The 61,432-nt window shown below is 51.3% G+C and overlaps 1 protein-coding gene and 1 long non-coding RNA gene across 5 annotated transcripts; one reads left to right on the top strand and one right to left on the bottom strand.

Moving 5' to 3' along the window:
* Positions 1-4,111: 4,111 nt before the first annotated feature.
* GGA1 (golgi associated, gamma adaptin ear containing, ARF binding protein 1) lies at positions 4,112-31,013 on the bottom strand. 3 transcript variants are annotated; one of them, XM_049884390.1, is made up of 17 exons: positions 30,640-31,012; positions 26,836-26,920; positions 24,118-24,262; positions 23,098-23,196; positions 22,006-22,129; positions 21,484-21,584; positions 20,693-20,773; positions 15,533-15,673; positions 15,372-15,453; positions 14,314-14,421; positions 13,572-13,724; positions 10,059-10,123; positions 9,380-9,546; positions 8,654-8,847; positions 7,291-7,460; positions 6,971-7,081; positions 6,675-6,887 (listed from the first exon to the last, which is right to left on the bottom strand). In XM_049884390.1, the coding sequence occupies exons 1-17, from the start codon at positions 30,680-30,682 to the stop codon at positions 6,777-6,779; spliced, it is 1,980 nt and encodes a 659-aa protein (XP_049740347.1). In that variant the 5' UTR covers positions 30,683-31,012; the 3' UTR covers positions 6,675-6,776. The 3 variants fall into 3 exon arrangements, with proteins under 3 accessions (XP_049740344.1, XP_049740347.1, XP_049740346.1); XM_049884389.1 differs by having other exon boundaries at positions 24,187-24,262; positions 30,640-31,009; XM_049884387.1 differs by having other exon boundaries at positions 4,112-7,081; positions 24,187-24,262; positions 30,640-31,013.
* Positions 31,014-33,029: 2,016 nt separating this feature from the next.
* Positions 33,030-45,872, top strand: LOC126076038 (uncharacterized). Of its 2 annotated transcripts, XR_007517398.1 has the most exons (6): positions 33,030-33,164; positions 34,142-34,559; positions 35,024-35,108; positions 36,745-36,851; positions 43,548-43,715; positions 45,283-45,872. It is a non-coding gene; the product is annotated as an uncharacterized LOC126076038 (long non-coding RNA). The 2 variants fall into 2 exon arrangements; XR_007517399.1 differs by lacking the exons at positions 36,745-36,851; positions 43,548-43,715; positions 45,283-45,872 and adding an exon at positions 35,718-36,061.
* Positions 45,873-61,432: the final 15,560 nt, after the last annotated feature.

The raw sequence follows: 61,432 nt of genomic DNA, 5'->3' as shown, positions 1-61,432 counted from the left end.
AAGAGGGTTCCCTCTTGAGGAGGAGCAGGCCAAGGACAGGCCTCTCCGACCTGTCCTGGCCCACCTGGGCCTGGGGACTCCCACGCCAAAGGGCCCCTCCATCACCCTTACATCCCTGCTGCAAGATTGGCTGGACACTTTGGCTTCCTGGGGCCACCCTGTGCTGTGTCCCCCGGACAAGTCCCTGGAGCTGGGACTCAATGTCTCCAGTGACCTGTCGGGCCAGCAGCCCTACCCTGCCCGCCTGAAGTGGTCAGGAGAGCTTACCTGCTCTCATTGCCCCATTAAGAGGGGTTCACACCACCCTGCAGCCACAGCGACACCCCCCCCACCCCCAGAGTGGTTCCCTGACACCTGCCGGCCTTGGCTGACTGTTCCCCCTCCATCTGTAAAGCCTTTTTCCTTCAAATTTCCTTCAGGTCCTGCCTTTCCTTCTTGGAAGGCAGTGATGGGTGCTGCTCTGGTCTCCCCCAAACTTGGTAGCCATGATCTCTTTGGCCCTCCACCCAGAACAGGGTTAGGCATACAGTAGGTGCTCCGTGAATGCTAGTTGATATAAGACATGAGAGCCTTTGGGAGCGGTAGACTCTTCTACCCTGAACCCCTGCATCCCTGGAGCATTGGGAGTCCCAGGGTGGGGACAGGGAAGGGGTGTGGAGTGGTGGAGTCCGCCAAGCCTATTACACTTTGCTTTGTCATAGTTTTTGCTCAGCTCTAGAAGGATTACTCGAGCACTTACTGAGTGTGTGTGCCTGGGCAGGAGTATGAGTTTCTGCTTTCGGGCAGTCTGAGCACTTCTCGAGGGCTGGGCTTTGGCCCCAGACACTCGCATTCCCAGGGCCCAGCCCGGGCCTGGCACATAATGGGCACTCACTGTACCTGGCTGTCCCAATACTCCCGCTGGGGAGGGCATGAGACAGAGAACCTACTAGCTGCTGCTGCTTGAGCGGAGCCTCCCAGCTGGGAGCCCACTTGAGTAGGGACTCCTGGCTGGAAGTGAGGTCCCAGGATCTGGCTGATGAGGGGATCCTAGGCCAGGCTCCTTCCCTGCCACTCTTCTCCCACCAGGAAGGCTGCTGGACCAGTGAGGAACACTGAAGGAGCCCCTGGGGGAGTTCTCGAAAGGGAACAGAGCCTGAGGAATGCCTGGGTGGAGGGAGAAGCTGTCCTGCCGATTGCCTGGATGCAGGAGTTCTGTATAGACCTGGCTTCTTAAAATGCAGGGCTGGGCAAAGATTGAACAGTCCCATGGAACAAAACAAGACTAATGGGGCGCACCAGCCCTGGGGCAGGGATTGGAAGGTAGGAGGGAACAGGACAGCTGGTAATAGGGGACTCAGGATTGAGAAGGGAGACTGTTGACATGTTGTGGGGTTGTTAACCAGTGACATACAACAATGTGTGTACTCTTTGATGAGAAGTTGGTTTGTTCTGTAAACCTTCATCTAAAGTTCAATGAAAAAAAAAAAGATTAAAAAAAAATGCAAGGCAGGGATTTGGAATGTTTAGGTTCTGGCCCCTGCCTCTCCACCTTCCCCACTGGCTAGCCCCCAGAACTTCGCTGTGGCTCAGTGCCCCGTGTCTCTGCAGTGGGCAGAATCTACTGTGTGCACTGTTAGGAAACAGAATACTCTCAAGCCAACAGTGGAACACCAGGCATGCCACCTCCACCTTGGCCTTGGCCTCCGGGAAGTCTCTGGACTACATGGCTGCTCCCCACCCTGTTCCAGCCCAGCCTCCAGCTTGGACTGCACAGGGCCTGGTCTTGTCCTGTTCCTCAGCTGGTCTGAAGGTCCCTGAGGGCAAGGCCTGGCTTGCTTGTCTGTCTCTCCTAGGCTCGCCTAGGCCTGAGGCATGGCCCTGGGCGGGGGAGAGGTCAGTCCACATGGGTCTTAGCAGCAGCTGCTGTGGAAACCCCTGGAGCCACATTAATAGACCTTGGCATCCCACTTGGGCTCCAGCACCACCCCCCCCCCCAGCCCCCTAGGAGACCGAGAGCCTGGGCAGGAAAGGTGACTGGCTTTTCTAGGTCTGGCCTGGGTGAGGTTGCTGTGCCCCTTGGCCGGGTGATGGGAATATTTGAGGGCCTGCCTTGTCACACTTGGGATGTTGAATCATAGAAGAGTGGAAACCTTGAAGGTCGGGTCATAGGCTGTTACTTTGAAGGATGTTGTCATCAGAGACTTTTGGACTCAGAAGTTTCTATCAGTGAATGTTGGCAGAGTGGCTCCTGAGAACTGCAGACACTGGGACTTCAGAGTCAGCCCACCCCTCTCAGGGCCCTTCCCCAATTACCAACCCTTATCATGTGGCATTGTTAGGGCTGTGACTTGGGCAGGTCTCCACCAGCCTGGGCCTGCTCCTGGAGGGCCTGGGCCTTATCTGGCTAATGTTGAGTCCTCCAGGGCCTAGCATTGTGCCATATCCACGGGAGCTCGATAAAACACAGCTGAGCTGAACCAGAAGTAAAGACATCACACCACTGGACACTTATCACCAACCCAAAAGACAGCAAGAACAGAGCTTAAGGGCATGGATGGAGCCAGCAGCCCGGCTCAGTCTCTCACTAGCTGGGTGGCCCTGGGCAAGGCAGTTCACTTCTCTAAGCCTCAGTGTCGTCCTCTGTAAAATGGGAAAAACAGCAGCAGCTACCTGCGGTTGGGAGTCCTTGGGTGGTGCAAACGGTTAATGTGCTCAGCTGCTAACGAAAAGGTTGGAGGTTCAGATCCACTGAGGGGCTCCTTGGAAGAAAGGCCTGGCGATCCACTTCTATAACATCAGCCACTGAAAACCCCGTGGGGCATAGTTCTACTGTGACACATACAGGGGCAGAGTGAGTTGGAATCAACTCAGTGGTGACTGGTTTACCCGTGGGTTGTTGTGAGGTTTAAATGTTTAATGTCTGCAAAATGCTTAGAACGGTGCCTGGAATGGTTTCTTGTTATTATGCTGATTCAGGCCCCAGAAAGTCAGGAATAAAAAGACCCTTTCTTTACCCTCGCTTCTGCCTCAGTTGCCCCTATATGTGTCCAGCTGCCTTGGGACAAAGGGATTCATTGTATTGTACTTTGGTGAATCCTCCAGTGAGGTCAGTATCATTATCCCCATTTTACAGGTAAGCAGCTGAGGCTCCTGGGCCCAAGGTCCCTAACAGGTTAAGTGGTCAGAAAGCAGATCTGACAGGCTCCTGAGCCCACACTTGCTCACCTGCTGTACCAATGACACTGCCTAGGAACTCCAGAAATGCTGGTCCCCGTCCCACCCTCAACCTCGAGGGGCCAGCAGCCTCAGAACAGATTTATCTGTGCAGAACTGTGATGGTCTGGTAGCATATGGGGAGGCTTGAACAGGATGTGGGCAGGGAGCCCAGGGGGCAGGGCTGAGGTACTGTTCTGAGGTCAGATACGGGGCTGCAGGACTGGGCCAAGTGTCCCATTTGAGACACTTTGACAGACAGCTTGTTTGTGGCCATGGCGGTATTGCCCTCCAAGTGGAGGCTTTCTCTCAGAGCCGCTGGGGGCGTGGTATGATTTCTGGGGCTTGCGCCCCCTTCCCAAGCCCAAAGGCCCTCCCAGGAAGCCGTGGTTGGGGCTGAGGCACGAGGAGGCCTTCACCACAATCCTGACAGCCCTGGGGGTGCATCTACACTTAGACTCAGAGGACAGTGGCCCAAACAAAGGAGCAGCTGGGGAGGAAGGGGCCTCTCAGAGCTGCTGGCGCCACAGTCTGGCCCCAGCCCTGCCTCAGCCCCTAATGTGTGGCCTCAAGCACTTTAAGTCTCTGAGCCTCAGTTTCCCGTTTTCACATGACAGTTGTAAGGATCGGGGGAGAGGCTGCACAGAGCAAGTATGCCAGGCTGGGCTGACTTTCCTCATTATCTGCCTGCCATGCCTGGTCTGCAGAGATGGGGTGGGGCAGCAGAAGACCAGGAGGGGCCAGCTCCGCAGGCAAGCAGCGGCCTCTCCACATCTCTTGGCTGCTCTGAACAGATGACCAGCTTGTCGAGGTTGCAAAAAATCAAAATTAACTGCTGCCTCAGGCTGTCTGAGTAGAAGTGGAAGTGTGGTTTCCAGCTCTGGGAAGTCCCACTGCTCTTGGGGTGGCGCAGGCCACTCTTCAAAAGACAGAGCAAACGCCTCCCCCCCCACCCTGGGCACCCTGTGCCAGCCTGAGAATGCCAGAGGCCCTGGACTATGTGCCACACCGTGCCTGTCTGAACGGACACACTGCACTTGGGACTGGCACTTCTAGGCGGTGGAGGCCCAGGGCCCCTTCTCGGGATGAGCTCCTGTGGCACCTGGTGGCCACTCCCTCCTGGCACTCAGCACTCATGCTGAGCTCTTGGCTCGCGTCCTGCAGGCTTTGAGCTGAGGACAGGGCTTTGCCTGGCACAGGGGCTGCTCCTGCACTTGCAGCACAGACAGACATCTGGGTGGATGGACTAGGAACAAGGGAAGGTGGATGGTCTGCAAGATTAAAGGAGCCCTTTGCCCCTGTAACGTTCTCCATCCCCCCAAAACCGACAGGCTGGGGAGACCCTTGTGCTCATGGACTCCTCAGAAGGCCTCAGAGGGGCCTTAAAGATCACGGGGTCCCACCTACACAATGAACCTAAAGACCAGAGAGGGAAGCACTCTGCTCAAAGTCACACAGCAAGCCAGTGACTGAGCCACAACTAGACCCCAGACTCCCAAGTCGGTGTCACGCAGGGCTCCCACTACCCTGCAGCCCTTCCATGACTGGCCAGGTGTCTTAGGCCCCAGATGGGCATCCTGGGAGCCCAGGTGGACGTTACAGGGAATACGGTTTTATTACAAAGAAAAACTTCCAGTTAGAGACGCACAGGGAATGTGTTGCCTTCCGCACACATCATAGGCAGGAGTTCCGCCTGGGGAGCAGGGCAGACATGAGGCCCCGTGGCTTGGAGGGGAGGGCTGTTTCCAAGGCTCAAGCCACACTAGGTATCTGTCAGCAGGTGCCAGCGGGTGGGAGCAGCACCGCTCAGAGGCCTTGCTCCCCCTCTAGTGTCCGAGCAGGACGGCGACTAGCCGCTCACCCTCCATTGCCAGTGTGGGTCTGCCCAGAGAAGGTGCCTTTGTGTGGATGAATGGAGGCAAGCACAGCCTGAGTCTGGGGCGCTGGGCCCTAGGCCATCATGTCCAGCATGTCCCAGCAGTATCTACAGAGAGGGACTCGGAGGCCAAGTTCAGATTGGGAAACACTAGATGAGACAAAGTGAAATTTGTTTCTTAAATGCAGAACTTGCCAGGGCCCTTAATGCGCTCCTCTACAAGGGAGGAGAAACCATGCGCAGCCCTCCCCAAACTCGACGGGAACGCCTGCCCAAAGCGCAGCGGGCAGGTGGCAGGCCACGGAACATGGCCAGTCCCCCCGGGCTACCTCCCTGCTTGCTCCCCAATTGGTTGGCTCTCTCAGCTGCCCCGGGGCCTGGACCCCAGCTGCCCTATTAGGGCAGACCCCGATAGGCAGGGCTGGGGGTGCTGCAGCTGACATTGGCAAGAGGCCCCACTCAGGTCCCGGCGCCTCCTGAAACAAGCTGCAATCCGCTCTCTGCTTTCTGGGAGCAGCCTCTGGGAAATGGAGAAGCTGAGGTGTAGGCCCCCGGGCGTGGATGCAGCTTCAAAGTTATATTTTGAGGGCTGAGCTCAGCAGGAGGAAGTTGCCAGTGGCAGGGGCCTTCCCTAGGCGACTGCAGCAGATGGGGCTCCTGGCAGGCTGCTCACTTCCAGCTGGGAGCGCTGGGGCCCACCACAGCCTGTCTGTCTGGTGACTCAGCACCAGCCACAGGCCCCCAGCAGGGCCTCTTCCGGTGTGGGGTGAGGGACCGGGGCCCGATCCCCAAAGATGGAGGCTGAGAGGTGTGCAGGGTTGCCTGGGGACCCCTGACCCTTCCTGTCTCCTTGTCTCAGAAGGGCTACAAGAGTAACTGTCCAGGAAAAGGATGTTTTATTTTCATAAATACTCCTGCTCTCACGCACACATGACCCCACTCTGACCACGGACAGATGGACAGAGACAGGAGATGCCTGTGGGAGGCCCCAGCAGAGGCCAGCGGACGAAGGAGACATGGTGGACTCCAGTGCACAGCCCCTGGCCTGCCGTCACATACTCCACAGCCCCTGAGGAGGCTGACAGCAGGGACTGAGTGGGTGAAGGGAGCCCCCAGGAGGAGTGGGGGACACGTGGGGCCCTCCAACTCAGTCTTCACCACCCCTGAGACCGTGACCACAGGGCCTACTCAGAAACAAAAGAGCATCAAACCAAACACCAGGGAAGTGCAAACAGCTAGGGGCGCAAGTGCCACCCCACATTCACCGGGTTCCTGCAGGGGAGGCCTGAGCTGGTCCCTGGATCCAGCATGTCCCCCCAGCTATGGCTGGGCCTTCCCATAAGGCATAAGAGACAGGTGGGGAAGGCCCCACCCAGGCTGGGCTCCTGGCCGTCCCTGACAGCCTCGCTTCTTTCCCAGGACCCCAAGTCCTTCCAGGGCCGTGCAGCCCCTCCCTGCTCCAGGCTCCCACTGTGTGGAGGCCCAGCAGTGCAAACCCAGGCCCAGCCTCCTGCTGGGTTTGGCTCACAGCAGGGGAAGGGCAGGGGGGAGGGAGAAGAGTCACTTGGGGGCCACTGGGGTGAGGGGAGAAGCACCAGGCCCTGGGGTATATGGCCATGGGGACAAAGGGTGTCCCAGGCTACCACAGCCTCCACCAGGCTTCGATGGCCAGGCCCTCTGCCCCCTCCTCTCCCCAGCCTCTGTCCTAGAGGCTTCCCCAGGACTCAGGTGGGGGAAACTGGTCCACGTCCCCCATCTCATTGTAGGTCTGGTCACCCATGGTGAAGATGAGCTTGTAGCGGAGGCGGACCTTCTCCTGGAGCAGAGGGGAGGAGGAGTCAGAGCAGGCCAGGAGGCCAGCCCACCCACAGAGCCCGGCCTGTCACAGCTGGGCCTCACCTTCTGAGGATTGGCGAGGAGCAGAACCTGGGTGATAGCTGTGGGGTGGACGATGGGGTTAAATGCTGGCAGCTCCGTGCCTGAGGGTGGCTGCAGCTTGACTTTCATGACCTGTGGGCAGTGGCAGGACAGGCACAACTAGCCCTGGCTTCCCTCCTCAGACCCACGGGGGCCAGGCTGGGGCCTGGGGGTCTGTCTGGGGCTCCCCTTGACCCCGCACTGCCCCCTGCTCCTGCCCCAGGCCAGGTGGCACCCCACCAAGCCCCAAGTCACCCTGCCTTCAGAGGGAAGCATGCCTGTCCTGCCCCTGCCCGTGTCACCTTGGGGACAGCTGACTGAAAAACGATGTTGCGGATGGGCAGGGGGGCGGTGCTCAGCATGGACACCACCACCACCAGGACATCGGGGCGCCCCGGCAGCGGGTCTCGGGCGAAGTGGAAGAGGACGCGGAAGCCATGCTGGTCATACACAGTCACAGGCAAGATGCTGCCTGGCAGGGAGAAAGTGGGGCGGTAGGCGGCTGGGGCGCTCAGCTCTCCCCATTGGCCCACAGCAGGCACATGTTGCTCTGCTGGGGACAGATGAACAAACCCTCTAGTTTATGTCCTGGCCTCAGCTCTGGGCAGTGCATCAAGGTGCAGACTGGCCTGGCCTCAGCCTATGCATCGGGGTGCAGGCTTGGCCTGGCCTTGGCCCTGGGCAGTACAGGCAGGGTGCAGGCTGGCCTGGCCTCAGCTCTGGGCAGTACAGGCAGGGTACAGACTGACCTGGCCTCGGCCCTGGGGAGTGCATCAGGGTGCAGGCTGGCCTGGCCCCGGCCCTGGGCAGTACAGGCAGGGTGCAGGCTGGCCTGGCCTCGGCCCTGGGCAGTACAGGCAGGGTGCAGGCTGGCCTGGCCTCGGCCCTGGGTAGTACAGGCAGGGTGCAGACTGACCTGGCCTTGGCCCTGGGCAGTGCATCAAGGTGCACACTGGCGCCCGGAGGGCAGGGGAACTGCTAGAGTATGATGGTTGAGACAGGACTTTGCTGGTCCCGCCACAGCCCAGGGCTCCCCCAGCGCTGTGCAGCTGCTTCCTGGCATGGTGGAGTGCAGGTGAGAGTTTGGGTCACACACTCACTGGGTGACCCTGGTATGGTCACTCAGCTTCCCTGCACTCAGTTTACCTTACTGGTAAAATGGGGACACTGTTCCCCACCTCCTGGAGATATGGAGAGTGTGATGCCCTCAGTGCAGTAAGCTCGTGGGGGCTGACAACACTGGGGACAGGCCAGTCTTCGTCTCAGAGCCTGGTGCCTGGGAGGCCCCTGGCCCACTCTTGCTCCTGGGCAGGAAGAGCTCCAGTTGTGGGTCTGGACCTTTATTCTGGTTTGGTTTCATGATCTTGGGGGAACCCCAAACCTCTCTATGTCCTGGTTCTTGCCTTCCTGGGGAGAGAAGGGCTCCAGGAGCCATCCCACAAGAAGTCACTTGCTTGTGTAACCCCTGGAGTATACAGAGCAGTTTTGCCAGCACTCTGGGGCAGATAGGGAAACTGAGTCCTGGTAAAGGGAAGGGTCTTCTCCAGAGCTCCCTACTAAATCAGCCAGTCGGGGGCTGGGAGGAGAGTTCTGCTCCCCACCTCCTTCCCCAGACACAGCTCCTGATAGATGAGGTGGGTGGTCCCCAGCCCGCCAGGTACTCACTGGGTTTGATGGACTCCAGGGGCACAGTGATGTTGGCCAGCGAGAGCTCGGTTGGTGTGGGCTGCTGTGGAGGCCCAGGGGGCTCTGGGGACAGAGTGTGGAGGAGGCTGGTGGCACTGGGGCTGGACGAGCTGCGGCTGCTCTTGTTCTGTAGGTCCCGGAGCGTGAGCCGGGGGGCTGGCTGCTGCTTCTCCCTTATTGGGGACGATGCATTAGGAGGGGATTCTTTGGTACCCCTGAGGTCAGATGCACAGGAAAGACTGGGCCTCTGGCTCGGTCCCTGACTGCTGGCTCAGACCACCCTTCTCCCTGGCCTTGGGGCTCTTCTCCTCTGGAGCGGGGAGCCCTTCTCCTCCCTCTCTCAAAGCTGACCTTTACTCTGCCCTCCACCTGGCCGCTCAGACTGTGTCCTCATTGTCGTTAGCTCTTGGGGCCTTCAGTCTTTCTCTGGGGGGCTGGGGATGACTGGGGGAGGCTATGTGAGCAGAGGGTAGACCCCCTCTCTCATGAACTCCATGCTCTATGGGGCGGGCACTATGCCTCCCTGTCACTGCTGTGTCCCTAGAGCCAAGCGCAGTGCTGGACACATGGTAGGTGCAGCAGCACACGCTCCCCGTGTGCACAAGCCAGCAGCGGGCTCTCCTGCAGGGCCTGGGTGGGGTCTGGGCAAGGGAGAGCTCAGGAGGGGGCAGGGAAGCCCCCTGGCTGGGCTGGGCGTGTCCTCACCACCGCACTTGCTGGGACTCCGGGGGCAGTGACTGCTGCAGAAGGATCTTCCCCAGGAGGTCCAGGTCATCCAGACCACTGCTGGCTGGCAGGGGAGTCTGCGTCGGGAGCCGGCTATCCGCGCCGGGGGCCTGGGCCAGGGCTGGAGGCTCAGCGCCGTCAGATGACTGTTGGGCATACAAGGGATGTGGGTGGGCAGGGCTGTGCCGAGAAGGTGTCAGTGTCACCTGGACCTGCCTGGAGACCCCTTCCCCTGTGCAGGTGACCTGTAGGGAAGCAGCACTAGGGATGCAGACAACATACTGTTCCCGCCCATGATGCAGGGACCTGGGATGACACCATGCCTGCGGGACCCAGGACCCTTCTCTCTTCATGGCCAGCAGGGGACTGAGCTTGGCCTGTGGCTCGACTCCAGAGACTGTCACACTCCAGGGACCCCAAAGTCAACCTCAACAGTATGGGAACTGGAAACCCTCATCTCTGCCCCAGAGGCTGGGCTGCGGCTCCAAGGCAGGCCCAGAGGTAGTGAGGGGCTGGGCTGGGGAGATGCAGCTGGAGGTGAGGGGAGGACAGCCTGCCTTTGCCCCATGGCCCTCCTGCACAGAGCCTGTCATTGTTCCCTTCAGGCTGCTTGTCCCAGGACAGGGACAGGTCAGGCTGCTTCCCAGCACCCTCCTACCTGGAAGCTGTTCCATCCGGCACCATCCAAGCCTGGGCCTGAAGCGGGTGTGGGGTCGCCTAGGCCTGAGGGGAAAGCAGACAGAGATGAGGAGGCTGGACTCGCTGCGGGGGGTGTGCGCTGGCTGGGGCTTCACACATCTCTCCTCCTCTCCCCCCTTCCAAGAGCTCAGTTCAGAGGGGAAAAGCCCACGCTTCCACAGGGAACCTGCAGCAGAGCAGGAACAGAAACCGAAGACCCCGCCAGCCCAGTCCGGGGCCCCCATGCTTCCCCTTCTCCTCTCACAGGCCATTTGGCACTGGCTCAATACAGAAGCGGGGACTCTCGTCCTGCTTGTGTTCACCAGCTGGCAACTGAGAGCCGGCGCGGGGTGCTGGGGATCCAGGAGGGCAGGGGTCAGCACTCTGCACCCGCCCTCTGAGTCAGGTGCGCACTGCCATGTGGGGAACAGGGCCCTGGGCCCAGGCCTGCCCTGGAGTCTAAGTGACCACAGGCAAGGCAGCGCACCGGCTGAGCCTCGGTGGTCCCATCTGTACCAGGACAGGGCTGGACTGGGCCATCAGCCCTGACATGTGCCAAGGAGGGACAGCCTGAGAGAGTGGCGCAACGGAGAGCGTGAGGTGGGTCTTTGGACATGGCTCTAAATAAAAGGTTTGTTAAGCAGCCTACTGTTAGAAGGCAGTATGGGACCAGTCAGCCCCCTCCGCCCTGAAACACCTCCAGCCGAGCTCACCTCAGCTTTGTCCTAAGCAAAACCAGTTCTCCTGTTTCTAGCAAATCGGGAGTAAGTGAGGTTCAAGCTGAGATGCCAACTGAGAGGCAGGGGCTACAGGGAGCAGGGGCTGTTGTGTCTCCTCCTCTAGGCTCATCTCTTTAAGATCAGGGACAAGAAGATCTAACTGACACCATGTATTACACCCTCCTGCTGTGTCAGGGTCTTTAGACTCGGGTCTCACTTAACTCCCAAACCACCTTCAAAGGTAGGGGTCGGGGAGTATCTAGAGTGGGCAAGTGTCTAGAGACCGAAGTTTATCAGTGGTCCTGGGGGCAGGTGCGAGGAAGAGGGAGAGGAGGAAACCAAGGCTTAGGGGACACTGAGCTTCTGTTAAAGGTGACGGGGAAGTCTGGGAACGGATAATGGTGATGGCTGAACAACATGGTGAATGTAATGAATGTGAAAACTGTTAAAATGGAAAATGTTTTGTTACAAATGTGTTTACCACAAAAAAGTCAAATAAGATGAAATAAATCTATTGTCACGAAAGGTATGAACGTCAATTTCCCTAATAAAGACAAAAAGCATCAGAATTAAAAAAAAAAAAAAGGTGTGGGGTGCGCTTGTCCCCTTTCGGAACGAGGAAATGGATGCTCAGAGAGGTTAAGTCACCTGAGCAGGGTCACACAGCTGGAAAGTGGCAGAGTCCGGACTTGACTAGAGCATGGCAGAATTGCTAGAGCTTGAACACAGCTCCGCCACTTAGCTGTGTGACCTTGGACTGGTGACGTAACCTCTCTGTGCCTCCGTCCCCTCATATAACACAGAGACAATGGCAGTACCTAGAGCAGAGGCTTGTTGTAATTAACAAATTGGATAAAGTGCCTCAACAGTGTCTGCAACACTCTCTGACAGACAGGAAACACAGGCCGAGGAGGGAAGAATGCGCCTGGGTCACACAGCCGGGAAGTGGTGGAGCTGGGATCCAATCCCAGGCCAGCATGGTGTGGGTGCTCCCACACCTTCCACTAGTTCCTTCACCCCACAGGCCAAGGCTGGGAAAGCGTGACCAATCCCGTGCAGCTGGTGAAGACCATGAGGTCTGGTTTCCTCCTACCCTTCCTGTCCCAGAGAACGGTTTAGGAGGAGCCTTTTGTGGTCCTGAGGCTTCCTCTACCCCCACCGCTGGGCTGGGTGCTACCCTGGCACTTCTGGTTCTTGTTCCTATACTCTCTTGGCCTTCGAAAAGCAGGAAGCTGGAGGCTCAGGGCTCTGCTGAAGCAACCTGGGGGCAGGAAGTGCAAAGCACACCTCGCTTCTCATGTGGAGAAGGCTTTGCCCCAACCACCCTGGGTCAGCCAAGCCGTTACCTCCCTATCAACCAGCTGCCCAGTCAGGGAGCTGCCCCTAGGCCTGGCTCTGCTGGGGACGATGAGCCTTCTCGCCACTGGACCATCCTTTATCCGGGGTAAGGGTGTATGCCCCAAGTCACCCCCTGGCACTGAATGAAGAGGAGGCAGGCGGGCAGGACTTGTGGGTGGGGCCCTGGACACCCTGTGGTCAGACCCTCCATCGTAGGGCATCCGCTTTCCCCTCACCGCTCCCCACCGAGCCCTCCTCGGCCTTTTCTTGCTTAGAAACAATGAAACAATGAGTCAGAACAACAGAACAGCTCAGAGTGTGGCTTTGGAGTTAGAGGCCTACTTCCAACCTTTATGCTCTCTCCCCTTTAATTAGTTTAGCCTCTCTAAGCCTTGATTTCCCCATCTATACAAGGGCGATATTAACAGCACTGACCTCGAGTGGTTGGGAGGATTAAGAACCACACAACAGAGCGCAGTAACTGGCACTGTGTCTAGCTCAGGCCCAGGGGAAGAACCCTAAACCAAACTGGTTGCCATCGTATCGATTCTGACTCAGGTAACCCTGTGTGTTGGAGTAGAACTGCTCCACAGGGTTTTCAAGACTGTGACCTTTCAGAAGCAAATAGTCAGGTCTTTCTTCCGAGGCACCTCTGGGTGGGTCTGAATAGCCAACCTTCTGGTTAGTAGTTGAGCACTTAACTGTTTGTGCCACCCAGGGACTCCCAAGCCCAGGAAGCATGCCTTCAACCCTGGGTGGACTCTGCCTGGGATCCTAGCGTACCCGTGGCTTCTTCAGCTCTTTGGATTTGTTTGTTCCTTCAGAAGTGGTTCAGAGGAATGCAGCCTGACTCTTGGTTTCCACGTTACAGTTTTCAAGCATATTCTTCAAGATCCCTTGGATGGCCCTAACACCTCTGCTTTCTTCCTAATTTCAGTGGATGTTATGAGGAGGATGGGGGGAGGTGCTTCTGCCCTCGAGGAAGCTGAAGTCTAAGCTCTGCCTGGCCACCCGGGACCCCCGTGCGTCTTCCCCAGGATGAGCCTGGCCTCCTGTTGGACTCTGAAGCCCCAAGCCCTGCCCTGGAGTCACAGCAGGCCGGGGGTTTGGCTCTGGCCCCAGGGAGCTGGGGGCAAGCATTGCCCGGCTCCCCTGGACCTCTGGATGCTTCTGGGCACAGAGCTCTCCTGCTCTTCCTCTTGGTGGGTGCGGAAACTGCTGAACTTTTGCCTGGGCAGCCCCAACTCTGGGCTCTAGCCTGCTGCAGGGAAACCCCTCTGTTCTCACTCAGGCTGCCAGAGCTGGGTATGGCTGCCTCATCACAGCCAGGTTCCCGTGCACTGACAGGGCATAAGGCTGGTGGCAGGGCTCTACAAGCTGCAAGGGGTGCCGCGGGGAGCATACCCCACCTGGCCCCAGGCCTGCCCCTTCCTCACCCAGAGACATGAGCTCGTCGTCAAGCAGGGAAATTGAGGCGCTGGGCTGCTCAGGGCTGGCCTGGTTACTGGGGCAGGTGGGCATGGCTGGGTAGGTGGTGCCAGCAGGAGGCAGATCCAGGCCTGAGAGGTCCAATAGGGCCGAGGTGCTCCCTAAGGTGGAAGAGGAGAATCAGGCAAGTCCTGGGCATACCCCACCCTTCCCAGGTTGCCTCCTGCTTTCCCTTCTCGGCCACACCAGCCCTAACCCTGGCCTTGCCCCAGAATCTGCTCACCAGGCCCTTTCTTTAGTATACGGTGTTCCTTCTATCCACAATGTATTTCCTTCTCTTAACTCTTCTTGGCAAGTTGCTCCCCATCCTTCAGGACCCTGCTCACACTCTCTTGCTTCTGTGTAGACCCCCACCCCTTCTCCTAAACAGGGCCGATTCTGCCGTCCTCTGTGGGTCCCAGGGCTTTCGTTCAGCCTGATGAGAGCCTAGCCTGTGATGTTTATATGTCAACAGCCCCCGCCCCAGCCTTCTGATAATTGAAGGAACCCTTGGAGGCTCCTCTAGCCCCACACAACAGGTGCCCGATTTGTCAAGTGAAAGAAAGGCCTTCCTTCTTCGCCAGTCCTCCGAAACCCAGACTCTCTCCCCTCACAGCTGCAGGCTTGGCACAGACGTCCCCCAGCTCCCTCCGCGGGCCTTCCCCATCTTAAGGGGCTAGTGTCACCCTGCAGTCATGACCACCTCCTCACCAGGGATGGGGCCAGCAGCAGTGTCACCATTGACCTCCTCGCCCCGCACCAGCTGCTTGTACAGGTTGATCACCTGCGTGAGGTTGTCGTTGGCCTGCAGGATCTCCGCTGGAACAAGCAGGAGAGAGGTGAGGCTGAGGGGATGTGTGGGTCCCTAGGGCGGGGGAGTCAAGCATCCCACACCCAAGCGAGCTTGTGTGAGGGAGGGCAAGGTGCCTCCTATCTCACCCACTTACTCGGGCCCCCAGCGTCTGGCCCTGTTACCTCCTGCCCTCCCACCCTCTCTTCAGCCAAGGTAATGTATCTGGTTTATTATCTCATTAGACTAGAAGTTCCATGAGGTCAGGGCTTTGTCTGTTTTGCTCACTGCCGTATCCCCAAGACCTAGAACACTGCCAGTCACCAACCAGCCCTGTGTCACTATTAGCCTCCTCAGGTGCCAGGGCTCAGAGGGGCTGCTCAGGGCAAGAGCCTCTTGGGCAGGGACCAGATACTGGCACCTGGGGGCTGCTGAGTGGCTCCTGCCGGACAAGGGGATGAAAGGTGCCCAGATCGCTGCTCAAAGGGGTCCTGGCTGACACGGTGGCAGAGCAGAAAGTGAACCTAGACATGGCCCTGGTAGAAACCACTGGGCTCAGCCTGGAGCTGCTCGGGCCTGTGGGATTTGCTCTCAGGTTCCTCACTCCTCCTTACCAGAGAGGCTGGGTCTGGAGGCAGACAGCCCTGGTCCACCCTGCCTGTCCCTGCGCTGCTCTGTCATCTGGGTCACTTCCTTCCCTGAGCCCAGCCCTAAGTGGGGACAGAGCTCCCTCCATGCAGGGTGGCGTGGCCAGTAAGGAGATCCTGTGAAGGGGCAGGGTGGTCCCTCAACCATGGCAGCCCCTTGCTTTTTGCTTCCTTCCTCTCATTGGAGACACAAAGGGTGAGCACTGGTGAAGGGGGCCCCCTGGTGGTGGCTCCTTCCAACTGCAGATACCTGGGCTTTGGGGAGAAGGAGTTCAGAGGTGGTGTGGACTCTGGGCCTGGGGACCTGACCCCAACGCCTGCCCTGGGCTCACCTAAGGCCTCGTCATTGTCCTCTGTGTCACTGGCCAGTCGGAAGAGTGTGGGCCGCATCCGCTCGCAGCGCTGGTATAGTTCCTAGGGGCAGAGGATAGGCGGCGGGTCAGGGCCAACAAGGCCGGCGTGGTGGGCGGGGAGGGGGGGCAGGCAGGCACACCTTCATGAGGTCCTCGCTACTGCCTGATGCTGAGCCACCCTGGCTGTGGCTCATCACCATCTCTGTCAGCAGCTTCACGTTGTTGTTCACTTCCTCGATGGCGTTCACCCGCTTTGAGATCTTCTCCATCCGCTTCTGGTCCTGTAGGAGGGACGGCAAAGAGGCCTTAAGCCAGCACGGCCCACAGCGCTCTGGAGACAGTATGCTGGGGTCCGGGCAGAGGGCTGGCTGCGAGTCAGGTGAGACTCGGAGAGCGGTCATCACATCTAGCACAGGGTGCTCGGGCCCAAGAAGCCCTCTGGCAACCCTGTGGGCGTGGCCTCTTTTCCGCCAACGACCCCTGTACCCCAACGTCCAGGCCAGGTGGTTCTGAAGGTCCAGGGCCTAGACCTGTGCTGACAAACGACTCCTGCCCTCTTGGTGGTTGTCGCTCGAGAAGGTTCCCATATTTGAGTGTGAAAAAGGACCTGGGTGATCACCAAGTACAACCCCCTAGTGTCCATCAACACCAGTAAAGCTGGGAAGCTCAGGGCCCTGAAAGGCCGCTGCAGGCTATAGGCCGTGACCGGCTTTCCTCCACCCCCTTTGTGTACTGTGCCCGTTCCTCCCTTGCTGAATAAAAGGTGAGTTCGTGCCGTGCCGATCTGACAGAAGCACTCTCCCTGACGGGCCACCCCTGACTTGCTCTCGGCCATCAGGGCAGCTCTCAGCCCTCAGAAGACAACCCAGAACTCATTCCCTCCCGGTGGGAGGCGTAAAACATCCTCAGCTATCTGTGCTGCCAACCCCTCTCCAGTCAGTCTGCTGAGGGGATACCCCAGGGGGCGCCTGGATGTGGTTGGTCATCCAGGAAGCATCTCATCCCTCCAACCGGCCCACCAGCTGCATGTGCCTCTGAGCAAGAGGAGCAGGCAGAGTCTGTCTGGCCCACATAGTGTTTCCAGAAATCGGAAGTAGCTGCCATCATTCATGAACTGGGAGAGTTTATGCAAAAACCCAGATTTCCAGGTCATCTTCAAAGACAAAAAACCCTGATGATCTGGCCCTGCTGGAGCTGGGTGGGTGCTTCAGATACGCAAACCCAGAGCCCACCCTCCCTGCCCTGGGATGTTTGGTTTGTGGTCCTGGCTATACAGCTGCACCCGCCTCAGTTTATTTCCCAGTTGTTAACCCCAAGCCTTGGAACCTCAAGTCTGAATGTTTTATCTTTTCTCATCTGTGCTGTTGTCTCTGACCTGCTTTTAAATCTGCAAACCTTTCTGATGACCTTATCAATTAAAATGTTTCAGCATGTGCCCACAACTTACGTATACTTACTTATCCTTACAAATTAAACATACACTACTCTGTCTCACTGTGTGTGTGTTTGTGTATGTGGGTGTGTATGCACTTCAAGATCCATCCAGAAGTCAGTGCTGTCAGCGACAGCATAATATCCACACGCCTAAAGCCCAGCTAATACGACTATTACTCAAATTTACGCACCAACCACTAAGGCTAAAGATGAAAAAATTGAAGATTTTTATCAACTTCTGCAGCCTGAAATTGATCAAACATGCAATCAAGATGCATTGATAATTACTGGTGACTGGAATGCAAAAGTTGGAAACAAGAAGGCTCAGTAGTTGGACTATATGACCTTGGTGGTACAAATGCTCCTGGACATGGCATGACAGAATTTTGCAAGACCAACGACTTCTTCATTGCAAATAACTTTTTTCAATAACATAAACGACGACTATACACATGGACCTTGCCAGATGGAATACACAGGAATCAAGCCAACGACATCTGTGGAAAGAGATGATGGAGAAGTTCAGTATCGTCAGTCAGAACAAGGCCAAGGAATGACTGGGGAACACACCATCAACCGCTCATGTGCAAGTTCAAGCTGAAGCTGAAGAAAATGAGAGCAAGTCCACAAGAGCCAAAATATGACCTTGTGTATATCTTACCTGAATTTAGAGACCATCTCAAGAATAGATGTGACTGAAGACCAGACGAGTTGTAGGATGACACCGAGGACATTATATATGAACAAAACAAGGAGTATTAAAAAAGACAGGACATGAAGAAAAAAACAAAACGGATGTCAGACTCGGAAACTTGCTGTTGTACACAGAGTACCTAAAGTGAATGGAAGAAACGATGAAGTAGGAGAGCTCAACAGAAAATTTCAAAGGGCAGCGTGAAAAGCCTAAGTATTATAATGAAATGTGCAAAGAGCTGGAGTTAGAAAACCAAAAGGGGAGAACACGCCTGGCATATCTCAAGCTAAAATAACTGAAGAAAAAATTCAAGCCTTGAGTTGCAATGTTGAAGGATTCAACAGGGAAAATGATGATGCAGGAAGCATCAAAAGGAGATGGGAAGAATACACGGAGTCACGGTGCTGAAAAGAACTGGTCGTCATTCAACCAGTGCAGGAGGTAGCATATGATCAAGTAGTGAAGGAAGAAGTCCAAGTGGCACTGAATGCATTGGTAAAAAGCAAGGCTCCAGGAATGGATGGAATACCAACCGAGATGATTCAACCAACGGGTACAGCGCTGGAGGTGCTCACTCGTCTATGCCAAGAAATTTGGAAGACAGACACATAGCCACCTGACTGGAAGAAATTCTTACTTGTGCTCATTCCAAAGAAGGTGATCCAACGGACTGTGGAAATTATCACACAATATCATTGATACCACAGGCAAATAAAATTTTGCTGAAGATCATTCAAAAGCAGTTGCAGCAGTACATCGACAGGAACTGCCAGAAATTCAAGCCGGATTCAGAAGAGGATGTGGAATGAGGGATATCATTGCTGATGTCAGGTAGATCTTGGCAGAAAGCAGAGAATACCAGAGAGATGTTTACCTGTGTTTCACTGATACGCAAAAGCATTCGACTGTATGGATCATAACAAATTATGGATAACATCGCAAAGAACGGGAATTCCAGAACACTTAATTGTGCTCATGAGGAACCTGTACGCAGAGGAAGGGGCAGTCATCTGAACAGAGCAAGGGGATATTGATTGGTTTAAAGTCAGGAAAGGTGTGGGGCAGGGCTGTATCCTTTCACCATGCTTATTCAGTCTGTATACTGAACAAGTAATCCAAAAAGCTGGACTATACGAGGAGGAACGGGGCATCAGGATTGGAGGAAGACTCATCAACAGCCTGCATCATGCAGATGACACAACCTTGCTTGCCGAAAATGAAGAGGACTTGAGGCACTTACTGATGAAGATCAGACTACAGCCTTCAGTATGGATTACACCTCAACATAAAAAAAACAAAAATTCTCACAACTGGGCCAATAAGCAACATCATGATAAACAGAGAAAACACTGAAGTTGTCAAGGATTTCATTTTACTCGGATCCACAATCAAGAGCCATGGAAACAGCAGTCGGGAAATCAAACAACATCCTGCATTGGGCAAATCTGCTACAAAAGACCTCTTTAAAGCATTAAAAAGCGAAGATGTCACTTTGAGGACTAATGTGTGCCTGACCCAATCCATGATGTTTTTAATTGCCTCACGTATATTCGAAAGCTGGACAATGAATAAGGAAAACTGAAGAAGAACTGACGCCTTTGAATTGTGGTGTTGGCAAAGAATATTGAATATACCACGGACTGCCAGAAGAACGAACAAATCTGTCTTGAAGAAGTACAGCCAGAATGCTCCTTAGAAGTGAGGATGGCAAGACTTTGTCTCACAAACTTTGGGCATGTTATCAAGAGGGATCGATCCCTGCAGAAGGACATCATGCTTGATAAAGTAGAGGATCAGTGAAAAAGAGGAAGACGCTGGATGAGACAGACTGACACAGTAGCTGCAAGAACGGGCTCAAGCATAGCAATGATTACGAAGATGACACAGGGCCGGGCAGTGTTTGGTTCTGTAGTATACAGGGTCTCTACAAGTCGGAACTGACTCGACGGCACCCACGTTTATATGTAGTGTATGTTTAGGAACACACACACACACACAAAACTCAAAGGCCACTGCCATTGAGTTTACTCCAACCCATATCGACCCTATAGGACAGAAGAGAACTGCCCCATAGGGTTTCCAAGGTTGTAAATCTTTACGGAAGCAGACTGCCACATCTTTCTCCCACGGAGTGGCTTGGGTTTTGAACTGCCAACCTTTTGCTTAACAGCCAACCACTTAACCATTGCGCCACCAGGTCTACACACACACACCCCCAAAAAACAAAACTAAACCCAGTTATCCTCGAGTCAATGCTGACTCACGGCAACCCCATGTGTGTCAGAGTTGAGCTATGCTCCAGAGGGTTTTCAATGGCTGTGGTCTTTCAGCAGTGTACGGGCAGGCCTTTTTCTGAGGCACCTATGGGTAGATCTAAACCTCCACATTTTGGTTAGCAGCTAAGAGTGTTAACCGTCTGCACCACCCAGGGACTCCACGTTATATATACCAAAAACTCAAACCAAACCCAATGCCATGGAGTCAGTTCCAACTCGTAGTGACCCTACAGGACAGAGAAGAACTGTCCAATAGGGTTTCTAAAGAGCAGTTGGTGGATTCAAATAGCTGACTATTTGGATAGCAGCCGAGCTCTTAAATACTGCGTCACCAGGGCTCCACATTAAATACGATAAGGCCTAACTTATTATTATTTTTTTTATTCCTAGCTGTCTGAGATACAAGACAGAGCTCATGGTAATCTGGCCAAGCACGCCATGGTCTGCATTCTGGAGACCAAGCCCACAAAGGCCGGCTGGCATCAGGATGGGGCAGAGCAGTCCTGGGAGAGTGGTGGCTCTGAGGCCAGGGGGAAAGTGGGCGAGAGGAAGCCACGCTCTGGGGGAGGTGGGGGTTCCCCAGCCCAGCAGCCCTCCCCATCAGGAGGCTCCCTTCAGGGCTGTTGGGCAGGATGCTGGGGCAGTTTTTACAGAAGAGGCAGTCTGCCCCCCAGAAGCCATCAGGGCAGGGGCTGAGGGTGCTGGGACGTTTTCCCCTCCGCACAGTATCCCTGGCCTTGCTAGGTAGGGTCCCTCAGAGTCAGTTAGCTCCTCTTCTGTGATGGCCATTAACTGGGTCACTGTAGGGTTCCTCACACACACACACCCCCAACCTTGGTGGCCCTGCTCAGAGTCCCCATCCCGCCGCCTCCCTGTGCTATGGACTCAGCCATCACCTCCTGCACCATCTCCTTGATAAGCTTGTTGGCCGCTCGGAGGTCCTCAGGGTGTGAGCTCTTCAGCAGGCGGGCCAGCATCTGCAGAGAGAGAGCGGGTGGAACTGTGAGGGCAGTGTTGGGGCGAGGGCTCGGCCTGGGCTCAGGAGACGGGGGCACATTTGGCTCCCCATTTCCTGGCTGAGGGACCACAGTCAGTTACTTAAGTTCTCTGTGCAATGGTGAGAATTTTCTGACACCTGATGGGTGACCATAATGACAAGAGGACACTGCATATCAAGTGCTCCCACAGTGCCTGAGGAAATCAGCCCTCAACAGGCTGGCTCAGGACATTACTGTTGCTAGAGAGCTTTCTGGAAGGATGTACAGGAAACTTAACAGCAGTTCCCCTCTGGGGCTGGGACCAGTGAGACAGGAGCTTTTACTTTTTATCTTCTCTCCTTCTGTGCTGTTTAATGGCTTACCCATAAGCACGTGCTTCTTGAACAAAAAACTAATAAAATTATTGTTGAAAAGGTCAGACAAAGACATGAAGATCTGTAACCTCCTGGTCAACCTACAAAAAGCCTCGAACCGCCCCAGGGACACCCTCCTGCATGTCTGTGGGACAGTACGGGAAGGACCCGGCACGGCACTGGGCACATGGCAAGTGCCGAATGCGCAGCAAGTCCCCCACCACTGCGGCCCTGCTCAGCGCACGCCCCCGCTTGGAGGGCCGAGGTCAGGGCGGCCAGGGGCTGGGTCACAACCCCGGGGGGCCTGGCGGCCCCCTCGTCTCTTTGGGGTCTCACCTTGGATTTCTCCTCATCTTCAAAGATCACATTCTTGGGCCGTGGAGGAGGAAGGGGGAAGGTGGCATCTTCTGGAAGCTTGGGGTCGGACTTCACGATCCCTGGAATAGACAGGTGGTGGGAAGGCTGGCAATAGGGCCCAGGCCCGGAGCAGGGGTGGGGGGATGGGGGCAGGCAGGAGTAAGGTGGAAGGTGGAAGGTGATGTCAGACTCTCTGCAGCACGCTGGCTTTTGACCTTGGTGGGCCAGGGCCTGCTACCACCCTACCAGGTCAAACTGCTGTGTGGGAGAGGGTTTGGGCACCCGCCACTCTGAGGGGAAGCATGACCCAAATCCACCTTGCCTCCACCCAAGCTAGTCTCAGGCAGAGCCAGGTAAAGGCCCCGCTGGCAGTATGGTCTCCTGGAGAAGAAGGGCAGGCCCATGACCTTGTTGGCCCAGGAGCCCCTAGAGCTCTGGAGCCCCAGCTCAGGGAAGAGGTGAGGAAGGCACAGGTCACCGTCCCACCTGTGGGTGTCTTACCCTGTTTCTTCAGCATCTGATAGGCCTCTGCAATCTTCACCTCCTCGGGCAGGCCTACTGTCCAGCTGTAGAGGAGCTCCAAGACCTTGCTCTTCACCTTCTCTGACGTCCGAGAGCCCAAGTACTTCAGGGTGGAAGGGGAGGGGAGGCCTGTGACGCTGCCTACCCCCACTTACTTCAGCCCCAACCCCAGCCAAGCCTGGCTGCCTCCCAGGCTCCCTCGGAAGCCCTCTGGCCTACAGCTCCTCACGTTCCTACCCAACTAGCCTGGAGAAGGCCAAGTTCATTCACTTCCCAGCTCTGCCACTTACTAGCTGTGTGGGCCCCGTGTCTCAGCTTCCCTATTTGTTAAATGGGAAGGATAAGAGCAGCAGCACAGTGAGGATGCAGTGTGCTGACACAGGGCAGCTCACAGCCAGCTTATGAAAGGAGTAACTGTGACCTCGGAAGGAGTCTGAGACTTCAGGGCTGACCAGGGAAGTGGCAGGCATGGAACTACTCAGCCCTGCGCCCCACTTACATGTTGTCCCAGCAACAAGCTGGGCTTAAGGAACCAGCTCTCTCCAGAGTTCCCTCCTGAGAGAATGGGGGGCCGGTGGTCATATAGCTGCCCTGGTTAAGGGCAGGAAAAAGGAAGAAGGGGATGGGCCTTACAGGAGGTCTCCTTGGGCTAAAGGCCAGAGCCAGGGGTATGGTTGATCTGCTCCAGCAGTCAGGTCTGGGGCCTCAGCAGCCAAGGACACGAGGAGGCTCTCCTGCGTGGGAGAGCAGGGAGACCCTCTCCAGAGACCCAGGTGGGCGTGGCAGGCCCGCCTGGGGTGGTGCTCTCGCTAACAGAGCTGCCCAGGCTGGGGTCACTGTGGACAGCTGTTTGCATTTCCTGTAACCATCTCCCTGAGAGGCTCTGCAGCTGCCCTCCACCGGCCAGCCTGGAAGCCTCCTCCAAAGACCCATGTCCCCAACTCAGCTGTGTGAAGGGAACCAGGAGGGGTGATCCGTGTTGTGCTCAGTCAGATTCTAAGGGGGCTGAGGTGGTAGAGGGCCCAGGATGGCGGGCAGAGCAGGTCGGAGGCTCGACCTGGGTGCACCCACCTTGGGAGACACGACCTTGATGAGCTCGTTGAGGAAGCGGAACTTGCCCACCTCGTCGTGAAACCTCTTGCCGCAGCTCTTCATGCATGTTTCCAGCACCTGGGGCAGGGCAGGCATCAGGGGGCCTTGGGGGGCAGAGGAGGCAGCCCCCTCCCACACGGGCCAGGGCCCAGAGCCCGGGGATGGAAGGACCCGTGAGGATGAGAGGATTTTGAGGTCGACAGAGGACCCTGGGGCTGGTCACCTCCCCGGGGAAACAGGGTCATGGTGATCTGTGGTGCCTGGCAATGCCCAGCCTGCAGCACTGCGGCGGCCTCTCCACGGCTTGGACCACATCTGAATTCCGCTTTTACGCTATGTTCTTAATTTTTTTTTTACTTTTAAAGAAAACTTAAACAGGCACCATCCACCTTGGCTTCATCCTAAGGCACAGCTGTGAGATCACAGGATTGACGTGCATTTGGGGGAAAAAAACTAACACGTTCAAATGAACATGGAGTTATTAAAAGAACTGTGGATCCAGCACCACTTAAAATCAGCTTGTGCACCCTCGTCAGCACGTGGCCCACGCCTGAGGCCCGCAGGCGCTGCCCCTTCTAGTCTTCTGCTATTGGCAACGCTCCAAAGCCTCGGGCCTGAGCCAGGCACCCACCCCGCCCCTGTGGGAAGGACAGTGCTGTCCTGTGTCTGAAGGACACTGATGGGCTGGACAGGCTCCTGTGAAGCACCTGGGGAGCTTGATAAACATGCAGATTCCTGGGCCACACAGGACACTGCGATTCAGGAAGTGCGGGGCCCCTTCGTGTAATGAGCCTCCTGGAGATCAGATGCACAGCTGGAGTGCAGACCGCTGGACCAGGTGACCTAGGGGGAATTCTCCCCAAGAGAGGCCCAACCGTGCAGGGTCTGGGGCGGGGCACAGCCTGCTTCTTGCCGTGGGCCCCTCAGGGCTAGCTGAGAACCCCAACTGGATACAGCTCCCTTAGGTTCTAATGAAGAGTCGGATGGGACCCCAACAACCTCAGTCTTGGCCTTCCCCTGGTGCCAGCCACATGGTCCAGGGCCCCGACAGCCCCTCTCCCTTCTCACCGTTAGGGCCTGGAGGGCCTCCCACTCCTGCGGGGACTGGATCTTGTGTGCCAGCAGCCGGGTGGCAAGTGGAGGCCTGGGTGGGAGGAACGACAGAGGCAGAATCGCCATGGAGCCATGGGGTGCACCACCCCGGCGGCGCCCAGCCACTCAAGGAGGGGCGCTAACCCCGGACTTTAACCCTCCAGGCTTTTGCAAGGCAGATGCAGCCCAGCTTCCTTGCCAGATCAGATGGGGGCTGGGAGCTTGACAAGGAGGGCGGCAGGGCAGGCCCAGGCAGGGAATGCCTCCGAAAGGCATGAGTTCAGTCCCTCAGACAACTTTACTAAGAACTATGACATGCCACACTGAGCAAATAATCCGAGTGGCTGGACTGTATGAAGAACGATGTGGCACCAGGATTGGAGGAAGACTCTAACAATGTGTATTATGCAGACGACACAACCTTGCTTGCTGAAAGTGAAGAGGACCTGAAGCACTTACTAATGAAGATCAGAGACTACAGCTTTCAGTATGGATTACACCTCAACACAAAGAAAACAAAAATCTTCACAACTGGACCAATAAGCCACATCATTGAAGTTGTCAAGGATTTCGTTTTACTTGTATCCACCATCAACGCCCATGGAAGCAGCAGTCAAGAAATCAAACGACATACTGCATGGAGCAAATCTGCTGCAAAAGACTTCTTTAAACTGTTAATAAGCAAAGATGTCACCCTGAAGACTAAGGTGCCCCTGACCCAAACCACGGTATTTTCAATCCCTTCATATGCATGCAAAAGCTGAACAATGAATAAAGAACACTGAAGAAAAACTAATGCCTTTGAATTATGGTGTCGGCAAAGAATGTGAATATACCATGAACTGCCAGAGGAATGAACCAATCTGTCTCGGAAGAAGTACTGCCAGAATGCTCCTTGGAAACGAGGCTGGTGAGACTTCACCTCATGTATTTTGGATGTGTTACCAGGAGGGACCAGTTCCTGGAGAAGGACAGCATGCTTGGTAAAGTAGACAGTCAGCGAAAAAGAGGAAGACCCCTTGACGAGACAGACTGACGCAGTGGCCACAGCAATGGGCGCAAGCAAAGCAATGATTGTGAGGCTGGCGAAGGACCGGGCAGTGTTCTGCTGTGTTGAACATAGGGTCATTATGAGTTGGAAGCAACTCGATGAAACCTAACAACAACAACATGACATGCCTCGACCTCGGCCAAAGGAGAGACAAGTACAGAGACAACCACAGTCTTCAAAGAGCCAGTCTGGGAGCAGAACGTGATAATGCGCCACAAGAGATGGACAGCTAGAGCTCCCTGGGAACTCCAGGTGGCAACGAACATACGTGGTGACATTGTCTACCAGATCACAAAAGGCCAGCCGCTGATGATATTAACAGCTGACACGTACTGGGCACTTACGATGTGCCAGGCGCCTCACAGGTATTTTCCCTCCGTAAGAGCCCTCTGAGGCAGGCAGCACGATCATCCCCACTTCCCACTGCAGAAACAAGGCTCAGAGGCTTCAGTGACTTGCCCAACGATACTCAGCTAATGTTGTTAGTTGCTGTCCAGTCTATTCCAACTTATGGCGACTCCATGTGTGTAGAGCACAACTGTACTCTATAGGGTTTTCAAGGCAGTGGCCTTTTGGAAGCAGAACACCAGGCCTGTCTTCCAAAGCACCTCTGGGTGGGTTTGAACCACCAACCTTTTGGTTAGTTGTCAAGTGCTTAACCATTTGTGCCATCCAGGCCGCCACTCAGCTAATAAAAAACCGAAACCAAACCCATGGCGATCGAGTTGATTTTGACTCCTGGCAACCCTGCGGGACAGAGCAGGACTGCACCCTAGGGCTTCCAGGGCTGTAATCGCTACACGAGCAGACTGCCACAGCTTTCTCCCTCAGGGCGGCTGGTGGGCTCCAACCTCCGACCTTTTGGTTAGCCGTCAGGTGCTTAAGCACTGCGCTGCCGGCTGGAATTCCAACCCAAGCAGTCTGCCTCCAGGGTGCAGACATCACGCTATACGGCTTCCCCACATGGAGCCGCTGGACTGTTGAGGGGGGGAATGGAGGCATTTCCGGCAGAGGAAGCAGTATGGGCAAGCGCGCGGAGCTGTGCTCCTGAACTTCAGCCAGAGTGGGGAGCCTGCTGAGAATGCGGACCCCCTAGTTCCCCTCTGGAAATGCTGGTCCAAGTCTGGGCACAGCCCAAGCAGGTGGACTTTGACAAGACCCCAGATGATTCTAACTCAGTTCTGTTTCTTCCTTAGCAAAAGGCCTGCTGGCTCCTCCCAGCTGGGGTTCTCCCTCTGGGGAGCTCTTGCCAACCAAGCCTGGCTGGGGGTCAGGCAGGCCTGAGTTTGATCACGCTCAGGAAGGACATTTCCTCTTTGTGGGATCTTGGGGCAGACTGCTGAGCCGCCAAGCCTCAGTTTCTTCATCTGTAAATGGGTCCAGAAAGGCCGACTTCAAAGGGTGGCACACACGTGGCGCTCAGGGCAATTCCCACTAAGATTATTAATTAGTGAACACGTTAAGAAGAGAAACTGGGTCTCCATCCACCCATGTCCCTGTGCCTGAGGCTGGGGCTGGTGCGGGCACAGCAATTTCTGCTGAAAATGAGAGCAAAAATGAGGGAGGCTGCCTACCCCTCGAAGTCCTCGTTGAGCTGCTCACAGAAGCCGTTGATGCTAGCCCAGTTCAGCTCCTTGTTCAGGGGGTTCGTGGCTCTGTCTGTAAGAGAAAGAGGGTCAGTGTGGTGGCGAAGGGATCCGTGCCCCCCCCACCCCCGCTCCCCACCCCATGGTCACTGCAGTGGTTTGGTCAGCAGGTGGTGTGACTGAGCCCGTGAAAGGCCTCCCCTAGAGTTCTTGTCTCAAAAGCCTGAGGTCTGAGCGCTGATGCTTCACTGAGGGCTGGACAGATGAGCTCAGGCCCACTGGCTTCCCTGTGCAGCTTCTCATCAAAGGCCCCCCTTTTAGAGTCTGTGTCCAGGAGTCCTTCCTCTACGCCTCATCGCCCAGCCTGCAGCTATACCGCTCATTATGCCCTGCCCCTCTGATGCTACTCCTGAAAATTGTCCCAGTTCTCACGAATTTATGCTCAGAAGAGAACCAGTGGGTAAACATAAGAAGCCATGGTCCTGCCCGCTAGGAGCAGAGAGGCCCAGAAGTGGGCCAAGGAAAGCCAGGATTTCAATACAGTGACAGCAGGAGACACAAAGGAGCTACAAAACCGAGAGAGGAGACTCAGCTCAGCCTAGTGGCCCAGGTGGCTGCCTGGAAGAGGTAATACTCAAGCAGAGGCTGGAAGTTAGCCAAGCTGGGCATGGCATGTCTTAACAGCTCAGGGGCTGTGTGAGGAGAGAAGACGCGGGGGTAAGTGAGCCCGGGGCAGAGCACCAAGGGCCTTGGCAAGCAATGTGAATTTTATTCTTGGGCTGGAAAGCCCTTCTCCCCTCGGAGAGGCTCAGATATCGCCTCCTCCATGTAGCCTTCCCTAAGCCTTGGGTTCGGCCTGGGTGGCACTATGGGGTCACCACTCTCTTCTGTTTCCCCAGACCTGAACTCTGCTGTGGGCCCCCCCCATCACACTGTATCCTGTCTCCCCAGGAAAGTGTGTGAATGGATAAGGGCTCAGCTGCTGGCCAGCAGGGGTGGTGTTCTAGGGGGGTCTGAATCCAGGAACGGGAAGTGGCCAGGAATGGGGAGACAGGCCTCCAGGAGAGAGAAAGTAAACAAGACCAGATAATCACCCACAGCCCCTACCACTGGCTAAACAACCACCAACCTCCCTGAACCTCCATTTCCCCAGTTATACAGTAGAGTGCAATATGTATTCTGGATGACCAAATCCTTTCCGCCTGGTAAAACTGTGGGGGTAGCCATGGCTGGGACTTCGCCACCTCTCCACAGTGTCACCCTCTCCCAGGCAGCTCTGCTCATGCCTGAGCATCAAACCAGAGGTTTTGCAGGGAGTACAGCCCAGGAGGTGGGACATAGCAGGGTTGTGGACAGGAGGCTGGGGACCCAGCAGGTGGCATCTCACCATTCATGGGCCCTAAGCTTCGGCAGTAAACTCTGGTAGCATAGTGTTTAAGAGCTATGGCTGCTAACTAAAAGGTCAGCAGTTCAAATCCACCAGGCACTCCTTGGAAGCCATATGGGGCAGTTCTACTCTGTCCCATAGAGTCGCTATGAGTCAGAATTGACTCGACAGCAACGGGTTTTTAGCAACGAGTTAAGCTTTGGCAGGGGGCTGGGGCCCTAGGATCCCAGAGCCAGGCAGCCATTCGCTGAACTCATGTTTATTTATTCAGTAATATTTTTGGGTGCCAAGGATAGAGCAGTTACCAAGACAAAACCCTTGCCCTCCTGGAACTCACAGCCCAGCAAGAAAAACACTGACTATTCAGATGAACAAATAAACACAGAATACTGTATACTGCTGCAAAGTCCTACAGCCGAGAAAAACAGAGCAAAGAGAAGGCTTACAAAGCGCTGAGGGGGGTGCTCTCTGGGAGGGACCTCAGAGGTACGCTGAGCAGAGGTCTGAGTGAAGCATTTTACTCTGAGTACAAATCTTTGTTCAGGAACCCTGCAGAACTCTCCAGTCCCTCCGAGAAATGATGCCCCTGCTGACTGCGTCGGGGATGCCAGGAATAAGCCCACCCTGGGTAAGGATGACCCTCTAATCAGCCTCCCAACACAGTGTCCCCAGAGGTGGGGACATCAGTCTGGAGGGAGAAAGAAGAAAATGGAGCTGGATCTTTCCCACTTGATACCCAGCTCAGGGACCCTAAAAGAGGAAGTCCCTTAAAGTGTCAAAGACATGTGAGTCCACATGAGGACGGAAAAGCTGCTAGAGAGGGCTCCGGGGTCAGGAGTGAGCACTGGCGTAGTGGACGTCAGCTCTCTCCCCGGCATCTGGCACAGAGGAAGGGCTTCTGGGTCCAAGGAGATCGGATACTTCCCTGGCTCCCGCTCTTCCCTCTACTGGTGGGGGTAGCTTCCCTGGCAGGCAGCAGGGAGAGCAGCCTGGGAGGGTGAAGGGCCCAGCCAGTCTCACAACAGGGTGTGACTCTACCCTGTCACTCCATGGTGATGACAAGGTCACCATTTACTCCATCAGAACCCACTCTTTGCCTCCAACCACCGAGAGGGGACAGTTTTCAGTCTCCATCTATCGTGGCCTAGCCCAGGCCAAATCCAGGTGTCCTGGATTGCTGCCTCCTTCTCTGATCAGGTTCTCAGAAAACCCGCCTTGCTGTTAAAACTGTGACTGTCTTGTAATCCCTGGTGCTCAAGTGCTGTAGGCTGTCAGAGCAGCCTGCCGACGCCCCTCCTCCACCAAGTTGCAGAGACTTGGACACTTGGGGCACTTCTGAACGTTCTCAATGGCCGCTGAGTGCCTCCTTCCTCCTCCCCCCTCCAATGGCTAGACTGGCTCTGGAAAGTCCCTGGAGACCTGTGGTTCTGGGGCCGACCTCGGGGTTCACCTCTGCTAATGACTGACTGGCTTAATAGGGGCTGGCCACGGTCCCAAACCACTATGTGCAGCTCCCGCCTGGATCCATGGGGCTGGGCTGAAGTTTGACCCCGGGGCTTCCCTGAAGCCCAAGACATGGGCCCAAAGGGAGGTACAAACTTGGGAACCAGCTGTCCGCACACCAGGGAGAAGTCAGGCAGCAGTTTTCAGGGACAGAGTTCAGGAATGGGGTTGAGGGACGTGAGGGTCATCAGCACTGGAGAACCGGGAGCTCAAGGGGAGGGTGTGGGGCTCTGAACCTGAGTAGTGTTAAGCTGTGTCTGAAGAGGAACAAGGATACGGGCGCAGGACCTTTGGAGGAGCTCAGCTTAACTGGGAAAGGAGTATCTGGGCGGTGCAGAGCCTCAGAGGCTAGACTGAGAGTAGTGATAGGCACCCCGGGATTGCTCCCGTAGTCTGAGCTGGGGGGATCTATCTGATGGGTCCTTCGCTCCTGGGTAGCTGCAGACGTGAAGAGCAGAAGGGAGGAAGCCACACCAGGCAGGGCCGGAAAGTGGCGAACTACGGGTCCGAGGTGCAGCCCCGGGGGCCGCTCACTCGTTCTCTCCCCGAGCCTAAGGGAAGACCTGGGGGCGCTCCTTGGCCGAGCGAGCTAAGCTTGAGAAGGGTGCTCCCTCCGTTCCGGAGATTCTGGGCGGCGCAAGCAGCTAACTGCTTCCCCGGGGGTCGCGGCCCCGGGATCAGATGGGGGTGGGCGGCGCCCGCTCCCACTCCGGGTCCACCCGGTCGGCAGGGGTCTTCCCCGTCCCCAGGGTCCAAGGAGTAGATTTGGGGAATTGCCCTTCCCGGGCCGGGGGCGGGGCGTGAGGAGGGGGCGCCCCGTACCCCGCCCCCGCCGAGAAGGGGCCCGCCTCGTGCCCCCGGTTCCGGTTCCGGTCCGGCCCGCGCCCCGCCCGGACACTCACTGATTCGCGCCTCCAGAGTCTCCGGCTCCATCTCGGGCTCCATCCTCCACGGGCCCCCCGCCTCGGCACCGCCCCCCGCCCCCCGCAACTCTCGCGGGACCTTCTCGTCACCGCCCTGCGTCGATTAAAGGGGCAACGTCCGCCGCGACGCGCGTGAGCGGCTCTTCTGATGGCTCGGCACCATAGAAAGGCGAATGAGCACGCCTAGAGCGTCACCTCGTCCACCCCCTCCCCTAAGTGATGTCCGGTCGCTGGGGGCCCCCGCCGTCTGCCTTCCCGTTCACGGCGCTCAGGCGGGAGAGGAAGCGGAGGAACGGGGGGCTGAAGACGGCACCATGGAAACCCCACGGGACGCTCTAACTCGTTTTGCGTCACGGAGATTCCTGTGACCACTTCCGGAAGCATGCCCAGTGGCCATCTTTCTGAGGGGCTCTGAGCTCACTTCCGGAGGCCTGAGCGCGCACTTCCGCTTAGGTGCGAAAGTGGGCGGACCTCTTAAAAGGGCAATGACGTGCGTTGGCCTCTGTGAAAATGATGAGGAAGATAAGTCAAACTTTGTTGAGTGCTTACAGTGTGGCGGGCATTGTTCTAAGCATTTTTTATGCATTAAGTCATTTACTTCTCACAACAAACCCACAAGCTAGATAATTAATTTGCCTGCGGTCGCACGAGTAAGCGGCAGAGCCTGAAGCCTGTGCTACTGTTTCGTGTGTTTATTCTGAAAGCATTTAATGAACTCTGCATTTGTATGCTCTGTGACATGCGCTGGAAGAGAAAGTCATGGCGGATGTTTATTGCACAATGTATTGCCGAATCCCTGGGGCAGTGGCAACACAGGAGGTGCCCCCACCCCAAACTGGGGCTGGGAGGAAGGTGTCAGGGAAGATTCACTGAGGAGCTGATGTTTAGCTGAAAGACAGCAGGGATTTTCCAGGTAGACCTGGTGCAGAAAGTTATTGCAGGTGGAGGGAACCAAACGTTTCGGGGCTCACAGGGGAGAGAGGGTAAGATAAGTTCAGGGAAATGAAATGTTTCATTGCTGCTCCAGGGGGAGATTGCAGGAGAGATGGTCTGGAATTAGGCTGGGGCAAGATCACACAGTAGAGGCCGTGGTGGTGCAGTGGCCGGACTCTCTCCTTCCACGGCGGAGACCTGGGTTTGATTCCTGGCCAGTGCACCTCATGCGCACCCACCACCTTCCTGTCAGTGGAGGCTGGCGTGTTGCTATGATACTGAAAGGTCTCGGTGGACCTTCCAGACTAAGATGGGCCGGGAGGAAAGGCTTGGCATCTACTTCCAAAAAACGGCCAGTGAAAACCCTATGGATCACAATGGTCCGATTTCATTCCGTTGTGTACCGGGCCACCAAGAGCCCCGACTCAACGGTAGCTATGAACAAAATCACGCAGGACTTGTGTTTAGTTTTTTTTTTTTTTTTTCCCCGTAAGCAATGCTTGTGGGGGTCTCATTAAAGGTTTTACGGGTGTGAAAAAGTCAGGTTCTTGTTTCAGAGGGGTCCAGGCGGCAACAATGGGAAGAAAATACTGGAGGGGGCCAGATTGAAGTCAGGGAGGGCAGAATGAACAATTCCTAGTCACGGTGCCTTTTCTCTTGCCATTTCTCCTGCCGCCAAAGACTCTCATCTCTACCTTTTCCACTTGGGGCCCAGACCCTCCTAGTGACGTCCCGCCCAGGGGCGCACAGTCTTCCTCTGGCTCACCTGGGTCCTATTGCGCTCCGACGCCCCCCGACTGGGAACCCTCCCGTGGCGCCCTCTGGAGCCGCCCTGTCCGCCCCAGGATTAAAGCCGCACTGAGACTGAGAGCCGCTGGGAATCTGGCGAATCCGGTTCGGCTCGCCCGCCGCCTCCGTGTGTCACCTCGATTCACTTTGCAGAACCGCAGTGACCTCATCTCGGAGATGAGGAGGTTGCGGTGGGTCAGTTTTCCCCCTAAACGCAACCATTCTGCAGCCTGGGACGCTTTTCTAAATTCTCCCCCGCAGGCCATTAAAATTATACAGGAAACTGATATGTATATTACATTCCTCCGTAGGAGCCCTAAAGCAATATGTACTTCCCACTGCTTTTTTTTTTTAATTCCTGAAATAAATTATTATCGAAATAAAATACAAACTTGACCACTTTGATTTAGGGGGTATTCACCCCAGTGTCACTGTTTAAAGACAGCATAGATCTGATCTGGGTTCAAATTCTGGCTTTACTGCTTCCTAAGCTGTATGACCTTAGGGAAGTCTCTTATCCTCTCTGAGAACTCAGTGAAAAGGTGTCTGCAAAATGAATCTCCCAACACCGGCTCCCTGCCCACCTCTCCTGCTGAACTGTTCTCACCATTTATCTCCGGTATATATTTCATTTCCTCATTGTGTTTTTTGTCTCTCTTCCTCACCAGAAGGAAGCTCCAAACTCCATGCTGTTGTTGCTGTCAGTTGGCTCTGACTCATGGCAACCTCACATATAACGGAACAAAACGTTACCCAGTTCTGCACTGTCTTCATGGTCACTGGTATGTCTGAGTCCATTGTTGCAGCTATCGTGTTAATCCACTTCATTACGGTTTCCTCCAAGAGGGCAAGAAATTTCATCTCTTTGGTTCATCGATGTATCCCCAGGCCTAAAAGAGTATCTGGCACATAGTAGGTGCTCACTACCTATTGAATAAATGATAGAGTGGAAATCATTATTCATACCTTTTTTTAGTGGAGGGCTGCAGGAATGTGTCCAGCGTCTCCCAGTGAGCAAGGCCGACCACAAGGCTGCCTCAGTAAGTCCTGGGGAGCAGGCCTTGGCAAGGGAGACTCCGGAGCTGTGGCTGTGCAGGTGGGGCCTGGCCCAGCCTGGGGGTCAGGGGAGGCCATATGGAAGGAGGAACCTGAGGATAAACCAAAAACGTTTTTGGTTTATCCTCAGGTTCCTCCTTCCATATGGCTCCTTCGAAAGTGAAATGAAGGAGGAACTCAGGAAACAGGAAGTGCAGGAATTTGGCTCTTGGCAGGTGTTCCTACCCTTTCCCCACCATTTGCAAATGTGTTGTTGCTCTGAGAGACTTGAGCATGCACAACCCCTGAGAGGCTACAAGTAAAGATGAGCTGTCTTTGATGCAGCTACAATCATTTAACCGATGTTGACCTCTAAAGGATTAACACCTCAGACCCTTCCCAAGGAAACCCTACCACCTCTGCAAATGCTCCTGAGGATGGGGTGGGGGAGGAGGAAAGAGGAGATGGGAAGGTGGGCATCCTTGAGAACTTGGAGAGCTCGTGGGGGGTGTCCAATCCTTTCATGGGGGGCACTGTAGAAGGTTCCGGGAACAAGCTGAGATGTGACCCTACTCCAGCCCCTGCGGCTGCAGCAAGACCCTGCCTCACAGCTCCCTTCCAGGCAGATACCTGGGGAAGGGGCACTGAGGACCACAGCTGCCAATTGTCCCCTTCAATCCTCACACAGCTCTCAGAGTTGAGTATTATTCTCCGTGTTTCGCAGAAGAGAAATCTGAGGCCCTTGAATGAAGATGTGGTTGGCCAAGGTTCTCACACAGCCTCCATCACAAGGACCCACGAAAGCATGAAAGCAAACAAAACACATGGAGATCATTGGAAAGAAACCCAGACAAGATAGTTTCCCAAATACACTGGTTCGAGAACAGTAGAAGGAGGCCATGCAGGGCATGGCCTGGGCAGGCCTCTTGAGGAGTTGACATTTAAACTGATCCCTGAAAAGGAGCCAGCTGCAGGAAGGGTTTTCAGGCAGAGGGTACTGCAAGCACAAATGTCCGGAGATCATACAGCTAAGAACGGAGGCAGAATTTGAACTCAAATTTGAATCTCTGCACCTAGCCATGATTCTAGGTGCCACTGCTGAGGAGAGAGCAGACGTCAGAAGATGCTAGATCGCATAGAAGGTATGTGTTCAACCTCTTATGTGTGTGTGCAGGCGCCCGGAGAGGAGTTCAGGTTTTCTGAATCGGAACTAGGCCATGCAGTGTAAGGAAGATTATTGCCCTGATTTATGAATTTACATATTTGAAATAGCTCACTAAGTATTAAAATTCATTGGCATTTCCTTGTATATTTAATAAATTCTCTGTATTGCAAAGAATGACCTTTTAGATGGAAGGAAACAAATTCAGGAGAGAAGATGATCTAATTGGTTGTTTGTGCTGAAGCCTGGCCTAGAAAGTCTGGATTCCCTGAAATAATGGGACAGCAAGAATAGGGTTTGTTCCAGGGGAGAACGGGCTGATTCTTGTGTGTGAAGAGAGGATGGTGGCCACCGGTGAAATGGATGTGTTCACTGGGCTTTTCCATGTCCATGTCTCCCTTGTGACAGTTTGTTTCTCTGCCTTTGTTTTGATTCATGATAAAGATAATTTGGCATCATTTACTGATTCACCTGCGATGCGCCAGGACCTTGGCATGTGTATCTCCAAGCCTCATACCACTTCTCTGAGGTAGGTATTTGTTGTCGTTGTTAGTTGCTGTCAAGTCTGCTCTGACTCACGGCAACCACATGTACAAGTGAAGGAAACACTGCCCAGTCCTGCTCCATCTTGGCGATTATTGGTATAGTCAAGGTCATTGCTGCAGCCACTGTGTATTTTGAGAGCCTTCCAACCTACGGGGCTCATTTTCCAGCACTCTGTTAGACAGTGGTGAAGAACTCTGCTGCTAGGCGAAAGGTCGGCAGTTGGGATCCACCAGCTGCTCCTTGGAAATCCTGTGGGGCAGTTCTACTCTGTCCCATGGGGTCGCTATGAGTCAGAATTGACTTGATGGCAATGGGTTTGTTTTTTTATTGGACAGGGTTGCTATGAGTCGGAATCGACTCGACGGCACTGAGTTTGGTTTTGTTTTTTTTTATTCTGTTGTGACCCATAGGGTTTTCATTGACTGATTTCATGAAGTAGATCGCTAGGCCTTTCTTTTCATTTTACGGGGGAGGAAACTGAGGCCCAGAGCAGTTAACAAAGACAATCTTGACGGAGGCCACAAGCAAGTGGGAGCGAGTTCTGTTTGATTTGCAAGGTTGCGCTTGGCATACTCTGCCGTTTTCTCTGCAGATGACGCTTGTGTCGGACTTCCCTGGGGAGCTAGTTAAGAATGCAGGCTCCTGGGCATGATCAGATATGCCTGGACTGTCTGGGGCTGTGGCCCGGGAACACGCCAACCAAGTCGTTCTGCTCCCTGGGCCCACTGCACCGGCCTGCTCTGGTTCCCCAAGGATTTTAGGTCCCAGGTGAGCATGCTCAGGGTGACACAGGCTCACCCAAAGATCTGACTTCATGGTGTGGTTGCCCTCCACAGCACAGTGGGAACCTGGTGCTGGCCTCCCTCTGCCGCAGCTCTTTGTAACATCAGCCTTTCCTGGCTCTGGATGCTCAGGTGTGCTAGGCGGGGTCAGACTTGCAGGTGACTGAATTGTGTGCGGGGTGGAAGAAGGGGCTGGAGAGTAGCTTAGCCCATCCCTGCCACCCCCACCCCCACCCCCACCTTTCCATCAGGTGGGAAGATCAGGTTTACAGGGATGAGGGGATGTAGCCACAGAGGAAGGAGCCCTGACGGTGCAATGGTTGAGCACTCGGCTGCTAACCAAAAGGTAGGCAGTTTGAATCCACTGGCAGCTCCACGGGAGAAAACACCTGGCAATCTGCCCTCGTAAAGATTATAGCCTCAGAAACCCCACGGGGCAGTTCTACTCTGTCACATGGGGTTACTGTGAGTAGGAATCCACTCAACAGAATACAACAAGCCACTGAGGCCACACGAAATACCCTCTCCCACAAGACTAATTGAAACTAGAGTCCCGGATTCCACCAATAGGAGGGTGACATGCAAATATTGCCTCTCATTAATGGCTGATGGACAGATACTTAACCATTCATGCTTTGTGCTCTGGGACTTGGGGTTTACTGAGTAACTCTGAGGAAAAGTTTGTGCTTGAGAGGAATCATTAGATCCCCACTTCATGCCAACCTCTGTACTAGGAGCTAGGGGATACAGGAGTAAATAAGACAAGGCATCACCCTCGTGGAACTGACTGATGTTCTAGTAAACTAATAAACACATAAATGGACAATATAATTTCAGATCGTGAAGGTGCCATGAAAACAGTCAACCAGGGAGCTGTGAGGCTCTGGGGCTGTTCCAAGTCCTGTGCAGGTTTGTTCCAAGTGCTGCAGAGGAGAGAGAGACCGGTAATTCTACGAGTGGTGTGAGGGGTGGGAGAGGAGGTGGGCTTTGAGCAGGGAACTGAGAAACAAAGAGGAATTTCCTCTCCAAGGCTAAGAAGACAGTGTGCGTGAAGGTAAGTATGATCTTTAGGAACCCGGGAAGTATGACATGACTGGAGAGAAAGGTTTAGGGGGCAGGAGAGAGAGCAGAGCTGTGTAACCTTGGGCAAGTCACTTCACCTCTCTGAGCCTCTATTGCTGAGAACTAGGCACTCAATAAATGCCAAATAAAGGTCTACACGGTGACCGTTGTGGCTAGTTACCATGGAGCTGGCCCCGACTCCTGGTGACCCCCATACACAGCAGAAGGGAACTCTGCACCATCGCCATGATTGGTTGCGATGGGTCTGTTGTAATCCATAGGGTTTTCATTGGCTGATTTTTGGAAGTAGATTGGCAGGACTTTCTTCCTAGTCCTTCTTTTTTGGAACTTCTGCCGAAACCTGTTCAGCAGGTAACGATGCACAAGCCTCCACTGGTGCATTGGCAGGGAACAAGGGCCTACTGACTGGGAGGCCAGAATTCTACCCCTGAATCATCACTGCCCTCCAACATACCTCTCCACCTGCAAAAAAAACCACTGCCACCAAGTTGATTCTGACTCATTGTAGAACTGCCACATAGGGTTTCCAAGGACTGGCTGCCTGGTGGATTTGAACTGCTGACCTTTTGGTTAGCAGGTGAGCTCTTAACCACTGTGCTACCAGGGCGACATTAAATTGGGAGAGGCCTTCAATTCCATTTACTGGGGCTTTGATCCAACAGTTTTCCTTTCACTTCTGGCCTCTTCCCCCAGGCATATCTGTCTTCACCTTTCCCCTGGGCTCTCTGAACAATGGCACTTTGTCTCCCTGCCTCCCTGAAAGACATGGTCTCCAAGGACAGCAAGAAAAACTTGGATAAGCTACAAAAAAGGACTTCCTCCTCTTTTTGTCAGTCACGGCTGCTGGGGGAAAGGTGAACAGGGCACTTTTCCCACAGAATTAAAGAGTTCTGGAGCTGGAAAAAGTCTTTAAGATCATCTAGTCCAAGCTTTTCAACCTTTTTTTGACAGATAGTCAATGTAAGAAATGCATTTTACTACAAGATCCAGTAACTCAAGTTGTGGACTCTGCAGTTTGTAAAAATATTTGGGAACTCTTAAAAAAAAAGAGCATATAAGATTACTTGTGCAAAATAAGGCACAAAACTGGGCATTTATTTTGAATGAAAAAATAAATCCCCATGAATTACACATATTAAAAAGCTGACAAATAAACATCACAAATTCAGAAAAATAAACCAGAAGAGAAACTACGTAACTGGGAGCTCCTAAAAATCAAACACCTATGCTCATTCAAAAACTTCACCAAAAGAGTAAAAAGACTACCTACAGACTGGGAAAAGTTTTTAGCTATGATATTTCCTATCAGTGTCTGATCTCTAAAATCTACACGATACTGCAAAAACAAAAAAACAAATAACCTAATTAAAAAATGGGCAAAGGATATGAACAGGCACTTCACCAAAGAAGACATTCAGGTAGCTGATACATGAGAAAATGCTCACGATCATTAGTCATTAGAGGAATGCAAATCAAAACTGCAATGAGATACCATTTCACTCCAGCAAGGCTGGCATTAATCCCAAAAGCACAAAATAATAAATGTTTGAGAGGTTGTAGAGAGACTGGAACACTTATACACTGCTGATGGGAATGTAAAATGGTACAGCCACTTTGGAAATCGATTTGGTGGTTCCTTAAAAAGCTAGAAATAGAAATACCATACGATCCAGCAATCCCAATCCTTGGAATATATCCTAGAGAAATAAGGGCCTTTACATGAACAGATATATGCACACCCATGTTCACTGAAGCACTGTTTACAATGGCAAAAAGATGGAAGCAACCAAGGTGTCCATCAACAGATGAATGGATAAATAAATTATGGTGTATTCATGCAATGGGATACATCTTGTTCTTGTTAGGTGCCGTTGAGTTGGTTCTGACTCGTAGTGACCCTATGCACAACAGAACGAAACACTGCCCGGTCCCGCACCATCCTTACAATCGTTGTTATGCTTGAGTTCATTGTTGCAGCCACTGTGTCAATCCACCTTGTGGAGGGTCTCCCACTTTTCCGCTGACCCTGTACTCTGCCAAACATGATGTCCTTCTCCAGGGACGGATCCCTCCTGACAACATGTCCAAAGTATGTAACACTCAGTCTTGCCGTCCTTGCCTCTAAGGAGCATTCTGGCTGCACTTCCTCTAAGACAGATTTGTTCGTTCTTTTGGCAGTCCATGGTATATTCAATATTCTTCACTAACACCACAATTCAAAAGCGTCAACTCTTCTTTGGTCTTCCTTATTCGTTGTCCAGCTTTCACATGCATATGATGCGATTGAAAATACCATGGCTTGGGTCAGGCGCACCTTAGTTTTCAGGGTGACATCTTTGCTCTTCAACACTTTGAAGAGGTCCTTTGCAGCAGATTTACCCAATGCAATGCGTCTTTTGATTTCTTGACTGCTGCTTCCATGGGTGTTGATTGTGGATCCAAGTAAAATGAAATCCTCGACAACTTCAATCTTTTCTCCGTTTATCATGATGTTGCTCACTGGTCCAGTTGTGAGGATTTTTGTTTTCTTTATGTTGAGGTATGATCCATACTAAAGGCTGTGGTCTTTGATGCTTCAAGTCCTCTTCACTTTCAGTAAGCAAGGTTGTGTCATCTGCATAACGCAGGTTGTGAATAAGTCTTCCTCCAATCCTGATGCCCCGTTCTTCTTCATATAGTCTAGCTTCTCAGATTATTTGCTCAGCATACAGATTAAATAGGTATGGTGAAAGAATACAACCCTGACACACGTCTTTCCTGACTTTAAACCAATCAGTATCCCCTTGTTCTATCCGAACAACTGCCTCTTGATCTATGTCAAGGTTCCTCATGAGCACAATTAAGTGTTCTGGAATTCCCATTCTTAGCAATGTTATCCATAGTTTGTTATGATCCACACAGTCGAATGCCTTTGCGTAGTCAATAAAACACAGGTAAACATCCTTCTGGTATTCTCTGCTTTCAGCCAGGATCCATCTGACATCAGCAATGATATCCCTAGTTCCATGTCCTCTTCTGAAACCGGACTGAATTTCTGGCAGTTCCCTGTTGATACACTGCCGCAGCCGTTTTTGAATGATCTTCAGCAAAATTTTGCTTGGGTGTTATATTAATCATATTGTTCTATAACTTCCACATTTGGTTGGATCACCTTTCTTGGGAATAGGCATAAACATGGATCTCTTCCAGTCAGTTGGCCAGGAAGCTGTCTTCCATATTTCTTGGCATAGATGAGTGAGCACCTCCAGCGCAGCATCTGTTTATTGAAACATCTCAATTGATATTCCGTCAACTCCTGGAGCCTTGTTTTTCTCCAATGCCTTCAGAGCAGCTTGGACTTCTTCCTTCAGTATCATCGGTTCCAGATCATATGCCACCTCTTGAAATGGTTGAACATGGACTAATTCTTTTTGGTGTAATGACTCTGTGTATTTCTTCCATCTTCTTTTGATGCTTCCTGCGTCGTTTAATATTTTCCCCATGGAATCCTTCACTATTGCAACTCGAGGCTTGATTTTTTGTTTCAGTTCTTTCAGCTTGAGAAACCCCAAGCGTGTTCTTCCCTTTTGGTTTTCCATCTCCAGCTCTTTGCACATGTCATTATAATACTTTGCTTTGTCTTCTCGAGAGGCCCTTTGAAATCTTCTGTCCAGTTCTTTTACTTCATCAGTTCTTCCTTTTGCTTCAGCTGCTCGACGCTCAAGAGCAAGTTTCAGAGTCTCCTCTGACATCCATCTTGGTCTTTTCTTTCTTTCCTGTCTTTTCAGTGACCTCTTGCTTTCTTCATAGATGATGTCATTCCACAACTCGTCTGGTCTGCGGTCACTAGTGTTCAATGCATCAAATCTATTCTTGAGATGGTTTCTAAATTCAGGTGGGATATACCCAAGGTCATATTTTGGCTCTCGTGGACTTCCTCTGATTTTCTTCAGTTTCAGCTTGAACTTGCATATGAGCAATTGATGGTCTATTCCACAGTCTGCCCCTGGCCTTGTTCTGACTGATGATATTGAGCTTTTCCATTGTCTCTTTCCACAGACATAGTCAATTTGATTTCTGTGTGTTCCATCTGGCGAGGTCCATGTGTATAGTCGCCGTTTATGTTGGCGAAAGAAGATATTTGGAAGATGAGCTCCCCGGGTTGGAAGGCACTCAAAAGATGATGAGGAAAGAGCCGCTTCCTCAAAGTAGAGTCGACCTTAATGACATGGATGGAGTAAGGTTTCGGGACCTTCATTTGCTGATGTGGCACGACTCAAAATGAGAAGAAACAGCTGCAAACATCCATTAATAATCAGAACCTGGAATGTACGAAGTATGAATCTAGGAAAATTGGAAATCATCGAAAATGAAATGGAACTCATAAACATCGATATCCTAGGCATTAGTCAGCTGAAATGGACTGGTATTGGCCATTTTGAATCTGACAATCGTATAGTCTACTATGCTGGGAATGACAACTCGAAGAGGAATGGTGTTGCATTCATCGTCAAAAAGAGCATTTCAAGATCTATCCTGAAGTACAACGCTGTCAGTGATAGGATAATATCCATACGCCTACAAGGAAGACCAGTTAATACAACTATTATTCAAATTTACACACCAACCACTGGGGCCAAAGATGAAGAAATAGAAGATTTTTATCAGGTGCTGCAGTCTGAAATTGATCGAACATGCAGTTAAGATGCATTGATAATTACTGGAGATTGGAATGTGAAAGTTGGAAACAAAGAAGGATCAGTAGTTGGAAAATATGGCCTTGATGATACAAACAATGCCAGAGATCGAATAATAGAATTTTGCAAGAAAATGGAATACTACTCATTGTTAAAGAACAATGATGAATCTGTGAGACATTTCATAACATGGAGGAATCTGGAAAGCATTATGCTGAGTGAAATTAGTCAGTTGCAAAAGGACAAATATTGTATAAGACCACTATTATAAGATCTTAAGTAATAGTTTAAACACAGAAGAAAGTATTCTTTGATGGTTACAAGGGTGGGGAGGGAGGGAGGGAGAGGAGTATTTACTAATTAGATAGTAGATAAGTGCTATTTTAGGTGAAGGGAAAGGCAACACACAATTCAGGAGAGGTCAACACAACTGAACTAAACCAAAAGCAAAGAGGTTTCCTGAATAAATTGAATGCTTTGAAGGCCAGAGTACCAGGGGCAGGGGTCTGGGGACCATGATTTCAGGGGACATCTCAGTCAATTGGCATAATAAAATCTATTAAGAAAACATTCTGCATCCCACTTTGGTGAGTGGTGTCTGGGGTCTTAAACACTAGCAAGCAGCCATCTAAGATGCATCAATTGGTCTCAACCCACCTGGAGCAAAGGAGAATGAAGAACACCAAAAACACAAGGTAATCATGAGCCCAAGAGAAAGGGCCACAAAAATCAGAGACTGCATTGGCCTGAGACCAGAAGAACTGCATGGTGCCCGGCTACACCCGATGACCACCCTGACAGGGAACACAACAGAGAATCCCTGAGGAAGCAAGAGAGCAGTGAGATGCAGACCTCAAATTCTTGGAAAAAGACAAGACTTAATGGTCTGACTGAGACTAGAAGGACCCCAGAGGTCATGATCCCCAGACCTTCTGTTAGCCCAAGACAGGAACCATTCCCAAAGCCAACTCTTCAGACAGGGATTGGACTGGACTCTAAAAAAAGGATACTGGTGAGGAGTGAGCTTCTTAGCTCATGTAAACACGTGAGACTATGTGGGCAGCTCCTGTCTGAAGGGGAGATGAGAAGGCAGAAGCTGGCTGAATGGACACGGGGAGTATGGGGTGGAGAGAAGGAGTATGCTGTCTCATTAGGGGGAGAGCAGCTAGAAGTGCATAGCAAGGTGTATATAAATTTTTGTGTGGGAGACTGACTTGATTTGTAAACTTTCACTTAAAGCACAATAAAAAAAAAGGAACACAGCTCTGCAGACACCCTGATTTTAACCCAGTGTGCTGTTTTAAGCACGCACCCCCAAAAAAAGAATCCAGCGTCACCACTTACAACTTGTGTGACCCTGGTGGTTACTTACCTCTTAGTTTCTTTTTCTATGAATAATAAAAATAATAGTATCTACTTAAAGAAAAAAACAGAAAAATAAGGTACTGACCCCCAAAACCAAACCCGTTGTCATTGAGTTGATTCCGACTCATAGCGACCCCATAGGACAGAGTAGAACTGCCCCACGGGGTTTCCAAGGAGCAGCTGGTGGATTCAAATTGCCAACCTTTTGGTTAGTAGCCGTAGCTCTTAATCACTGCGCCACCAGGGTTCCAAGGTACTGACATGCCATTATAATGTCTTTTTTTTTAATAATAATTTTTAACTGTATGTTCTTCATCAGGCAGTAATTTTATTATATTTTCTATAAAGAGGAAAGAAAAGTCAGCCTTTTAGCATGGTTGATCAAGAAAATTTTTATTGATAGTTTAGAAAAGTTTCTCTCAACCTCACAGTCTGTAATTTGTATTGCCAGGTAAATCTTAAATTTTTAAGATCGTCAGATTTGGGGAAAGCTAATTTTGCATATTGTTTCCTCAGTGTCATCGTCGTTAGGTTCCATCGAGTCAGCTCCAACTCATAGTGACCCCACGTGTAACAGAAGAAAGTGACTCACTGCCAGATTCTGTCAGAACGAAATGTGACACAATAAGAGACAACCCCATGTGTCGAGATGTACATAAAACATCTGATGTCACGCACACAGAGGTACCTGCCGTTTCCAGTACTGCTACCAGTTTGTGCCCTCCTGTACAGAAGTTCAGACAATTCTGTTTCAGGTGATTTGGAAAAAAAATAGTAGGTGGTGCATTTATAATGATGCATGCTGGGTTATTCACTGTGTTCTTAGTAGGTGTGGAGTTCTGCTGAGACACAGTGTCAATGGGAACTGAGTCCTCCACTTAGGGTTTTACACATCTGACGATTGGAAGAAATGTCCATAGACTAGCTTATGGTTGCATACGATGGAGACTTTGTTTCTCCTGCATTCCTCACATTCTTCTGGTTTCCAGTGCCTTGGCCTTATAAAAAGTCCTGGGGGTGGGGGGGGGGGCGGGTGGGTGCAAACAGTTTGTGCTCCACAATTAACCTAAAAGGAGCCCTGGTAGGCCAGTGGTTAAGTGCTCAGCGGCTAATAGAAAGTTCGGTGATTCGAACCCACCAGCTGCTCCATGAGAGAAAGATGTGGCAATCTGGTTCCATGGAGATTTACAGCCTTGGAAGCCCTGCGGGGTAGTTCTACTCTGTCCTATAGGGTCACTGTGAGTCAGAATCGACTCAATGGCAGCAGATTTTTTACTAACCTAAAGGTTGGTTTGAACCCACCCGGTGGCACCACAGAAGAAAGGCCTGGCGATGTGTTTCCATAAAGATTACAGCCAAGAAAACCCTATGAAGCAGTTTTACTTTGTAACACATGGTGTCGCCATGAGTCGGAATGGACAGGTTAGGCACATGTTGTGGTCATATAGTAATAATATGTCCTCTGTTCCTATACCTTCATTCAGGACACCAGGTGAGTCAACAGAGTTGGTTATAGGAATAGGTCTGGAGGCCCTTCCTACACTAGGGTGGCTGGCAACAACTTACCTATCCACAGAAGTGACTGCGAATCTTATAACCCACTAATGTTAAACCAAATGTATGTCCAACTCAACTTCCCATTGGTTGGGTCTCAGAAATGCTTGTTAACACTCTAGTATCGTAAGGGGAAGTGTGACAGAGAACATGGCAGTGGAAAGAGTCAGCTGCCCTAAATAGTTGTGATGTAAATCTCTTACTTTTGCTAATTGTTTAACATATGACCATATGAACACTTTCCTGAGGCCTTTCCCAGAGCAAGGGAGGAACCCTGGAGCTTAAGTTCCATTACCAAAAAAAACCAAACCCGTTGCGGTGGATTCCAACTCCTAGTGACCTTGTAGGACAGAGCAGAACTGCTGCATAGGGTTTCCAAGGAGCGCCTGGTGGATTTGAACTGTTGACCTTTTATGGTGAAGGTTCCATAGTGTAGTGGTTATCATGGCAGCTTTACACGTAGAAGGTCCTGGGTTCGTGCCCCAGTGGAACCATCACACGTATATTGTTTTATCCATCCCTGGTGGCGCAGTGGTTAAGAGCAGTTAAGTTCCATTATCTTCATGGTAAACCCATCTCTGATTGGACTTGTATTGTTTATGTGCTTATATAAACATAAATCTAGCCTCAGGTGACAATACTTTCCTTGACTACACACCCCACAGACTGGTATTTTCTATTTTGTTCTGTTTTGCAGCCTGCACTTTGAAGACACTGGTTCAAGTCTTAGTTTGACCGAGAGTGGAGCAATGACTTGTCCAGGATCACATAACCAGAGCATCCCCAGAAGTATGTCCCTTGTCTCCCAGCCTATGATTCCCTCCTCTGCTCCCTGTGATGGTCAATGTTATGCGTCAACTTGATTAGGTTATGATTCTCAGTGGTTAGATAAACATTGGACTGATTCCTCTTTCATAAATAATACAATGTAGTCACTTCTGTGATATCATCTGATATGATCAGCCAATCAGTTGTAAGGGGGGTCTCCTCAGGGGTGTGGCCTGCATCCAGTATATATGGAAGTTCTGGCAAAGCTCTCTGGCTTTTGCTCTGGCCCTTGCATCTGACTTGTCATCGTCTGACCTCCGATGTGGGACTTGAGCCAGCAGTCTGTTTGTCTGACCTGCTGATCTTGGGTTAATTAGCCCCTGCAACCATGTGAGTCAGGAGAAGCCTCCAGCCTGACTCCTGACCCACAGATTTGGGACTTGCCAGTCTTCACAACTGTGTGAGCCATTTCCTTGTGATAAATCTCTCTATACATATTTGTATATATACACTTCTCTATTCCCCATTAAACATCTCTGCCCTTTGGCTGCCCTTTGCTGTGGGTCTGCTTTTCTGCTGGGATAGAAGCTGCCTGAGGGCAGGAGCCATGTCTGCGTGCTTTCCCAGTAAATGGTGATTGAATGAATGGAATGAGGAAAAGCAAACACTTCGTCCTTATCCCGTTCACATCCAACACTTTCTCCCAGTTCTCTGGACCAGATGCCACAGTTCACCTTCAGATGACAACTCAGGAATCCCACAGAACTGGTGCAAAGAATGGGGCAAGCTGGGCACCGCACAATAGCACCTGGTCAAGGGTTCAAGCAGGCTCTGAAATCCAGCCCACCTTCATCTGCCAAACTTCTCACCCTGGGGTGGGATTTTTTTTTTCTAATTCACACAAAAGCACAGTATGGGCTGCCATCAACCCTACAGGCAGGCATTTGTCCCTGCTTCCTGGGTAACCTTGAGCAAGTTATATAAAACGGATGGTTCGAATCCACCAGCTGCTCCTTGGAAACCCTATGGGGCAGTTCTACTCAGTTCTGTGGGGTCATTATGAGTTGGAATCAGTGGGTTTGGGGTTTTTGGGGGAGGGGCTATGGGTTAAAGAAAGCATGCATATAAAAGGTAAGTGCTGACTTATCTCCTGGATATCACGACCCACTCGTGGACACATCAAGGATGATGGGGCAGCTTTGCTCCTAAAAGCCAAAAATTAAATACATCCTAAATGGCCACCAGTAGGGAACTGGCTAAAAACAGCCATGAACAGGTTACAACCCAGCCTTTAGAAAGAGAAAAACCAAACCAAACCCATTGCCATCGAGTGTGATCTGACTCATAGCAACCCTATAGGACCGAGTAGAACTGCCCCCACAGGGTTTCCAAGGCTGTAAATCTTTACAGAAACAGACTGCTGTATCTTTCTCTCATGGAGCGGCTGGTGGGTTCAAACTGCCAACCTTTCAGTTAGCCTCCAAGTGATTAACCACTGCGCCACCAGGGTTCGTTAGGAAGAGAAAAGTGTGCTCTATTTACTGCTATGGAACAATCTCCAAGATGTCTGGTTAAAAGAAAAAACAGAAGGTAATGGGACAGTAAATATAGCCTGCTCTCACCGGGGTGGCTGCGAGGATTGGAGCCCTGGCCTGGGATACTTGCTTTTCACTGTAAAACCCGACTGAGCTGTGTAAAGTGTTCCTTAGTCCCCCGTTGTTGTTGTTAGCTGCTGTCAAGGTGGCCCCCGACTCACAGCGACCCCATGCAAAATGGAACAAAACGCTGCCCTGTCCTGCGCCATCCCCATGTTTGGTTACACGTGTGTCTTAATTTTTTTTTCTTTCATGTTTTTTGAGGTAGATCCTTTTCTTTCCAATTTAGATTATTGTCTTAGTGGCCAGCAGGGGGAGCCAAATGCTCTATCTCTAAAGCTTAAACCACCCCATGGGAACCATGGTGACTGCTCTCTGCCTGGCTGTGAGCTGGGACGGGGAGCTAGAGTCTGAGTCTGGCCTCGAACCTTTAAGAGAAAAGCAGTGAAAGTAATTGCCATTAAGAACGCCAAGGAACTGGATGGTGCCAGGCTACCATTACTGAACCTTTTGATCAAAGATTTGATAGAAGAGTCCTGATTAAAAAGGGGGAAATGCAGAACAGAATTTCAAATTTTCATGGACTCCAGGCTTTCTGGAACCATGGATGCTGGAAGAACCCCCCCATAACTATTGCCCTGAGATCATCTTTACACCTTAAACCAAAAATATCCCCTGAAGTTTTTTTTAAATCCAATCAATAGTTTAGCTTTATTAGGCTCTTTTTTTTTTTAATTAACTTTTATTGAGCTTCAAGTGAACGTTAACAAATCAAGTCAGTCACAGATAAGTTTACATGCATCTTGCTCCGTACTCCCACTTGCTCTCCCCCTAATGAGTCAGCCCATCCAGTCTCTCCTTTCATGACAATTTTGCCAGCTTCCCACTCTCTCTATCCTCCCATCCCCCCTCCAGACAGAGATGCCAACACAATCTCAAGTGTCCACCTGATATAATTAGCTCACTCTTCATCAGCGTCTCTCTCCCACCCACTGTCCAGTCCCTTTCATGTCTGATGAGTTGTCTTCGGGGATGGTTCCTGTCCTGTGCCAACAGAAGGTCTGGGGACCATGGCCGCCGGGATTCCTCTAGTCTCAGTCAGACCATTAAGTCTGGTCTTTTTATGAGAATTTGGGGTCTGCATCCCACTGATCTCCTGCTCCCTCAGGGGTTCTCTGTTGTGCTCCCTGTCAGGGCAGTCATCGATTGTGGCCGGGCACCAACTAGTTCTTCTGGTCTCAGGATGATGTAGGTCTCTGGTTCATGTGGCTCTTTCTGTCTCTTGGGCTCTTAGTTGTCGTGTGACCTTGGTGTTCTTCATTCTCCTTTGCTCCAGGTGAGTTGAGACCAATTGATGCATCTCAGATGGCCGCTTGTTAGCATTTAAGACCCCAGACGCCACATTTCAAAGTGGGATGCAGAATGTTTTCATAATAGAATTATTTTGCCAATTGACTTAGAAGTCCCCTTAAACCATGGTCCCCAAACCCCCGCCCTTGCTCCGCTGACCTTTGAAGCATTCATTTTATCCCGGAAACTACTTTTGGTCCAGTCCAATTGAGCTGACCTTCCATGTATTGAGTGTTGTCTTTCCCTTCACCTAAAGCAGTTCTTATCTACTAATTAAGCAATAAAAAAACCCTCTCCCTCCCTCCCTCCCTCCCCACCTTGTAACCACAAAAGTATGTGTTCTTCTCAGTTTTTTCTATTTCTCAAGATCTTATAATAGTGGTCTTATACAATATTTGTCCTTTTGCCTCTGACTAATTTCGCTCAGCATAATGCCTTCCAGGTACCTCCATGTTATGAAATGTTTCACAGATTCGTCACTATTCTTTATCGATGCGTAGTATTCCATTGTGTGAATATACCACAATTTATTTACCCATTCATCCGTTGATGGTCACCTTGGTTGCTTCCAGCTTTTTGCTATTGTAAACAGAGCTGCAATAAACATGGGTGCGCATATATCTGTTTGTGTGAAGGCTCTTGTTTCTCTAGTGTATATTCCGAGGAGTGGGATTTCTGGGTTGTATGGTAGTTCTATTTCTAACTGTTTAAGATAACGCCAGATAGATTTCCAAAGTGGTTGTACCATTTTACATTCCCACCAGCAGTGTATAAGAGTTCCAATCTCTCCGCAGCCTCTCCAACATTTATTGTTTTGTGTTTTTTGGATTAATGCCAGCCTTGTTGGAGTGAGATGGAATCTCATCGTAGTTTGAATTTGCATTTCTCTAATGGCTAATGATCGAGAGCATTTTCTCATGTATCTGTTAACTGCCTGAATATCTTCTTTAGTGAAGTGTGTGTTCATATCCTTTGCCCACTTCTTGATTGGGTTGTTTGTCTTTTTGTGGTTGAGTTTTGACAGAATCATGTAGATTTTAGAGATCAGGCGCTGGTCAGAGATGTCATAGCTGAAAATTCTTTCCCAGTCTGTAGGTGGTCTTTTTACTCTTTTGGTGAAGTCTTTAGATGAACATAGGTGTTTGATTTTTAGGAGCTCCCAGTTATCGGGTTTCTCTTCGTCATTTTTGGTAATGTTTTGTATTCTGTTTATGCCTTGTATTAGGGCTCCTAGAGTTGTCCCTATTTCTTCTTCCATGATCTTATTAGGCTTTTTTAAGAACTATCTCTATAAGGACAAATTGACAACAGCAACTCGAAAGATTAGACAGGAGCCTCAGGGGGCAGTGAGTTTATGTTCATGGGAGAGGAACAGTCCGAAAAGGAAGGTGGGAATGGTGGCCTAACTCGAAGAATGTAGTGTTGCTGAATTGTACATGTAGAAATGGTTGAACGGGTGTAGGTTTTACTGTGTATAGTCTCAAAAAAAAAAAAAACTCTAAGGAAACCGTGGTTTTTAAAACCAGACAGGTTTTAAAACTTGTCACTTGTTAGGAAATGGATGGACTCCGGGGAAGTGATGGTGAGGTCACTCGTCCTTGTTGTAAAATCAACCCCTGTGGGCTGGGCTGAGGACCAGGGTGTGAAGACAGGCAGGGCGTGTGGGGGGCTAGAGGACTCTAGAATTCTGCAGGGAAGAAAAGCAGGGGTCTTTGAGGCGGCCAGTGGAACCTCGAGTCCTTGATGGGAGTGCTAGGGGGAGGGGGATGTAGCAGAAGAATTCAAGACTTGAGGTCTTCTTGACCAACTCCTGCTGTGGCTGGGGAGACTGAGGCCCAGCAGTGGGTTTTGGGGCTGTTGTGTGGCCAGAAGAGAGAATGGCTGTCTCCTGAGGGCCAGCTCTGTGCCGGCCCCCAGCTGAGCACCTTACAACCAATCTAACGATGTAGGTGAGGGGCCTCACAAAGGCCCAGTCCATGGGGAAGGCTCCAGCGATTAGCTATTATCTAACCAAATCCAAAAACCCGTTGCTGTCCAGTGGATTCTGACTCATAGTGACCCTGCAGGACAGAGTAGACCTGTCTCAAAGGGTTTCCAAAGCTGTAGTTTTCACAGAAGCAGACTACCACATCTTTCTCCTGTGGAGTGGCTGGTGTGTTCGAACAACTGACCTGTTGGCTTGTAGCTGAGCACTTAACCATTGTGCCACTAGGGCTCCCACTATGAGCTATTATCTACAGAATAGTAATAGCTGAGCACCTATTATATGCCAGCTTCTGTATGCCACGCTCATTACATGCTTTCTCTCGTTTATCCCTATGGCAATCCCGTGAAGCAGAAATCTTTAGAATTGCCTTCCAGGTAAGGAAGGAGGCTTGGGAGGCCACCTGGCCTGCCCAGGGTCACACAGCAGCAAGAAAGAGAGTGAGGACTTGAGCTGGTGCCACTCCAAGTCTGGGCATGGAGTTACCGTTCTCTGTGGTCTCTTCCAGTACCTTTCTGGCAAGCAATGGTCTCCCCAGGCTTCTGGGAGTTTCGGAGAGTGGTGGAGTGAAGTCTACCACTGCTCTGGTTGGTGGGTCTCAGAGATTGTGAATGTGACCTGCAGAGGTGTTACAGGGCCCAGGAGCTGCCCCCACCCCAAGACCAAAACCAAAACCAGACTCATTGCCATCAAGTCGATTCTGACTCATAGTGGTCCTATAGGACAGAGTAGAACTGCCTCATAGGGTTTCCAGGGAGTGCCTGGTGGATTCAAACTGCCGATATCTTGGTTAACAGATGAACTCTTAACTACTATGTCACCAGGGTTTCCACCCACTGCAAGACAGACCTCTGAAATGGACATTTCCCTAAATGCCTGGGCTCAATGACCTCAGGGTCCCTGGAGTCCTGCAGTGTCTGATTCTGGGATGGGAGGCCCTGGAGGTAGGTAGGTGGTGATGGGCACAGCCTGGAGCTAATGGGGGATGCTGTTGGCTCAGGACTAGGACTGAGACCCAGGTGGATCTGTAGCTCATCCCCTGTCGTCCCCCTGATGGGCCCAGCACAGTGCCTGTATGGTTCAGGGTCTCCATAAATGCTAGTGGGTGGGTACGATGCCAAGCACAGTTGTATTGACAGAGGCTTGCACCCAGGCTCCTTGACTCCAGTCTGCTGGAAGCATTGCAATTTTGATATGGGGGAGGAGGTATAACCTGGCCCTTCTCCCCACTGATCAGGCCACTCTTTCTGGAACCTGGTGCTCAGCCCCTACAGGCAGTTGGAGATATAGGAGGACATTGACCTTGCTATGCTTCAACAACTGTGTGACTAAGCAAGTCACTTCATCTCTCTGAGCCTCGGTGTCTTCATCCATTTAATTGGGATAGTAACACTTTTGAGGGTTGGTGTAAAATGGTAGGAGTAGCATCAAGACCTGTCTAACTTCAGGGGGGATAATGACTGGGATCAGTGCAAAGCTGCTTCCTATGGGCCAGAGGTCAGACATACCTCCACTCTCCAATCTTTTTACCAATTCTGACACCAGCCATTCCTCCCACTGTACTCTTTCTCTTCTAGGTTCGGTAATTCATTGCAATGGCCACATAGAACTCACAGACCATATTTACAGTAAGTGACTTATTAAGAAGTACAACTTGGGATTAGGATCAACAGCGTACAACTCAGGATTGAGATCAAGATCAGAAAGCATGCAGACAACATTTCTTTTCTTCAGTGCAGGAAGCTCTCAGCTCCCCTTGGCTATGCAAGCAAGCAGGCTCTTGTCTCTGTTGTGCAGGCCTCCTCTCAGCCCCTGAAGACAGGTTCTTCTTGACTCCCTTGTGACAGGCCTCCCTTGGCCCTATTGTCTGTAACTACTGAGTCTGCCACAGGACCCCTTCCAGGCCTGTCACTACCTTCAGCATCACAGCCCTTGACTCACATTACAGTTCTTTCAGGAGATTTCTTTCCTCTTCTTTCTCTGCTTCTTCTTTCTTCTCTTTCCGTTCTGCTTCTGTTTGAAGAAACCTCTGTGGGGTTGGCCGCATATATACAAAAGTCCTTGTCAATTTCAAAGCATGGCCCTCCCACCAGGGCCACAAAATGACCAATCCCCTCTCGGTAGGCCACAGATACTTGATTTGCATAGTAGGCTACAGACACTTGATTTGCATAGTCTATAGTCACTTCGGAAACCCTGGTGGAGTAGTGGTTAAGTGCTACAGCTGCTAACCCAAGGGTCGGCAGTTCAAATCTGCCAGGCGCTCCTTGGAAACTCTACGGGGCAGTTCTACTCTGTCCTATAGGGTCACTATGAGTCGGAATCAACTCGAAAGCACTGGGTATAGTCACTTCATTTGCATAGTGTATTGCTCAATCCCTGAAAAGATGCTTACCAATCACAGGGCAGGCTGCAGCCCAGGACTAGACAAAAAGTATCAAACCATCAGGTTGTTTACAGTTTACCCAGGAAATGTCAACCAACCTGAACAAAAGTAACAAACCCTCTGGGATAGAAAACTAGGGCAAAGGCGACTCCTCAGGCTTAGGGGAAAAATCTCTCAAGCTATTTTCCAAAGAACCAAGGCAAAAGGCCACATAAGGGAACTCATTTCACCACAGCCTGTGAAGATCAAGAGAAGCAATGTGCAAAGCACCTGGCATACAGCAAATGCCACGTAAACATCCGTTGTTCACTTCTCCTTTTCCTTTCTGGTCATCATGCTTTAAGAAGGAGGATGTGGATTCTGTTGAATTTTATTAACCAATGTCACCCCAGGGTTTTGCACACAGTAGGTATTCAATCAAAGCTTATCAAATACTGTTGTTGAATCAACTGACCAATTTGAAAAGGGTAGCTAAAAAGACGAGATTTGGAATCATATTTTCTCTCAGACCTTCAAGTAAGAAGTGGGTGTTGAAATAAGGGTTGCTCCCCCTGGAGAGAAGCAGGGTTGGGGATGGGGGGCGTTCATCCATCCATCCAACCACCCATCCACCCATCCATTTGCCCATGCATTCATGCATTCACCCCACCCCCACCCCTACCCTTCTAGCCAACATTTACTAAGCACCTACTTCCCTCCTTCCTGGGAACACTCTCCATTCAGCCAGGGAGGCCAATCTGGCACCCCACAAATTACACCTGTCTGTGTCCCTAAAAGTTTCCCCTGTTCTCAGTGAGCACAGAAGGAAGACACCTCATTACCCTCTAATTTCTTATCTCCTGGCCTCCAAGGGCAAACCCTGCCTTGCAAGTTGGTTTCCCGTGAGCACCTGCTTCCTGTCTTAGCAGGAGACTGGCTGGGGGCACACACAGCTCACATCCCTTTACAGAGATCCCCCCCTCCAGCATGTGGCAACAGGGACTCCCCAGTGATGGTGGCTATCCTGAGAGAAACACAGACCATTGGAGCCCAGAGGGTCCTCATAAAGCTTCTCCCCGCATCTGGGGAGACAGCCCAGAGATGAGAGGGGACTTACTCAAGGTCACTCAGCCATCAGGGTGTCTCCTGATCATGTTCCCAAATTTGGGGTGTTAACAGCTCTCAGGGGGCCAGACCCAGACTTGAGTGGGTCCCTGCTCTATTGCCATTCCCTGGAGTCCTTGGGGCCCCTTATATTACTCACCCCTTTGCCATCTTAGGAGTCCCTGTATGGTGTAAATGATTAACATGCTCGGCTGCTAACTGAAAGGTTAGAAGTTAGAGTCCACTCAGAGGCTTCTTGGAAGAAAGGCCTGGTGACCGTTCTACTTATGAAAAACCAGCCACTGGAAATCCTTTGGAGCACAGTTCTACTCTGACACACATGGGGTTGCCATGAGTTGGAGCAACTGGAGTTCATTTTTCTTTTCGGCTGCCATCTTAGAGCAGGAAGAGAAGGCAGCCAGGATTTCCAGGCCCACAGGTGAGGGGAGAATCCCGGAGGCCCGGGCCTTTGCTTTCTGTCCCTCCCCTTCTCTCTCCAACTTGTTCTAGGCCCTCAAACTCAGGAAGGGGGTCTCCTCTCACCAATTATTCCATCCTCCTCTTCTCTCCCTCCCAATTCTGCTACCCAGGAGTAGCCAACTTCCCCTGAACCCTTGGGAAAGTGACCTCACCTCGTTGCATGGTTCCCTCATCCATAAAATGCACTATAATAAAGAGCCGTGCCTGCCTCACATGGTGGTTGGTAGGCAAACATTGGCTGAGCGCCTGCTGTGTGCAGTACTGAACTCGGGTGGGTTCATTTGTTTTTTCACAGTCCCTCTGGGAGGTGGGATTTATAATCTCCATTTACAGAGGAGGGTCCCAAGGCTCAGAAGGGCCAGGCCGTTAGCTGGGCTCCCACAGCTGGTAGTGGCCAAGTGGGCGTTAGAACCCAGTCTGTCTGCCTTAGAGCCCTTGTGGTTTCCTTTGCTCCTGGGATGGAGGGCTAAGGTCATGTGTCATTTAGGATTCCCCAGGCCTCCATCCCATTTGAGGAGGCTTGGTGGTGCAATGACTAGGCTCTTGGCTGCTAGCTGAAAGGTGGTAGGTTCTAACCCACCAGCAGCTCCGTGGGAGAAAAGACCGGGCAATCCGCTTCTGTAAAGATTATAACTTAGGAACCCTTATGGGTCAGTTCTACTCTGTTACATGCGGTCACTATGAGTGGGAATTGACTTAACACAACAACCACCACCAACCCATTTAAGGAGTGAGAAGCATTTAAACTTTTTTCTTTCCAGCCCACTGGGCTCCTTCCCTCACTGGAATAATTGAGCCCCTAGATCCCCTCCCTGCCCTTGCTGAGTGGGGAACATCCAGAGAGGGTCTGTGGCCGGGGAAATACTCTCCTCTGCCTGGTATCTTTCAAGGAGCCCTGGTGGCACAGTGGCTAAAGTGCTTAGCTACTAACAGAAAGGTCAGCAGTTTGAACCCACCAGCTGCTCTGGGGGAGAGTCTGCTTCTGTAAAGACTTACAGCCTAGGAAATACTTTGGGGCAGTTCTACTCTGTCCTATAGGGTCACTGTGAGCTGGAATGCACTCAACCACAATGGGTTTTGGGCTTGGTGTCTCTAGGGTGTGGTTTGTGTCTCTATCCCGCTTTTCTGGAGAACAGCTGGCCTGCAGCCACCTGCAACCAACCCCCTCGCCCGACATCCACCCAGCATGTCACAGCATGTCCAGAGCTCTGCAAACACAGGCCCTCCTGACCCCTTCTTCCACCCACCCTTCTTCCCAAGGTGAGAATGAAGCCCTTCTTTGTGTTTCCTGTCACTGGCCAAAAAGCCCCAAGGCCTCTCACATGGGTTTGCTTTGATTTAATCTCATCAGCCACTCCAAGAGATGGCCATGATTCTCCCCATCTCACAGATGGGGAAACCAAGGCCAGAGAAATTAACCAATTTGCCAAGTCACTCAGTGAGCATGTGGCAGAGCTAGGATTCGAACCCAGGTCTGGGCTACTCTGTCCACCATTCGGAGTTGTTGCCCAGGTATCAATTCATTCCTTTGGCAAACACTCGTAGAGTGCCACCTATATGCCAGGGCCTGTGCTGAGCTCTGGGGATACAGCAGTGAGCAAGTGAGACACCGTGTCTACCCCCTTGAGCTTATATTCTAGTGGGGAGACTATTTTTCATTGTTGCCGTTATCTGCTGTCAAGTCGGCCGCTAACTCATGGCAACCACATGAACAGTGGGACAGAATGCTGCCCAGTCCTGCTCTTTCTCCACTATCGGTTGCAGATCAAACCATTATGCTTCATAGGGTTTTCATTACCCGATTTTCAGAAGTAGATCTCCTAGCCTTTCTTCCTAGTCTGTCTTAGTCTGGAAGCGTCACTGAAACCTGTTCAGCATCTGTCTTAGGCTGGGTTCTCTAGAGGAGCGAAATCAATGAAGTGTGTATATACATATAGGTTGTTGTTGTTAAGTGCCGTTGAGTCAGTTCTGACTCACAGAGACCCTGTATACAACAAAATGAAACATTGCCCGGTCCTGTGCCATCCTCACAGTTGTTGCTATGCTTGAGCCCATTGTCGCAGCCACTGTGTCAATCCATCTCCTTGAGGGTCTTCCTCTTTTTCGCTCGCCCTCCACTTTACCAAGCATGATGTCCTTCTCCAGGGACTGGTCCCTCCTGATAACATGTCCAAAGTATGTGAGACGAAGAACTGCCATCCTTGCTTCTAAGGAGTATTCTGGCTGTACTTCTTCTAAGACAGATTTGTTTGTTCTTCTGGCAGTCCATTGTATACTCAGTATTCTTCGCCAGCACCATAATTTGAAGGCATCAGTTCTTAGTCTACCTTATTCATCGTCCAGCTTTCGCATGCATATGAGACAATTGAAAATACCACGGCTTAGATCAGGTGCACCTTAGTCCTCAAAGTGACATCTTTACTTTTTAACACTTTAAAAGAGATCTTTTGCAGCAGATTTGCCTAATGCAATATGTCACTTGATTTCTTGACTGCTGCTTCCATGGGCGTTGATTGTGGATGCAAGTAAAATGAAATCCTTGACAACTTCATTATTTTCTCCATTTATCATGATGTGACTTATTGCTCCAGTTGTGAGGATTTTTGTTTTCTTTATGTTGAGGTATAATCGACACTGAAGGTTGTGGTCTTTGATCTTCATCAGTAAGTGCTTCAAGTCCTCTGCACTTTCAGCAAGCCAGGTTGTGTCATCTGCATATCACAGGTTGTTAATGAGTCTTCCTCCAATCCCAGTGTGGCTGGAGGCTTCTCCTGACTCACATGGTTGCAGGGGTGGTTGGACTCAAAATCGGAAGGTCAAGCAGAAGGCTGCTGGTTCATGGGGTTGCAAGAACTGGTGAATCCCAAGATCTGCAGGTCAGGTGGCGGGCTGCTGGTTTACATCCCAAGAACAGAAGTCAGAGGATGATGAGTTGGACGTAGGATCCAGAGACAGCAAGCTTTCCCAGAACATCTGTATATATTGGATGCAGGCCACACCCCCCAAGTAAACTCCTTTTTTGACTGATTTGCTGTTCACATCATATCACAAAATGAGGGAAAACTACATGATCATAACTGCCAAGCTACATCATTATATAACTGGCAAACCTATGAGAATCATGGCCTAGGCAAGTAGACATACAACCTTAACCATCACAGTCCACCCCTTGTCAACTTGGCACCTGTATACATCTCCTTAAACCATACATAATCTCTAAATAAAGGCAAGTGTGAAGTCATACTTGTGCTTAACATGATTCAACTAACATTATGTCATGGACTGAATTGTGTCTCACCATGATATGTGTCTACCTGGCTAGACCATGATTCCTAGTATTGTGTGGTTGTCCTCCATTCTATGATCTGATGAATTTTCTTATGTGTAGTAAATCCTCATTTCTGCTGGTGATTAATGAGGCAAGATTACATTAGGTTAAGGAGGATTACAGTGGGATGCAACACCCTTACCCAGGTCGCAGCTCTGATCTGATGTAAGGGGAGTTTCCCTAGGGTGTGGCCTGTATCTCCTTTTATCTTAAGAAAGATAAAAGGAGAGAGAGGTGAGCAGAGAGATGGGGATCTCCTACCACCAAGAAAGAAGAGCTGGGAGCAGAGCATGTCCTTTGGACCAAAGGTCTACACTAAAAAGCTCCTAAACCAGGGGAAGATTGATGACAAGGACCTTCCCCCAGAGCCTACAGAGATAGAAGGCCTTCCCCTATAGCTGGTGCCCTGAATTTTGACTTCTAGCCTCCTAAACTATGAGAGACTAAATTTCTGTTTGTTCAAGCCATCCACTTGTGGTATTTCTGTTATAGCAGCACTAGATGACTAAGACACTACCATTACTGAAGTCACCACCCTTGCTTAAGTCACACCTTTTATCTTACAAGACAGAAAAGCCACCAGAGAGAAAGGGACCTCACTACCACCAAGAAAGAAGAGCTGGGAGTGGTGTGCTTTGGACCTGGGGTCACTGTGCTGAGAACCTCCTAGACCTAGGGGAAGACTGATACCAAGAAATGTGAAGATCTCCAAGTAACACCAGGCCCACAGATGTTGAAAGGAGGTAAGGACCTTCCTCCAGAGCTGACAGAGAAAAAAATCTTTCCCCTAGAGCTGGCACCCTGAATTTGGACTTCTAGCTTGGTAAAGTACAGGGTGAGTGGAAAAGAGGAAAACCCTTGATGAGATGGATTGGCACGGTGGCTGCAACATAACAATGGACTGAGCCCATAACAATGGGCTCAGTCATAACAACGATTGTGAATATGGTGCAGGTCCAGGCAGTGTGTCGTTCTGTGGTACATAGGGTTGCTATGAGTCGGAACCGACGTGACGGCACCTAACAAGAACTAATAACAGCCTCCTAAACTGTTAGAGAATAAATTTCTGTTTGTTAAAGCTGTCCACTTGTGGTATTTTTGTTATAGCAGCACTAGATAACTAAGACAGAATTTGGTACTGGGTGTGTGGCAGTGGTTTTCGAATTGGATGATGGGTACAGGCTGAGTTTTAAGGTGCCCTTTTTTTTTTTTTAATGAATAGTAAAAGTCTTCATTCAAAAGTGGCTGCAGCAGTACAACCACAGGGAACTGACAGAAATTCAGGCCAGATTCAGAAGAAGATGTGGAACCAGGGATCTCATTGTTGATGTCAGATGAATCCTGGCTGAAAGCAGAGAATACCAGAAAGATGTTTACCTGTATTTTATTGACTATGCAAAGGCATTTGACTGTGGATCATAACAAATTATGGATAACATTGTGAAGAATGGAAATTCCAGAACACTTATTTGTGCTCATGAGGAACCTGCACGTAGATCAAAAGGCAGTTGTTTGAACAGAAAAGGGGATACTGCGTGGTTTAAAGTCAGAAAAGGTGTGCATCAGGGTTGTATCCTTTTATCATATCTATTCAATCTGTATGCAGAGCAGATAATCTGAGAGGCTGGACTGTACGAAGAAGAATGGGGCATCAGGATTGGAGGAAGACTCATTAACAATCTGCGTTATGCAGATGACACAATCTTGCTTGCTGAAAGTGAAGAGGACTTGACGCACTTACTGATGAAGATCAAAGACCACAGCCTTCAGTATGGATTACCCTTCAACATAAAGAAAACAAAAATTCTCACAACTGGACCAATAAGCAACATCCTGATAAACGGCGGAAAGATTGAAGTTGTCAAGGATTTCATTTTACTTGGATCCACAATCAACACCCATGGAAGCAGCAGTCAAGAATCAACAGATGCATTGTGTTGAGCAAATCTGCTCTGAAAGACCTCTTTAAAGTGTTGAAAAGCAAAGATGTCACCTTAAAGACTAAGGTGCTTCTGACTCAAGCCACGGTATTTTTAAATCGCAACTTACGCATGTGAAAGCTGAACAATGAATAAAGAAGACTGAAGAAGAATTGATGCCTTTGAATTGTGGCATTGCTAAGTAATATTAATTACACCATGGACTGCCAAAAGGACAAACAAATCTGTCTTGGAAGAAGCACAACCAGAATGCTCCTTAGAAGGAGGGATGGTGAGACTGCGTCTTACGTACTTTGGACATGTTTTCAGGAGGGATCAGTCCCTGGAAAAGGACGTCATGCTTGGTAGAGTAAAGCGTCAGCAAAAGAGAGGAAGACCCTCAAAGAGATGGATTTGACACAGTGGTTGCAACAACGGGCTCAAGCATAACAATGATTGTGAGCATGGCGAAGGACCAGGCAGTGATTCGTTCGGTAGTACATAGGGTCGCTATGAGTCAGAGCCGACTCGATGGTACCTAACAACAACAACAACAACAGTAAAGCCTAGATTGCCTTTAAAGGACTTTTGGTAGATGTCATGGATTGAATTATGTCCCCTCCGAAATGTGCGTATTAACTTGGTTAGGCCACGATTCCCAGTATTCTGTGGTTGTCCTGCATTTTATGATTATAATTTTATGTTAAAGAGGATTAGGGTGGGATTGTAACTCCCTTACCAGGTCACATCCCTGATCCGATATAAAGGGAGCTTCCCTGGGGTGTGGCCTTTACCACTTTTTATCCCTCAAGAGATAAAAGGAAAGGGAAGCTAGCAGAGAGTGGGGACCTCATAACACCAAGAAAGCAGCACCAGGAGCACCTTTGGACCTTTGGACCTGAGGTTCCTGTACTGAGGTTCTCCCAGACCAAGGGAAGACTGATACGTAACAAGGACTTTCCTCCAGAGCCAACAGAGAGAGACAGCCTTTCCCTGGAGGTGACACCCTGAATTTGGACTTGTAGCCTACTGGACTGTGAGAGAATAAACTTCTCTTTGTTCAAGTCATCCAGTTGTGGTATTTCTGTTATAGCAGCACTAAACAACTAAACAACTAAGACAGTAGAATTATGGACATCAAAGGGGATTCTGGTGAGGGCTCAGAAGGAAGTAAGGAGAGCTATAGAGAAAGTCTCTATTGTCTTAGAGAATACATATGGCACCAGCAACACAATGTTGCTAGAAATGCAGATATTAAAAGGTCTCAGGAGAGGCGGGGCCAAGATGGCAGAATAGACAGACGCTTGCTGCAATCCCTCTTACAACAAACCCCCCAAAAAACCAAGTGAAACGAATATATTTGTGACAAGCTAGGAGCCCTGAACATCAAAGGCAAGGTCAGAAAATGAACTGAGGGGCAGGGGGAGGAAGAGACGGTTCAGAAGCAGAGAAGAGTTACCAGACCTGAATCGCCGGAAGCCCTAAGGCACCATTCCTGGGAGCAGGGTGGCAGGCTGATACTAGTGTTTGGCCACAGTTTCCTCAGGGAGAAGCAGACAGCCACACCGCCTACTCACACCTCCAAAACCAGATAAGAATGGTGCTCTCAGCAAAAGCTAAGTACTTGCGTATATTTTACTGTGCCCCTTGCTCCCAAGCTGGCTTCAGCGGCTGAGTTTCCTGGGCCTGAGATAGGCCCTGTTGAGCGCCAAGAGCCATCCTCCCAGCCTTGGAGAAGGAACAAATTTGCAATTAGGGGAAAAGATAATTTGCCAGCTTCACTAACTAGGGGAGCTCAGGACAGAAGTGGTTCCTGTCCAGGCATAAATGGTCTGTGAACTTTGAGTACTTTTCCCCCTGCATGGACCTGTGTGGGCCTATTTCAGAAGAATAGCCCTTGTTGGCAGACTACAACTGTTTCAGCTGTGCTGTGGATAGGTGGGTGTTTGATGTT

The sequence above is a fragment of the Elephas maximus genome, chromosome 4, assembly GCF_024166365.1.
Source record: "Elephas maximus indicus isolate mEleMax1 chromosome 4, mEleMax1 primary haplotype, whole genome shotgun sequence".
NCBI lineage: Eukaryota > Metazoa > Chordata > Mammalia > Proboscidea > Elephantidae > Elephas > Elephas maximus.
This window is presented reverse-complemented; position numbering and strand designations above follow the sequence as displayed.

Coding starts and splice junctions, on each gene's coding strand:
- GGA1 (XM_049884387.1), bottom strand. CDS start 30,682: ATGGAGCCCGAGATGGAGCCGGAGACTCTGGAGGCGCGAATCA. Junction 14,422..15,371: donor GGACAATGACGAGGCCTTAG/GTGAGCCCAGGG, acceptor TGCTTGTTCCAG/CGGAGATCCTGCAGGCCAAC. Junction 7,082..7,290: donor TTCAGTCAGCTGTCCCCAAG/GTGACACGGGCA, acceptor CACTGCCCACAG/GTCATGAAAGTCAAGCTGCA.